At 33.5% G+C, this 72,089-nt stretch overlaps 1 protein-coding gene across 1 annotated transcript; it reads left to right on the plus strand.

The window, feature by feature from the left end:
- Positions 1-24,711: 24,711 nt before the first annotated feature.
- LOC149561849 (AT-hook motif nuclear-localized protein 24-like) lies at positions 24,712-25,572 on the plus strand. The gene has a single exon (XM_089823841.1). The coding sequence runs from the start codon at positions 24,804-24,806 to the stop codon at positions 25,545-25,547; it is 744 nt and encodes a 247-aa protein (XP_089679967.1). The 5' UTR covers positions 24,712-24,803; the 3' UTR covers positions 25,548-25,572.
- The last annotated feature ends 46,517 nt before the right edge of the window (positions 25,573-72,089 follow it).

Raw genomic sequence — 72,089 nt, forward strand, 5'->3', positions numbered from 1 at the left:
TCCTCCTAAAGGTTCAGAATGTTGCAACTTCTTGATTAAATGTCACAATTTGATTTGTAAATTGCTAGCATGGGATGTAGGGTCCGATGATGAGGCCTTATTTTGGGAAGATTCCTAGGATGGTGAACCTCCACTTTCTTCCTATGATGTTCCTTTGATTCTCAAAAATAGACTAACTAATCTTTGGGGTAACAAATTCAGGGATTATAAAGCTTTGATGAATTTAGAAGGTTCTCCAATATGGACATGGAAATCTCTTAAAGGTTTAGGTTTTGATGATGAGTTAGTTAATTATTTTGAAAAGAGTTTGGAAGATAGGAAACTCAAGCAAACTAATAAACATGACACTCTAATTCGGGTTACATTTAATGATGGGAAATATAATGTCAAAAGTGGTTATAGGGGTATTTTATAAGCTCATAGATCAGAGTCAATGGATATCCAATTAACGCTCTACTAGGATTCCTCTTGCCTTCGAAAGCTGGCTTCTTTCTATGGATAGCTATACAAAATAGGATTCTTACTATGGATAGATTAAACACTCTTGGCCTTTAGGGCCCCTCTAGGTGTTCTCTTTGTCTACAAAGCTTTGAAAACTTAGATTATCTTTTGTATCTCTGTCCTTACTCCCAAAGTTGTTGGGAGTGGCTCAGGTGGATGTTGGGTTAATGGTCTACCCCTTTCCTAAAATCCCTACCTGATTTGCTTATGAGATGGCCCTCGAATATTGTTAAGGGTGTTTATAGTAAACTTTGGAATATCTCCCCTTCTATCCTAATCTAGGAAATTTGGAAAGAAAGGAATCATCATATTTTTTGAAATTTGGAACTCAAACCTGAAGATCTCATTACCAAAATAGAAGCTAGTATTGTAGAAATGATCAACTCCTATTTAAGAAATGCACAGCTAGAGGAAGGCTCATTCTCAAATTGGGATGGCCTCATGAAGAAACTCTAGCCCAATTTGATTAATCCACCTTTATACTACTCAAAGGTTAATAGAGAGGCTAGACTAAACTGCAAATGGGAGCCACCACCTATTGGATGGGTCAAACTAAATTTTGATGGTACAACTCATGGTAATTTGGGTATAGCTAGAATCACAATGAGATTGGGCTTTGGATTGCCAAGAAAGAAATGTCAATTCATCCTACCTCTAACAATCTCATAGAACTTGAGGCTCTCTTTCAAGGTATCCAGTTATGTCATCAGCTTAACTTATCCAAAGCCATCATCGAAGGCAATTCTCCAATTATCATAAACACTTTAAAAAAAAGTTCCACTCCTAATTGGGTCCTTAATTCTCAATTAGAGCTGGTCCTCTCCCTTATAGATAAGCTAGATGATTATAGGATTTGTCATATCTATAGTGAAGGCAATCATCTCGCAGATCAATTAGCGAATTCGGGAGCAGATGGAGTCAACTCTTTATTATTAAATGATGGTCACTCTCTTTCTCATTGAAATTTTCACTTATCTTTTATTTCTATTTTTTTTCCTTTACAAAATTTCATTAGTTTTTATTCTATTTGATTTTCTCCCTTGCATCACCTCTCACACCTTATTGTTCAGTCTTTCATGTATTTTCTTCTAAGTCTTATGTTCTCCATTTTGGTTTACCCTCGGCTTATGATGTGTGCATTATTTATATATTCTGAATGGTATTGGTACCATTCTCATCATTCTTTCATCAACCATATATTTTAGGCTACCCATAGTGTCATGTAATCATTCCTTCCTTTATGGTGTATCATGAGCCTTGGTACTTCGCTTTTAAGTGCAATCTGTTATCTTGCTTTTGCGATTTGGATTCTATAGCTTGAATGATCAAGTCCAAAAGTTTTCTTGTGCTATTCCTAGGTGTATTCATTTGGGTCTTTCATTTTCATTTGCACCATTGAGTATGGAGTCCAACGTGTCACTTTAATATGCCTCTAAAAATCACACCATGGCTTTTTGTGGGTTGGTGAAACCAGAGAGGTGGAACTGAATTCTATATTTGGTGGATGACATGTCTTGACTTGCAATTAACAAAGCTCTCGGTGAGGGAGTATTTGACTACCAATATACTTGGAGAACCAATAGTGACATTATTGGGTCATTTATTGGCTACCTAGTAAGAGCCAAAGTGGAAGCGGATGACATTGTAACTTTTTGTCGTGACCTGTTTGTCCCTACTTGGAGAAAGCGATTGGAACAAGCAATATATAACATAGATAGTAAATTCAGGATTCCCTTTCCTAAAAAGTATATGAATCTTCCTTTGGGACACCTAGATTTAGTCATCGCTCCTCATCATCCATCCTTGGTCATTCGAGAGAATCTAGCATTCTATTGTGAATGGCTTAAAATGGAGACCAGTTTGCACTTTCTCCTTTGTTGGCGGGGGATCATTGTTGAAGAAAATATGGAATGGCTCCTCAACTATCTTCACCTCTTCAATGCATACATTCAGTCGGGGGTGATATTTGACAATCTAGATGATCTGGACTTCTATACCCCAAATGCAGAAAAGACTAGCAGAGAGAAAGTCAACTTTGAGTTCCCTCCCAATTACCATGTGGAGTAGCTCAGCGATATCACAGACGTAATCATGGTCTACTAGAAGGAGGGTAGAGCCTCGACTTGAAAATTGATAGCCTTTTTGAGTCAAAATTAGTATCTTAGGGTTCCATGGTTTAAATATTCTTAGTAGTTTTGTTATTACACTTAATGATCCTCTGTTTCTTGAGTCTCGATTTGAACCGTATGTGTAATTTTTTGTAAATTGCTATTATAATCTCCAAAACTCATCTTTTGTTTATAATATGGACATTTCAAAATATATAATATATAGTATTTGACTCTAATCTATTTAGTTCATGGTTTCTGGTGGATAATGCTTTAATTTTAGTATTCGGTTCTTATACTCATATTCCTAATTAGGGTTGCTTGTTGGGTTGGTTCCTTTTGGGCTGTAATTAGATCTTAGCAATCAAGCATTATTGTAGGTTTTGATTTGTTTCTTAATTTGGGCTATTATTTTTTATGAATTTGAGCCATTTTGATTTGGTCTATAATATTTGTTGAATTTGCGCTATTATGGCTTTTGTATATAATAAATATTTGCAATTTACATCAATCTATTGAAACCTTGAGACATTGATAACATGTGAATTTTAAATTCTTTAAATACTCTATTTATTTATGGATCAGTTGATTAATCCATGCTTGAGGACTTGAATTTAAGCCTAGTGTTGGTTAAGTGTTGATATCACTATTTAGGATGATTATCCAATCTACTAGAGGACACTTCAGTTTTTAGTTCTCAGTGCTATCTTAGTTGTATCAAACTCACTATTGGCTTTCCCTCTTTAGGAAAGTTTTTTGGTTTTAAAAAATATGGATACAACAGTTATCAATATGGTTGAAAATATTTAAGCTGCTTCGATAAATGGTGATGAATGGAATGGAACTGCTAATTCGGATTGGTTATATCATAAGCTTGAAGGCTACTAATTATGGTTTGTTTAGGATTAACTCAACTGCTCTGAGATCTTTGCCTTTTAATTCCAACCATATATTAAAAGTCTTCATGATTTTCTTTTTCTCTTAACATAATGGTTTCATTCTATTCAGATTTATGGTGCTTGGCATTATGTTATGTTGAATTAGCTATGTAGACATTCAGGATAATTTGCTTTGTATCTACGAGATCTTGATGTTTGATTTTCCCATCTATTTAGGTTTGCCTATGCTCTACATGGCTTTGCTAATTTTTGATTTATGACTTGTGATTCATGGGCTTGGTTTTGGCATTATGGTGTGGGCCTTTTATCTCGGTCTCAATGTGCTCTTGTTGGTCATTTTTGGCTTCTTCTTCTTTTTCTTTAGGTTCTGTTTGGTTTTATCCCCTAGCTTCTTCCCTTTATTTGGTTGTCCTTTCCTTTGTGTTTTTTTTTACTTGCTAAGTGTTAATTATATTGTTTTTCCACATTGATTCTTATTATTGTATTATGGTTTTAGGGGTATAGTTCATAAAGAACTATAGCTTACTTTTAGTTGCCAGTTATCATAGATCTTCTAAGGATAATTTAAATTTTCCTTATTCTATTCTAATACATCTGGCTTTGTTAATATAAATCTTATATTATCATAATTGGAATCATAATCACTTTAAACTATTGGGTTGAATGTTTTTTGCTCTCATTTTATTATGACTACTAACCTCTCTTGAGTGATTAGCTTGTTAGATGGTAATCTTCAGCAAGGGAAAATCGTTAACCAATAGTCGGTCTACCAAAGTTTGACTTAGAATCATCTGGTAGAGATCTTGTATGATACTAAAAAGATGTAATTATTAGGGGTATGTCCTTCTTTGTTGTATTTAATTAAATCATGTATATGAGTTCACTTCGGTATGCCCCTTTTAAAAATGTAATAATATAGGACGTTTGGCTTGGGCAAGACTAGAGGTTTTCTTCTTCGTTCTTTCTTACCAATGCTCATTTGAATAGAGACAAGCTTTGTACTTTATTTTATTAATAAAATTCATCAAGGCCTTGGCCATTTACTGATCAAAAAATAAATTAAAAAATAAAAAACTATATTTAAAATTTATAAATTATTAAATTTCAATAAATTTAAAATACTATATAAAAAAACTATTAAACAAAACATATTAAAAATGCGTATTTTTAAAGGCTACCGACCTGCTCATAGGGCTGCTGGAGCAGTATCGTTGTGAAAACAACAATAAAAGTTTCTGTTAGGGGTAAGAGAAAGGAGAGAAGGTGGGGTGGTAGCCCACCTTCCACTAACGTATTAAATTATTATTTTTTGTTTATTTAAAAAAGAAAAGAAAAAAAAAACCAAATTCAAGCCCCTTTCATAATTCAATTCAAAATTTTAAAAAATTATATTACATATAATTATATAATTATCACAGTAATATATAATAATAATAATAATAATAATAATAATAATAATAAGATTTCCCAAATTAAAATTGATAGAAGAAATATAGACAATCAATCGAATCTGTATAAAACAATCTTGATTTGTTTTCCAAAACCCACAGGTATCAAAACAAAATTCTCTAAAATTTTACAAAATAAGGGTTTCTAATTCTCAATTCACATAGATGATCTTAATACAAAGAACAATGAAATTGCAACAGGGGTTTCAACCCAATCAAAAATTTTGAAAATAGTTTCACAACAAACACAGAGAAGACAAACAAATCAAAGAACAAAAACTACTACATGAAACCTAGAAGATCCTAACTGAATTTGATCCTAAAATAATGAACGTAGGAAGCTCACAAGAAATTACTCTTCTTTTGAAAACCTCCTTCTTGAAAATTGGCTCCTTTAAATCTCGATATGGAGAAATGAACTCTAATCTCCTAATAAAGAGTTTTTCCCCAAATTAGGGCTTTGATTTTGCAATCACGCGAAACCTTTTTTCCTTTATTATTTTATTATATTTTAATTTTTATGTGCAACCTTTTTTTACAATTTAATTAAGACATTAATTAACAGGACATTTTTGATAAAATATTTATTAACTAAAATAATATTCATATTTAGAGTTTATTATAAGAATGGAACTCCTAAATATATTATTATTAAATAAAATAAATATGAATATGCCAAAATTATAACATTAAATTTAATTAATTTCTCAATTAATTAAACATAATGAAATATTGAATTTTCTTTATAAAATTTTAATTAAATTAAATCATTAAATTATCTTTTTATTTGATTTAATTATAACTAAAAATCACAATAAACTCACAAGACAAATTACGAAAACCCATAATAAAGTATAGAATACTAGATCAAGCTCAAGGATCAAAATCATGAAGTTACATCACTTGACAAATTTGGAAGGGTAAACAACTCGGATACTTGTCCTACTTTCTAGGACAATTGGCTTAAGGTTAGGGTTTGGACTCAAAAATTATCTCCCCTCTTTTACTATTGAGATATTGCGATAGGGTATGCTCATCTTGGCAATTTAGGAAAGCTGATACTTGGTACCTACAATTTGCATAAATTCTGAGCATGTACATAGACATATAATCTAAACTAAATAGGAAATGGTGGAGAGTGGTGCATCATGTAGATCTTGACTAGCAAGTGACTACGACTCCCTTGCTCAACCACATTAGAAACATCATACATAAAGAAAAACATACATGTAAACCATACACATGTGAGTATGGGGTAAGTATCCATAGAAACTACATATAAATCATCCATCTAACTATCATCATGAAATAACTAAAGTCACTGTATACAATCATCATCATTGAAGAATAATCATGCAAACATGAAATAATTAATACCGAAGTAACTCATCCTATAATCAATTGAGTATGAAATAATATCCAACAATCTGGAAAACAAATATCACTAATCATCAAACATAATCATGAAGATGGCCTAAAAGAGTTTGACAATATAATAGGAAAAGTAAACTAGGGGTAGACACTACACTTGCCACTCACCAGCTTTACTATTATGTGAATATGAAGGGGTAGAAAACATGTGGACACACTAGAAGATCAATCGTATCCTTAAGTGGTGGTGTCAGATCCTTTGATATAGGCTAATTCTTTGGGGGAGCATGATAAACAATATCCTCCCATTTCTATTGATTTACTCCCATGGAAGTACCAACTTTCATTATGCCCATATTTCTCATTCCACCATTTCCTTCTTCCATCCTATTAAGATCTAGGATTTCTCCATCTTCTAGAAGGGTAACCATCTCTACATATTTATTTTCCACTTCTTTATTTGGTGTCTTCAGTAGATCATCAATCCCTTATAAGAAGGGGTAATCATCAATTTTGTTTTCTTTAGTGTTCTCTTTAAGTTCAACAACAATCTCGTCCTAGCTAGTCTTCTTAGTCATAAGTTCTTGGTTCCCTTCCTTTTTTGCATTGGTAGGGGATGGGAAGAAGATTCCCCCTTCAATATATCTTCCATGACTATCCTTGGAGAGCCCACCTTCTCTTTCTTCTTATGCTAGAGAGCCTTGTAGTCAACAACAAAACATAACAAAACTTTGAATAATTGTGGCAATATAGGCCAACATTCACATCGACTATCAACTTTTTCTTCTTCTCCCATTTTGTGTTAAGGGTAACAAAGTTAGGAAGTTTTTTGTTAATCACCATATTAACACAAAATTGAGCATACACCAACCTTATTTTTTGAAGAGTTACAATATCAATCGAGATATTATGACTAAAGGAATTCCATATCCACCTAAAAAATTTCTCATCTCAAAATTCAAGAGGTAAACTATGTAATCTAACCCAAATTGGGGCTAACCTATCTAATTCTAAGGTGGGCTCAAAACCACATACCATTTAACAATTGCCAAGTTATGCTTCCCATTATACTAGGTTCTAGAAAGAATCATAGACATGTCAAATGCCAAAGTAATCTTAAAAAAGAATAAAATGCTAGTCATAGCTAAGACACTAATACTTCCCTTCAATTTACATTTCTTAGGAACCCACTTCCTGAACATCTTGATTGAGGGCCTAGAGGAAATGAATTGATCCACTACGTAGAGCTATAGAGAGGATGGAATATTATCAACTATACTATTAAGGAGGAATATTTATGGAACATTTTCACCATGAAAAATATCAAGATCCTTAGATGGATAGGGGTTGGTGTTATTCCCAACAAGAGCCCCCTTCTAATCAACATTACTGATAGGTTATCCCTTTACCTTCTTGCCAAGATGCCTTGAGGCCATTCCAAAGAATGCCAAGTCACCCTTCAAAGAATCTCTAGTAGGGTCAGCCCAATAAAAGTCAACTCCACTCACCAATATAGGGGGTTTGAGATATTTTCCACCTCACTCTAGGACCCCAATATAGAGGTCAACACCAGGAGAAATTTTGGACAAATAGGAGGGCCAAAATCAAAGTCCAACAATCCCTTATGGGCCATCTCACACAAAAAATTCAAAAGTGGCTATGGGTGCAAAGTTGTAGAGTGAAAACTCAATTCAAAATTGAGCTTGCCAATAAATTATTTAAGAGAACTCAATTTTGAACAACATACTTCCATCTCTAACAAAGGAGGTGGTGGGGGAAATTTGAATTCTAGTAAGACTAGAAACATTTATTTGTTTGATCGAGGATTGATTATGGGGACTCAAGATCTAGAGGAATTTGAGTCCCTTAAATCTATACTAGCAAGTGATCTCTATGGAAAGAGCATGTAAGTGGGTCAAAACTTGTGTCTAGTAGGTACAAGGACATTAGAAAGACATAGTGTGAGATAATAAAAAATGAAGAGAGCTTTTTAGAAACAAAATAAAAGGTAAGTCTATTTAATCAATTCATCACTTTGTTAACCTAATATCAACTAGTTTCTTTGTTACTACCCTAGAATCTTCTTTGAGAAATTAATTTTTGTCACAGACTGCTCTCTAATTGGGAAATGCATGGCTCCTCCTCCTAATATTGACTCTATGAGATCTTGGGTTGCACATAAGTGGAAAAATAATGGCCAAATAGTTGTTCTTGCCATGGCTAAAAGATTTTTCACCTTTTCCTTTGTGAGGAGATCTTTATGTTGTTCTAGTTGGGGGCTTTTGGATGCTTGAAATGATTTTTTCTCTAAAAATGTGGGATCCAAATTTTTCCCTTTTAAACTAGGTGTGACTCTTCTTTATTTTGGGTGTGACTACCTCAACTATTGGGACCAAAAAATATTTTAAAGTATTGCTTCTTATTTTGGTAATTTAATCTCAGAAACCCTATAATAATAGCTAGGAAAAAGGAGAGTTTATGCAAGATTGTGTTTTAACATCAAATAATTTGTAGATATTCGTTGTGAAGTTTATCTTAACTTTAAATTGGGAGTTTGGGCTCAAGCTCTTGATTTTGAGTAATCTTTCCCCCTTTTTTTTGTTTCAAAAAGTCTAGACATTGGGTAAAAATTGTCCTACCAAGAAGGCACTAAAGAAGTCTTCTAGAATAATGTGGAAGGAAAAAGAAGTCCCATAGGATGCTTTGGTAAAGGGTTCTCAAGATTTTCAAGAGTTGGCTTTGGTGGATCCTCAAGATAATGAGAGGAGTAAGAAGGTTGAGAAAGTCTTTCTTTGGGATCAATCTCTTGAGTATATTTGGATTTGGTATCAATAAAAAATGAAGCCTTAAACATTATAGCTAATCTTGATGTTGATTCAAGAGGAAATCAAGTTAGTTATCAAGAGGAGCCTGCATGTCTAGATAAAAAAAATCTAAAATGAAAAATAGAGGGGGGTAGATAGTCACTAATAAGGGGAAGAAAGATATTGATGATATCCATTTATCACAAAACTTAGATAAAGTGGATATCACCCCATCTACCATTTTCAAAACATGGTCCAAGAGAAAGAATAATTCCTAATCTATTGTGGTCAATTCTAGGATAAAATTAAGTGTGAATTATTGTAACACTCCCATGGGGTTGGGTAGACCAAAATTTATCACGACCAGAGACAAGATTAGAAAGGAATAAATAACAAATAATTTATAAAGAGAATTTCTTGTTTTGGAATTTTATGGCTCTCCTCGATCTTCAAAATAAATATTTCCCCTATAATATAAGGGGATTACAAAAACCCTATAAACATAATCTTCTATCTAATTTGATTCAAGACCATAATCCTAAAATCTTTCCTATTTAAGAAACTAAAATGAAGGAGAAAACACTCATAGATAATATTCTTTCTTTCTTAAAATGGTTGGAGTTCGATGTGTATATTTTGATGGTGCATTTGGAGGGATCACTATATTTGGAACATGAGGCTTATTAAAGATATTATTATTATTTCTACCCCCATTTACATTTCTACTTTTTTTTTCATGATTTGAAGGATGGGTAATCTTTAGTGATATCTAATATCTATGCTCGCAATTATACAGTAGAAAAGAGGTCTCTTTGGAGGTCTTTTGACTCCTTTAGAGTCTTAGTTGGTAATGATATCTTGATTGTTGTAGGAGACTCTAGTACCCCTAAGCTCATTAGTAATATAAAAGGTAGTATTCCTATTGACATTGATAGTACTCATGACTTGTTATAATTCATTGATTCTAAAGGAATCTTGGACATGGTTTTTGGCATGATGATGATTGACAATATTAGATAAGATTTTTGGTTGGATCATCATTTTTGTTTTTTAATTTCTCACAACCAAGTTATCAACAAGCTATAGATCAATTATAAAATGTTTGGATTGATCAAAGAGATGAAATTGTTTTTGATTAAGTAAAACTAGTTTTACAAGGATCCTAAAACCCAATAGTTCTTACATAGAAAAGGGCAACAAGTTAACAAAAAAATCCCAACAACAGAACAATGACCAACAAAAAGGCTAGAACAAAGGAAAGACAAAAAGCCAAAAAGAAAAAAGCCCACAGAGACAACAAAAGCCAAAGGCAAAACTTATATATTCTTTGCTTTCTCCTTGCCCTCCTCTAAAGGTCCTAGATGGCCTCTACTGCATTTTTGGCTCTCTAAAACTCCTCCACCAAGGGTTCCTAGTCCTTCTCATAGCTCCAATCCATGTGGCTTCTAGTTATGTCTATTACGATGCCCTCTTCCATCTCGTCTTCATCATTGTCCTTTCCATTCTTCTTTGCAACAAGTCCCTTGGCTTTTAGCTTTCCACTAAGGCTAACAATGTTATCATTGATAGTTTTAAGAATACTGAGCATCTGGTTGGCCATGCTGTAGTTGAAGATCTCCATATTTTTCATCGCATCTTCAACCATCTTAATTCGATCCCCCATTTCAATCTAGTTCCTTTGCTCATTTTTCTTCACCTTGCTTTCCATCTACCCTAGCCTTTCTTTTACTTCCTCCAACTCATGAAAGAGCCATTTTATAGATTGGAAGTTGTCAATCATGCTATTTTTTGCATTGTGTAGCAAGTTCATACCCACCTCCCTCACATTGTCAGTAGTGACCACTAGTGCTAGTTCAATGAGTTCTTCCAATTGAATTTTCCCCTCTTTTTCTTCAAGGATTTGGGGGTTCATAACTTCTCTGACAATCCCCATTTTAGAGGTTATGGAATTGAAGTTCTTCCAAGCCATATGCTTGTCTTTGATTTCAACCACACCACTTGTGTTTCCATCCTCCATTTTCTCATTTTCGTGCTCCTATGGGGGCTTGGGGGGGGGGAGGAAGGAAGAACATAGAGCTCTGGTCCCTTATCATTTCCCCCCTCTAGAGGCATGTCCTCCTCCCTAATCTTCCTCTTCTTGTTTTTGGGGTTACCAATCAAGTCCTCTCTAGTCTCAACATCCACACCCTTGGTCTCTTCATCCGTGTCCATGTCTTCTCCTTCCTCATTGTATTCATCTTCCACCTAACCAATCATTTTGGGCATATGGCCCCTAGGGCTTTTCCTGCAAGGTGCTTTACTAGGAGTGGGAGCTCCCTTGTCTCTCCCATTGCTCTTCTTCCTCGAGGACTAATAGTATTACTCCTCCTCTGAACTTAAACTTAGGTTTCCCTCCATGTCTGAGGAGAAATTGGAGCTCCCTGTCTCCTCAAAAGCAACCACAACATGATGCAGAGGCTTACTCCTAGACTGAGCTTCAAAATATTCAAAAATTAGAAGAAGTAAACCCTCGTGTAATGTAGGGTTAGCACTAGATTTTTTCTTATACCTTTAAATATTCTTGTTCATAGAAGAATAAAGGTAAAAAGGAAAAGAGACTTTGGCACCATAAGAGAAGTGGATAAGCAACACAAAGTGGTGAGTTCTAACCCTAGAAAACCTCATATCTAGAGAGATAAACTCAATGATAGCCCATAGCACATACCTCTAGAGCTTCTTGATCGAGTTCATCCCATAGTAAGTCTCTATGAAATTTTTATGTATTAAGTGAACTTGGTAAAGACAAAGAGTTAGAGTAAATTGGGTGCATAGTTATTATTCTAGTGAATTGTGATAATAGATTACAAGGCATATCTATAAGATGTATTTGAAGATGAATGAAAAATAATATCTACTTTAGATTTATAAGAAGGAAATATTTCATAATTTTTATAGGTACTAGAGAGAAGAATAGTAAACTAGTGGAGTTTACTTGTAAATAATTGGTGAACCAATACAATTCATGTTTGTGATCTATAAAGTAAGAGGATAGATCTGAGGAGACTAACATGGAGACATATAGTTCAAGAAATTTTATCTCACTCAGATTTGAATTAATTTTTAGACTGACTTATGGAAACATGTTTAGACCTTTTCCACTTCCTCAAGAACAATATAAAAGTGATGTTAGATCAATGTGTGATGAGAGTTGACATAATAAAATCTAAATTTTGTGAAGTATAACTATAATGTGATGTGTTTACATTAATGTAAAGTAGATTATTGATCAGGAGCATAAATGATCTATCATGTAATAAGTGACACTTTCATATTAATCCATATTTATTGCCTCTAACAAGTTGACAAGAAAAATCCTACTTATCAAGAAACATCTTCTAACAAGGTCACTCTTAATAGGGTGTGCAGGATCCTAACATGCCTGAAGAAGAAATATTTTAACCAAGTGACTCTTAAAATGAGCTTTAAATCCCTTAGTAGGGTAGATCCTAACAAATCTTATTTGTAAAGCTTCTAACAAGGCTTTCCACTCTTAACCAAGTGAGAACCTATTTGGGTGGATGTAAAAGTGTGAGGCCTCGCCCCGACCCATCCTAGCATCGATGATACATTGTTATTTTGATACTCATGCTTGTTATGTTAGAACATTATTGGATACATTGAACATTGTTAAGCTATTTTTTTTATAATGTGTGATGTTTACTTCAGTTATTTGATTTTTTCATTTAATTCTTATAAATATGCATAACGATGAAGAAAATGTATGCAACCCTAACATATTTGGTTATGCAAGTCAAAAGGTTAGAAATATGAGTATTATTAGATAAACAACTATTTATTGAGAAATGGATGCTTTAATTTATATAATTCCTCTAATATGTAATTCACATTATGCATGTGGTTTTGGACCTACTGATGTGTGCAATGAGTGTGCAGGAAAATTAGCCGAGACAACTCAATGAAAAAGCGGAGCTAAACTACTTGTTAATTTTGTGCTAACCTTATATTGTAATTCTTTAAAGGTTGTAATTTGATCTTACTATTCTCCTAACTTTGAATTGTTCCTAATAAGCCTTTAAAGGCTTAGAAACATTAAATTTAAGTACCCCTATGGTTAAGGGTATGGGTGGGGGTACTTTCCAACCCTTTAGCCTCCTAGGTTGACTCTTAGGGTCTCTTAAAAACCCTATTATAGGTTGATTTTTAAAATGGGTTGCTCTTTACTTGGGTTAGTGAAACCAAACCTCCATCTTGAGTACTTGAAGCTTAGTGGAGTTAAGGACCATACTTAGAGGCATTGTGGGGGAGTTTTAGTTTTGTCACCCAATCCTCTAGTTTTGGGAGGAAGTCTTGAAGATTGAAGGGAGAAAGGGAAGCTCTTCTCAAACCACCATTTCCATAACTCTTTTTATGAAGGTAGGAGTTCTTCTCTCCATGAATGGTTCTTTATGTGTGTTCATGTTTTAAATCTTGCCTGAATCATGTTTGAGACATTGTGTAGATATGCATTTCTTGTTTGTGTGTTGGGGATGGATTTGGGAGGGATTTTATCTTGTTTTCTTTGGATTTTATTCATATTCCTTCTTGATGTTTTGTTTGTTTTTGAGAATTTTTCATGGGGATGTTTTTGGCAACACTCACCCTTGGATAGGGAAGAAGTGGCCATGTTGGGGAAAGGGCATTAGTTGGACCTCAATAGTGTAGAGTCTCCTCTCATGGAGAGAGGAGGGAGAAAGGGTAGGGTGTATGGGCCCTTACTTGTCATCCCATACCTTATTGTTATTGAGAATTCTTGAATGTGGAATAGAATGAAAATCCTTGTGGATATAGCCTCGAAAGGGCCTTATGAAAGAATGGAAGTTCTTGAAGTTTTAGCCCCAAAAGGGCTAAGTGAAGGTATGGTGATTGACTTCTCCTATTGAGAAAATCCACCTTTCCCCTATATTGGTCCATTGTTGGACCTATTGTGCCTCTAGAAATGTTTAACTCATCTTGGTTACAAAAAAAAATTTAGCAAGAAAACATGTTAGCACTTAGCCAAAATTGGCTTCCAAAAATTTTTGCATCTCCAGGCTTAAAAGATCTCTCTGGAAAATGTATGGAGCAAAATTTAATTCTTTCCCCCAAGTTACAGAGAATATTCTCTGAGTTATTCTTTGAAATTTTCAACAAAAATAAATAAGTCATTATTAAACCCTTTAAAAAAAAGAGTATAAATGAAATGCATTTACAACTAGAACATTTCAATGCATATCTTATTTGACATATTTCACCTATAAAACTTTTGCATTAACTCCTAGAGCTAAGGAGCCAAAGTACTTACCTAGGTCATTATGCCTATTCACTAGATTAATTAAAAATAAATAAAAAATTAAGTTCTCACCTTACTTAATTCCCCTTCCCATGGCCAGGTGTGGACTTTCCACCCACCTGCCAGTAAGGGTATATGTCACATTTTGACGTGTCATGTCAGTAAGGAGGGAGGGGGGCAAAGGATGTTTAATTTAAAAAAATTAAAAATTTATTGCTTGCAAATGGACCCACCCACTCCCCTTCATCCTTAGCGCTCACCCTGATTTAAGTATTAGGCACGCAAGGGGGGGGGGGCTGTGGGGACAGGCCTGCCAGTGCTGACAACCTTGGTCAGCGCGCAGGGTGTCTTGGGACAGCGTGATGATTGCATGGGGGGCCGTGGGGAGGGTCTAGGTAGGTGTAGGTGGTTAGGGGTTTGGGGGTTAGGGGTTAGCATAGTGTTAGTTATGTTTTTTTGTTAAGTTAGTATGTTAGTATTTGCTTATTAGTTAGTTTTATTATTAAAAGTTTTAATTTTGAAGTAGTCTAGTTGTTGTTTTAGTTTAATTTATTATTTAGGATTAGCTTAAGTTGTTTTAAATTTAAGTATTAGTTGAGTAGTATTATTTTAATTTGAATTTAATTTAGTTTTGTCATATCTTTAGTTTAGTACTAGCTTATGCTAGTTTAAAATTTAATTTATGTTAATTTATTTTGGTAGTATTTAAATTAGTCAAGGTCGTTCTAATTAATATCTATGTTTAGTTAGTTTTAGATGTATGTCTAATTCAAATTAGGATTAGCTTTGATTGTTAGGTAGCGATTAGATGTTAGAATATTAAATTAGTTTCTATTTAAAAAGTATTTGCTTGAAATTGAATATTGTAATTTGATGTCTCATTCATTAGCTCTATTCTATTACCAGCTTTATAGATTAATTTTAATATGGACTTAAATTGTGAGAATTTGAAATAAGTTTAGATTACACTATGGATTCATTGAACATAGTCACCAACCTTAATAGTGAACATTAAATTAATTAATTAGATCGATATGAGAACGAAGGAGATAAATTTGAAAATTCAAAACGTAGAAAGAAAAATCGATAATGTTGTCATCTCTATGGTATGTACATTAAAGGTCAGTTGGATTCTAGTTTAAAATTTAAAAACGTAATTAGAATGAAGATGTAAGAAGTTAATTCATGACATTAAGCCGAGAGCAATTGATTAAAGATGTAACAACAATCAAGTTATTCATTTAGTAGTAAGGGCCTAGTTATTAGAACATCCTTAAGGTCGTAACAATTGATCACGATTAGTTCCATTATAGTTAAACCCTAAAACATTTTCGACCATGTTGTCATGCTTAATCTTAGTTAATCTTAAGAACATTTGTCGACCCCATCATCTTAATTGTTCAAAAAAAAAAAAAATTTGTGTGTGTTTTTGCCCCTTACTTTTGGGCATGACAAAAAGATCCCAATAACACAGCTTTATTATTGTAGTAGTGAAGATTTGTGGGTAACAATTTCCATGGTCTTGATTTTTCCCTCTAACCAAGGGTTTTCACATGAAAAATACTTGTGTCAAGTGGTTCATGTTTGAATGTTTGAATTACATTTTTATTACTTAGCTATTTCATTTTCATGTTTTTATTAAGAAAGTTGGTGGTAGAATTGTTCAAATCTATAATAACAATGAGTCACATCCCTTAGTATTTCCTATAATAAACAATTGAAATTAAAGAATGGTTCTCTTGAAAAGGCCTAATAGCTTGGGGAGAAATCTTAAAGGAAATATGGAGACTGCCACATATGTGAAGAGTCATGAAGATCAACTTGTAGAGGAAAATCAAGTAATTAAAGAAGGAATATGTGATGCAAACAAGGGAAAAGAGGAAAGTGTTTTTTGATCAATCATAAGCCTTTAGCAACAATGAATTTGATGATGTTGATGCTGGCATGTGATTGTTAAATTAGAGTTCAATTTTTTATCATTAATGACAATATACCTCTTTGGCATGATCACTTAGTTAGATAATTGATTTTGTTGAAGTTAGAACATGAAAAATGCCTAATTCTAGAACATGGATTCAAGATACCAACATACAAACTTAGTCATAGACAACAATAGAGCTATCAAATATGGCTACAATTTTGGGAATGTGGAATATACAATGTCTTCCTTTATTTTCTCTTGACATCTAGGATGATGGCTATGGTTTTTTCATAACTTTCCTTCTTTCCCCTTCCTCTTTTTGACATCATGATCTTTTCTCTCTCATCCCAATAATTTTCTGTTAGCTTTGCCTTCTCGCTTCCTTTCTTCCTCATATATCATGAGTTTGACATCTTCTCCTTCTTGGTTTTATGTTTTTTCCTTTCCTTGATTCATTCTCCTCTGCTCTATTTATCCTATAGTTTTCTTCTTCATTGAGTTATTTTTGGCTGTGTCCTACTTTTTTTTCCTTATTTCTTAGGCTAGTCTTTTAATCATTTCTTTTCATTTGACTATTATGGCCTAGCTAATATTTTCCTTAACCAAGAAGAGGTTATAAGGTCACAATATTTGAGTGGGAAGTTCTTTTAGTTGATCTTTTTCCACTCTTCTTGCTACTTATTTCTTCACCTTTCCTCATTCCTTATGATTTTTGGTTATTTTGTAGTTTTATCTTCTAATTTTTTTCTCTATTTGATGTTTAATCTTTAAATTTAATTAAGGAGTAAACATATTTTCATATGCTATAAATTTCCATCTATAAAACTTACTATCGCGGTCAACTATTATTTTGACTATTGTAGCCTGCATAATCTTTCGCCCCATATTGGGGAAGAGATTATATCTAGTTATAATATTTCAAAGGAAGAATTAGTTATAATCTATCCATATTGGATCTCTTGTTTATGACTGAACCTATAATCATTGTTTCGATTAACCAATATATGAAGCTTAAAAAAATAAATAAATATAAATATCAATATTTGGCATACATTTAACATATATGAATGAGTCTTACTTTTTCCATTATTAAAGATGACTAACATTGATCTTAGCCAAAGGATGAGAGTAGAAGGATAACAAAGAGTTTCATCAATTAAGGATTAGTGTAGAATTGCTCATACCAAAAAAGAAGACATTATCTAATTTATTAGGTAAGGGATTCCTTCTCAAGGTCTCTTTTTAATAAAGGGAAAATGTATCTAATGGTTCAATTCATTGTTAAAATTGATAAATTGCAACTAAAACATTTATGTAAGGGAATGTATACCTTTCCAAAGTTCTCTCTCTTTTCTTCCTTTTTTTCGGTAAAACATTATGAATATATTAATAATAACTAGTTCAAAAATGGCTTCCAAAGAAAAGAACCAGAAAAGAAGAAATCTAGTCATTACTTGATACAAAAAGGATGCAAAAGAAGAAAGATTGCATCTAGAGAGAGTATCTATCAACACTAATTAATCATGTCCTTGTAAATTTCCTAAATCTAGAAAATTGTGATTACAAATAGCCCAAAATTCATATGAATACAATTCATTATTTGGTGTTGGAGACAAAACCAAGAGCCAAGCCAAAAGACTGTCATAAAAGTTTCCATCATTGATCTTCATGCAAAATTCCAATTGAGACTATGATATTAGAATAAAAAGCCATTTGGTGCAAGTATAATCTAAGACCCTAAATTGCATTCAATACCTCAAAAGAACAAGTGAGATCAAAAAAATTAAAACATGAGAAATTGTAGAGAAGCTATGATTTACTATCAAATAATATTTGAGAAGGGCTCAACATTATTCTAAAGATATTCTTTTTTCACAATATTAACTATGTTGGGAAAATCAAGGAGATTAAGTGGGGAGAGTAAAGAGTTAATATAAACCCCATCAGTACTTAAAGTAGCCAGATAATCAACTAATAGATTGCCTTCTCTATAAGTATGCATGATGTGACAATTAGAGATTGAACCAAGAAAAAACCATACTTGATGCAATATATATTGTATGGACCAATTATATGCATGATGTTTAATACACACATTAATAATAATGGTTGAATCCCCTTTAACATGTAACTTAGATATAGATAGTGATTTTGCAAGTTCCAAACCAAAAAGTGAGGCCAAGGCCTCAGCTTTGTTATTAGTACTTAGAGGGAGAGGGGATGATTTTGTTGTAGTCACATGATCATTAAAGTCTCTAATGACTATGCCATAGCCAAAGTTACTAGGATTTCCCCTAGAGGCCCCATCAAAATTGAGTTTGTAATAACCCTCACTTGGGGGAATCCACTTGGTTTGTGCTCGAATAAGAGGAATCTTAGATGGACACAATGGAGCAAGAAGGTAAGAAAAAAGTAAACCCTTCCATTGATGAATAACATAGTCATCCCAAGGAGAAAAAAAATGTTTTCCCTTATATTTACTCACTATAACATTAACAAGCTCAACAATAGTCCTTTCTAATCCTTGCAGAAATTGGGGGATTGGAGATGATGTTTGTCTAAAAATTCTCTTGTTTCTCTCCCACAAAATTTCCCATACTACAGATGCAGGGATGCACTTCCAAAGAAAAGAAAACATTGATTCATAATATAAGATTGGCCATGACTAGAATAAATCCCACAGAGAACTAGGTAATGGCATATGGAAATTAATCTTATTAAGAACAAAATGCCAATAATCTTGGGCAAAAGGGTAGTTTAAGAGGAGGTGATCTATTGTTTCTATAGTTTGTAGACAAAGCACACAATTAAAGGGAGTATAATTTTCAATCTATAAAGACAACCACTAGTTAAAATTCAGTTCTTTAATACAAGCCATGCAAAGCATCCTGCTTTTGGTAGAACTAAACTATGCCAAGATAATTTAAAAGCATGATATGTGGTATGATTAAACTGATTGTGGTTGAGAGCTAAGTATCCTTGTTTAACAGAGTATTTACCATCTTTAGTTAGAATCCAGAAGAGGCAATATGGTTTATTAAACACAAAAACATTCCTTTTAGCTAATACTTATTTGAAAGAAGTAGCCTAATTGTGGGTTATAGAAGAATTGAGGGGTCTTTCCAAATGACTAGCCCTATGAATCTATGTATAGTTGAGACATAATTAGAAAAAGATGTCCCCCAATCTTGAATCACTATGTTTGAGAAATTCTTTAAGGAATTAAAAGATTTAAGAGGACTCTTGCATCCTCGGTTATACTGAGAGTTTTCTTCCTCATTTTTCTCCCCTGATGCCTCCACTTTGAATCAACTAAAAAAAAAATTTAATATTATAATAAAATAATATGACAATAGGCTTTTACCAACCCAAAAAAACCTAACAACAAAGCTATTTAATTTTTTTAATAATACTTAAGACGTGATTTATTGAAGAGAAAAAACTTGATTAGGATTTGTATTTAAAAGTTGTTCACTACAAATTTATCTACTTAGATTTCATCTTGAATTCGTATAGGACAATCTCTCCTTATATTCAATCTTTTTTTATTTTCAATGTCCTATTGACATTATGATAGGATTATCTTAGAAGTGAGAATTGATTTTTTTTTCTTTATGTTTATTAAATGGTGATGGTTTACGTCTAAATTAGTTTATTACACTTAGATGTTTTACGAACAAAGATTCCTTGGAGAATACAATTATTCCAACATAGTCAATAATAACTCTAATAAAGAACTCCAATAGATCAATCATCTCCATACACAAAAATCTTGAAACCACATTTGTGTCTCTCAACTATCTCAACTTATCATTTGAAAGTTGAACATATGAGAATTACTTAAATATTATTTTTAATATTCCATAGTCATCATGAAATGTATCTTATTCTTTCTTATCAAAATTAAAAGTTATAAAAAGATGTTAAACAAATAAGGTGTTGAATTCAACATACCAATTAGTTATGATAGAAAAGAATCTCATATACAAATATCTAATATGTTGACTTCAACACATAAACTTTTCACAAAAAGCTAAAACTTTACTAATCTCATCTCATAAATAAACTTATATCATTATTAAAAATATACATCTATTTCTACTTCCTTCCCAACATGTTTCATCATGTTTATTCCCAAACAATCATATCACCTTAAAACCATCTTACTTTTATAGATCCTTATATTTTTGCCTTATTCCCAATTAAACAACTCATAATCTTAAGTCAGAGTTAGAGAGTGTTGAAACGAGTGACTGAATTTAGTAATATAACAATGGTCATTTGAGTCGCCAATGATTGAATGGAGAACATATCTATTATTGATTCCATCGATTCCACTTCTAATTATAGAAATGTCATTCCAATCTCCAATGAATTAGAAAACCTTTTTAATTATTTTCCAAAAGAGAGAGTTCACTGTTTCCTATCAGGACTGTAATTGCTACGGTGGCTTCCAAACTTTTCAAATGAAAATTATTGATTTACTATAGAAAAGAAACCACTGATATGTACTATCTAAGTGAGAATATTTGTTGTTGATAAATTGAATCTTACAAACAATGAATACATTAAGTGCAAGAATTATCTTTAAAAGAGAAAAGTATATTAACTTGGTACTTCTCATTAAAATACACAATTGAATTTTTTTTACAAAATTGGTCTCTTCTAAATTTAAATAGTGTTTTCCTTCTTTCAAGTCAAAAAGTACACAATTCAAAAACGTGAATTTCGTCAATGGATCTTTGATGTGAAGTTGAATGGCTCACAAAGAATCCACCAGAGATCAAGTCTTGCTGAGTGTAAGGTCCCAAGACATCATAAGAGATGAGGCTGGGATCATGCCTCGGGCAAATTTGGCAGCATAGATGCTCCTTAGTCTTTGGCTCTTAGCCGAAGAAGTTTCAGGCACGCATGGACCTGTATCGGGTACCTAAAACTTGTTTGTAGATGACCTCCATATATTAATATGCAAATATTTATTCATATAAATATGCAATTTCGAATGCATGCGGTACAGTCTGGATTATAATCGTGTAGTTTACAATTAAAAAAAATTGAAGTTGAAAGAATGGATTTCATAGTTTAGTAGTGGCTTGTGGTCCAGGGAGCCAAATGAGTATTCTAAAGACGAACAAAAGGACAATTTTAAGCTAGAAAACAAACGGTTTTAATAGTATGCTAAAAAAATCTAGCTGACTTGCGAAAGAGGATGGTGTTTTTAGTATTAGAAAGAATCTAAAGTAGTTTGGTTTTAAGCCCTAGCAAACGAGGAGACAAAGTTTGGAAGTGCCCATGTTTGTAGACAGATAAGCTGTTTTTTATTGAATAAAAAAACATATTTCAAACTCATAGAATTGAGCTGTAGACTGATAAGTGGACGAAAATTGTAGACACTGATTCCTTTTGCGGTTTGTGATTAGTCTCATTATTCTAATATTTAGTGATATGATTTTAAATGTTCATGGTTTCGTCCACATGGTAGGTGTAAATGATCTCATCATTTGAATAATGAGCGAATGAAAAAAAGAGAATTCAAATATCACTTTTAATTTTTTGTTTTTAATAGAATGTTAAAATTTTCAAATTTTATGCGGAATATGAAAATTTGACTGAATTCATGAGTTCTAAATTTTGAAATTTCAAATTGAATTTTTTTGGTCTGATTTTTCAAGAATTAAATAAAAAACTCATCTAATTTTTCATATGACAGAATTCTAAATTTTAGACAGGATAAAATTTTTTGCAACTATACAACTTTTATAAAAAAGATTACAAAGGCTTGAATATAAAGAATTCATAGTCAGAAGAAGAAACAAGCAAAAAATTAGATACACATGTATCTAGACATATTTTATTTTCCTAAAGAATAAAACTAAAAACAAATAAACTAAATCCTCAATATTCTTATGCATATTTCAGTACATTTCTTATTTGCATAAAAACTGAAAAACTAAATAAATTCTTCTTAAGAAAAAGCTTTGCATTTCACCAGCATGGATTATCAACAAGAATTTCAGTTCACAGATGGAGTGATAGAGCTTGTTCAATTCTTCAAACATTAGACATTCAATTCTCATATCTAATAAAAAAACTTGTATGATTGTGTAGGTGAAAGGAATTAGATAACTCATTTGATTTTTCAAACTATAACTTTCCATTTGCAAATGAAATGAGAGAACCATGTGTTCTTCAAACACAAGAATTACAATCCTTGAATGGAATCGTCTAGTTCACTCAATTCTTCAAGCACTACACTTCCGATTCTTGAATACAATGAGAGAAGGATTTCAAATTCTTGAATGGAATAATAATATTCTCTTGATTCATCAAACACTAGAGTTTCAAAATTCATTTTAAATAAGAGAATTAAATCCATTCTTAAAAAATCAGACTTCTACTTCTTTAATGAAATTAAAACACTCATTTTAATGCAAAAATAATGAAGTTTCAATTTTCAAATGAAATAAGAGATATAGCCTGAATTTCAATACATCATACTTCCACTTCTTGAATGACATATTGAAGTTTTCTTATTTTCAGATGAAAGACGCAAACTTACTGGATTCTTTAAACATTAGACTTGTTGGCTCTCAAATGAAAGGAGACAACTCACATGATCCTTCACACATGAGGCCTCAATTCTTGAATGAAATAGAAGAACTAGCCCGATTCTTCAAACACCATGCTTTGATTCTCAAATGAACTTAATAAACTTATCAAATTATTCAAATGCTAGATTTTCACTCTTAAATGAACTTAAAAAACTTATCTAATTCTACAAACACTACACTTCTATTCTCAAATGAACTTAATAGACATACCAAAATTTTTAAATGTCAGACTTCCATTCTTATATGGACTTAAATAATTTACCCAATTCTTCAAAAATGAAACTTGTACTCTCAAAGGAACTTGATAATCTTAAATCCAATTCTTGAATGAAGCTCCAAACATAAGACTTCCAATTCTCAAATGAAAGAAAGTAACTCACTCATGAGACATCCAATTTGAGAATGAAAGTAGACAACTCATATGATCCTTCAAACGCCATACTTCAATTCTTGAATGAACTAAAAGAACTTGTTTGATTCTTCAAATGCTAGACTCCCATTCTTAAATAAACTTACAAAATTCTTCAAACACCAGGATTCCATTATCACATGAACTTAACAAATTCTTCAAACACCCAACTTCCTTTTTTCAAATGAATGGAGACAACTTATATGACCCTTCAAACACCATACTTCAATTCTTGAATGAAATAATAGAACTTGTGTGATTCTTTCTACCATTCTCAAATCAACTTACCAAATTCTTCAAAGACCAGACTTCCATTATCAAATGAACTCAAAAAATTCTTCAAACAGCTGAGTTCCTTTTCTCAAATGAAAGGAGACAGCTTATATGATTCTTCAAACAACACAATTCAATTCTTGAATGAAATAATAGAGCTTGCCCGATTCTTTCTACCATTCTCAAATCAATTTACTAAATTCTTCAAAGCCCAGACTTCCATTATCAAATGAACTCAATTTTTTTTTCAAACACCCCAATTCCTTTTCTCAAATGAAAGGAGACAACTTATATGATTCTTCAGACAACATAATTCAATTCTTGAATGAAATAATGCAACTTACCTGAATTTTTACATGTCAGACTTCCATTCTGAAATGAGCTTAAATTAACTTACAAAATTCTTCAAATGCCTCACTACCCATTCTCAAATGAAGGAGAGCAACTCATATAATCTTTCAAACACCAGACTTCCATTCTCAAATGAACTTAACAAATTCTTCAAAACCTAAACTTCTATTCCAGACAGGAGACAGGTTAAAGAGAGTACAATAAGGCTTGATTCATGTGCTAAAATAATCAAAATTGACTTATTTTTTTCAAGCTTAATTTTTTCTAATGTACCATATATAAATCTGACCCTTCCATTCACAAATGAACTCATTAAACTTACCAATCCATTTTCATAAGTTTCAAACTCATCCACCTCATCCCCGAGAGATTCATTGTAACAAAGCCCACTGCACCGAGCGGTTCGCAGATTCCATCGGAGTCCGCGAAGCAGAAACATTAAAAAACCGTCCTCAAAGCTCAATTCGTTGGCCTCTTATGAAGACCCGCACTAAAATCCTAGCATCCCCACGTTAACGTAGCTTTCAAAACAGCTGCAATGCCTCCTGAGAGCAGACACAGCGAACTCTCCTTTCCAATAACTCTGGCCTTCACGTGACGCACAATAAAAGCTCTAAACCAGGCCTCATCGGCGTGAAACCCTCTCCTCATAATATAATAATATCCCCCCTCTCTCACATGCCCCACTTACCCATGCGCGATCCACCCCAACTTTTAATCTACCCTTAAACAAGTACACACATTCCTTAATCTAATTAAACCGCACCTCCCACTCCCACTCCCACCAGGAAATGCTTTCATGGCGGCCTCACAACAGCAACAACAACAACATCATCAAGAGAACGAAAACAATGGCGCTCTGGTGAAGCTGAGCAATGAAGAAGACGAGCGCGGGGCTTTGATCCGCCGACCTCGCGGTCGCCCGGCGGGATCGAAGAACAAACCGAAGCCGCCGATAATCATAACGCGGGACAGCGCAAATGCACTGCGTGCCCATGCGATGGAGATCGCCAACGGCTGCGACGTCGGCGACAGCATTGCCACGTTTGCGAGGCGGCGGCAGCGCGGGGTCTGCGTGTTGAGCGGCACCGGGACGGTCACCAATGTGACCCTGCGCCAACCGGCGGCGCCAGGCGCCATTGTTACGCTGCACGGAAGGTTCGAGATCTTGTCTCTCACCGGAGCCTTTCTGCCGCCGCCGGCGCCTCCCGGGGCCACCGGATTGACGATTTATCTCGCCGGCGGGCAGGGGCAGGTCGTCGGCGGGACGGTCGTCGGCGCGCTTATTGCTTCTGGCCCGGTGGTTATTATGGCCGCTTCGTTTCTCAACGCGAGCTTCGATCGGCTGCCTCTGGAGGAGGAAGAGGCGCCGCCGCCGCCTGTCTCGCAGCCGCAGCCTTTGCAGATGCACAGTGGGGCCCATGGGATTTCTGAGCATGCTAACATGGCGGCGCTTTTTAATGTTCCGCCTAATTTGTTGGGGAATGGATTGCCCTCCGCGGATGCTTATGCTGGTTGGGCTCCTGGCCGTCCTCTTTATTGATTTCATGGTTTTATAGGTAAATGCTGCTTTGGGGATCCAATTCTAACTATAGATGTAACAGGCCTTTGTGTTTTTTTTAAGTAGTTCTTGTTGTTGTCATGTAATATGTTCGAAGCTTTGGTGCAATTATATAGAAATGCCAATATTCAAAAACAATGGATTTCTCTTGTTCAGATCAGTTTCTAGCGTCGTAGATTTTGTTCTTCGAATCAATTTGATTAAATGTGATGCTTTTTTGCTTTATACAGAAATGCCAATAAGTTTATGTTCAGATTTTATTCAAACAAGGAATTTCTGGCATCGTAGATTTTGTTCTTCAAATCTGTTTTATTAAATGTGATATCTTTTCTTTATACAGAAATGCCAATAAGTTTATGTTCAGATGGAATTTCTCTGGTTCAGATTATTTTCTGTTGTCGTAGATTTTGTTCTTTAAATCTGTTTGACTAAATGTGATGTTTTTTCTTTTATACAGAAATGGCAATAAGTTTTATGCTCAGATTTCTTTCTTGCATTTTTGGTTTTGCGTGTCGGAATTAATATAAGAAAATAATATAGAATTATGTAATCTGTAAGCTGATAAATCAACGTGTTTTGCAATATGTGTTTTATTTTCTTTATATAGAAATGCCAATAAATTTATATTCAGATTACTTCATTGTATTTTCGGCGTTAATAGTTTTTTTTTTTTTCCTTTTATATGTTGGAAATAATGTACGAAAATTATATAGAAATCTATTTGATTCAACGCGATATTTTTTTTCTCCTAGGTTTATGTTCAGATTATTTTCTTGCATTTTTGGTCTTGTAGATTTTTACCTTTTATGGGTTGGAAATACTGTAGGAAAATTATATAGAATTATGTAACCTGTAAGCTGTTAAATCAATATGTTGTCTTGGAATTATCTTAGTCCTTGTAATATCTGATTTGGTGCAGCTATATATAGAAATGCCAATATTCAAACTAGATTTTCTTTTTCCAAATCTACTTAATTAAATGTAACATTTTTTTAATACAGAAATGTAGATTTATTTCTGGCTTTTTTGTGTTGTAGATTTTTTAAAATTGATGTGATTAAATAAGATAGTTTTCATATGTTGAAATAATGCCAGATTATTTTCTCGCATTCGTTCTGGTCTTTGCCACGGATTTTTTAAATAAAATTGATAAAATTTGATATTATTTTCTTATATATTGAAATCAGTGAGAAAAATTATATCAAAATAGTTAATCGATAAGGTGAAATAATATGTCTATACATGTTTGCTTTACTGCAATTGTAGAAATGCCTATACTTAACCAAAGAATTTGTGTTCAGATTGTCCTGTCAATATTGTCCTAGTCGTAGATTTTTCTATTTATTCAAATGAGAGTTTTCTTTAATTGAAATAATGTAAATTGAAATAATGCAGAATTAGGTGATCAACAAGCTGTTAAAAATATTGAAACGATGTAACAAAATCATGTGGAATTAGGTTATCAGTAACACTAATCCAAAACAACCCCTAAAAACAAGGATTTTCTCTTGTTCTGATTATTTTCTGCCATTGTTTTTTGGGGGGTCTTGTCGTATATTTTATCTTTTGAAATACATATTATGTTCTTTGTTTACAACTTATTTCATTAAGTAAGATATATTTTTAATGTTGCAATAATGTAAGGAAATGTATATAAAAATATGTAGTCTGGCAAAAAAATATGTTATGCAATATGTTTTATATTGCTATTATAGAAATGCTAATATTCAAACAAGAAATTTGTGTTTATTTAAATTGTTTTTCTTATATTTTTTTATAAATAGATATGTTTGATTGTAAAATAATGTAAGATAAATTTTGAATAAATGAATGATTTCACTAATACAGTTTATAAGATCAAGAATCATAGAACACCCTTAATTCATCTTCACTTCTTTCCCATATCATACCTCCTATTGTAGTTTTAATAAGGAAGTTGATCATTTAGTCAAAATTTTCTTCTTCAAACAACCCTTGCATGTTATCAATTTAGAGTATCCAATAAGGTGCATTCAACTCTAAGAAATAATGCAGTTTAGAGAATCTAAATTTTCACATATATTATAATTGATTTGATTACTTCCTTTTTTTCTTTCCCTTTTTCATAAATAAAGTGACACTTAAGAGATGCATAGTTTCTATTTTACTAGTTTTAAAATAGGGAAAATGATTTTATAACTAATTTGTTAAAAGTAGGAGACAATTGGTTTTCTACTATTTTTTGACAATACAACATTTAATGAACACAATTTTCCATGGTCTACCATCATAATATAGAACACTTATTAGAATTAGAAAATATATATTACAAAAATGTTGTGTTAAATTTTGAATATTAATATACATTATAATTGTTTGAAGATGAGATATTTTTTGCATGGAATTATGGCATTTGAAATTTTATTTAATAAATGGAAGAACCTAATTTAGGCTTTTTGAGCTTTGAAACAATCTTTGCTAGACTCTATGAAAGTATATGTTCATTAAAATATCAATGAGATGTTGATTTCATTTATATATTCTAATAAATACAAATTACATTTTAAACAATGCAAGAAAAATATAGAAAAATATGTCTTCAATAACATCTCAAACAAATAAATCAAGTAATTGATAATATAAATATTTTAATACAATTTATTAGTACTTTTAGTAATCGTTTTGAGTCTTATACGTGTAGAATTGAAGTTAAATTTTTTTATTTGTGAGTAAGTTAGTTTAGATATTTATACTTTCAATATTCTATTTTTAAGAATTATTATTTTTCCATTCAACTAAAATATTTTTAAAAATTTATCCATACTTATATTATATAATATTTAAGAAACACTATTATATATTATTATTATTAAAATATTTTTTATTTTCATATTATAATTTATTTATAATATTATATATGATATATATGAATAGAATGTAACTATATAAGTTTTGTGTTGATGAAAATGTTTTATATATTATGATAAATTTATTATTTTAACATTAGATTTAATATGGCACTTGTTATACATATATGGTAAGATGGTGAACTTTAAAATGGCCAAATAATATTTTACTTTTACTTTATAAAAGTAGACATTCACGAGGATTTATTTTTCTTTTATAAATAAAAATCACATTTAAGAAATGCACATTTTCAAGTACAAGACTATTTTTTTTGTATTATTGTAGTTGCAATTTCTTGTGCTCAATTGATATCTATTAATGATAACACTTAAAAAAAACTCTACTTTAGAAGTTGAACATTATAATATATATATATTAAAAAATGTCTCTCCTAATTAAATGAAATTTATGTTTTAAACAAGTGCCACATAGTGGCTAGTATTTGTCATTTAATTTTAGTAATTATTAATAATAATTACTAAAAATAACATACTAATAACTGTTTGAAATAATATAATTAAAAAAAAAATTAACATGTTTAAAATATAATAGGTAGGTAAATGTTTGAAGTGTACACAGGAAAATAACAAAACTCATTTATTTATTTAATTTAATTTTAGTTAGTTTTTATATTAAAAAGAAGCTAGACTGGGGGCTGACCCATAAACATAGAAACTAGGCTAAGGATCATCCAAAAGTCACTACCCTACCATTAACCAACCCCCTTTTTAAATATAAAAATCCCCAAACTAACATATTACTAAAACTAAACTTACTACTACTAACAACTAACATATTATCACAATTATATGAAAAATGAGTCCACTTAATTTTGTGGGCATAATTTAGGTTCAGTAATTTGTTAAAAAAAAGCCCCATGGGCCAAGTAGTAACCAGTAAACATTAAAAAAAGAAGAAGAAAAGACAAAGGACTAGGAGCTAACTCTCCTTCTAGTTGTTTGGGTTCTCCAGTAGAAGCCGCAACCAATCATCTACTAGGAAGCCATACAACGAGCGGGTAGTCTCCATATCCTTGGTATCATTGCTCATTTCCTTCCCAGCCTACATAAGATGGAGCGTGGGTGCAACCAAATGCATCACCCTCATAGAGAAATTTGCCACCTTGCCAAACTTATCCTCCAAGGCTCATTCTTTTTGATAAGATTGGTAATGGACTCCTCTAGTATAGATAAAACCTAACTACCAAAGGGTATTTATCAATAGTATCCTGGGGCATCATATTCTCCTCCTTCTACTTATCACCTCCCAGAAGATTATCAACCTGAACCTCCATTTTATTCTTAGTCCCTTAGTTTTGAGTATCCAAGTTTAGAGTCCTAATAGAGGAGGTTATTATCCCTTGATCACCCTTGTCACCTTCCTTCATAATTTTAGGGATATTGGTCTCCATTCTAAAAGTGTCCAACACATAGGAAGGCATTGGACTATCTTGACCCTCGAAAGTGGTCACCTAATCCTTATCTTCACTATCTATCTCAACCTCAACCTGTTTTCTTTAGTTTCACCCAGTGGCTTTCCTCTTAGGTTTAGGGCCACCTATCTTCCCCAAGTTCTCTATAGAATCAAAACTAACTAGTTTCTCCTTAATAGAAGGGGTCAAGGGCTTTTTATCTTGTAGTCTCTTACTAGACTAGGATGGGTTCCTTTCTTAGTCATAGCTTCAGTGCTTTCCACATCCAAAACCTCATCTTTCTCCATTTTAACATTTCTAACAATGGTAGGGGGCTCCTTATCTTCTCGAGTTTATCCAAAAGGGGACAAAATCAAGTCCATATTAGTGATTTTAGGTAGGGAACGGGCCAAGCTAAGAATATGAGGGTTAATACCTTTATTACAGTCAAGAAGGTAGAATATAAGGGCTTGATGGTATATGGTGAAGCTCTTGCCATCTTCCCTCTTCTTTCACGCATCCTAAACATAATTCTCTATAGAATGTAATAAAAAGTATGTAAACAAAATAGTTTCCTTATTCCTAAAGTTGTTGAGAATAGGAAAGTAGTAATATTAAATCACCTTATACTTGTCTTCCATGATGATGTATCTCATAATCATATAGTAGACAACATCTCAAGGTTCTGGCAAATTCTCCTAAGAAAATTTGCCACAAAAATGACCTAGGGCCTCGTTAGAGTGAAATAATTTCCTCTAGCTTATCTCATTCACACCCCTTAGCCATTTTCTCCAATTTTTTCCTTCTAGGGCAAGACTAGTGGAATTCACAATAAACTCCTTAGTGACTTCAAACATGACTCCATTCATAGCCACCCACTAGTTCTTCCAAGAGTTAATAAACTGCCACGAGACCCTCTCATTGTGGCCTTTGATGCATTCCATAAATAGAATTAAACCCCCTTCCCTCAACTAAGTCCAAACTTCTTTATCCTTCTTGATGACATCATCGATTATGGGTCGCTCAATTCAAGTGTTGTCACTCTTCATGGCTTTGCCATCTTCTAGCTCCACCACAAAATCTTCCACAACTTTAGAAATTTCTTGAGCAAAGCTACCAAAAAACACAAATGAAATACGTAGAGAACCAAGAGAAAAGCCTCTTTGTTCCTAACAAAAACACTTATTAGCAATAAGGGTAATGGCGTTTTGATTACACTTGGGTTTATCACATGTGAAAATGGAATACAAAATATTCCCTTCATGCCACCTCATCTCTTTTCCCTAACCTTTCCATAATAATGACTATCATGAATTGGAAATTCCTATCCTTTGTGATTGCAAAAAGTTTCTCCATATCTTGCCTTGGGTTATAGACCTGCTATTGGCATAAATAATCATAATTATGATATTCCTTGGAAAGGTGATCCAATATGAAATTATCATCATAAACCCCCATGCCTTGTAAGGTGCCATAAAAGACCAACCCCTATACACCACAAGTTATAAATGGTCATCATTATATTAAAATATTTTCCTTGAAATATTGATAAAATCATCGTCAAAAGATCATACTCTATTTCCCCCATTTGCTAATTGATGATTGTATGTCTGTATGCAGCCAGACTTCCCACCACTTGGTTTTCCTCATGATATACATGCTAAATGGTGGTCTCATTAGTACTATTTAAATACATTTGAGCATCCCTAATTGTTGTTGTGGCATGCCATCTTATTTTACAAACCCCTTTAATTTCTTAAATAACAATCAAGGAGTTGCCCTCAACCACTAATTTTTGAATGCCCAATTTAATAGTTATCTCCAATCCCCATAGATGGTTAAAGTTTACCAGCATTACTAAGCAACTTTCCCTTCCAACTCACCAACTTACTCTAAATTTTTCACCAACTGTAATCCAAAATTGAGGGCTGACTTCTTTTATTGTGAGGGGGAGGCCAAGACAAGTGTCTAGGAGGGATGCAACTTGGCGATTTAGTTCCCTTGTTATCTTCTTCCAAAGGTCCATCTTCATGTTGAGGAAATAAGATTTCTCTTCTAATAGTTGATGTGTTGGCCATAAACCTTCTCATATTGGTTCAAAAATTTCTTCCAAAATTTGACTTATCTTATAGAGGAAAAACTATATAGAAAAGTATCATCAAAAAATTGTTGTAGAACCTCTAGAGGCAGAGAAGTTGTTAGTTTAATTTCCACAATATTTCACTAGAATCCATAGAAAGGAGGTTCCTCCCAAGAATTTCTACTACCATACTAAATAAATAAGGTGACAAGGGGCCTCCTTTCTGTAGCACCCTCTTAGCTTTGAAAAATTATCCTGGGGACCCATTGGTCAAGACTAAGAACTGGAACAAATTAATATTCTCCCCAATTAAAGAAATAAATCTCTCCCCAAGCTAAAATATCCCATAATTTGTAATTAAAAAAATCTCCTTATTTTATCCTATCTTTTGAGATATCAAATTTCAAAACCATACTTGGGTTACCACTCTTCTCCATTGAGTGCAAGGCCTGATGGAAGGTTATTACTGCACCCAAAATTTGATACCAAGGGACAAAACCATTCTAGGTAGGACTAATGACTTTACCTTGAATAGGCTTTATGTGACTCACTACCACCTTAGATAGGATCTTATAAATGGTATTACATAGACTAATAGGTCTAAATTCCTCCAAACAAGTAGGTTCTCCAACATTGGGAACCAAAATAATATAATTCTAGTTAAGTTCTTTAAGGATTATATCCATCCTAATGAAATTACGTGCTGCATGTACTAGGTCATACTTGATAATATCCTAAAAATCATGGAAGAAGGTCAGGGGAAACCCATCCGATCTTGGGCTTTGAATGATTCGATGGAAAAAACCACCTCTCTTAGCTCCTACTTATAATATTTTACCAAATTCTTGATTTTTCCTATCATCAAATACTAGGTTGATGATTTCCAATAGTGCCTCCTTAATATCATGATTCACTTGCAATGGTAGGGGGTTATAAATTTCCTAGAAGTATATGGTTGTCCAAATATCAATCTCTTCCTCCTTTTTAAGTTTCACATTTTTTCTATCAAAGAGCTTATGAATAGTGTTTCTCTTCTTGTTTTTGGAGGCCAAACGATGAAACAAAGATATATTTATGTCCCCTTTAGTAGGCCACTAAACTCTAGATCTCTATTTCCAAAAAACTTCTTCTCTTCCTATGATTGACTTCCATTTCCTTTGCCAATCTTGTTCTTCCTCACGAGTAGCTAGAGATGGGCCCCCCTTTCCCATACTCTCCTGGATCTCCTTTAATTTTCTCTCTATTTCCTTTTCAACTTGAAAATATCTCTAAAGGATGATTTATTGAAAATATCTCCAAAGGATGAGCTAACTTTCCTTCTTCTAATTTGTTAGTTAGTTATAATTGAAAAAAAATGTATTAAAATACTTTTTCATAAAAATATTACAGCATAGACTTATGATTTTTATTAAAGAAAGTGTATAAATAAAATAAAAAACTATTATTAGTAGTTAGGAATAAGTTATATGGACTATGTTCATAGTTATAGTTTTGTACTGAGAATCATAACATTATAGGTGAAAAATTTGTAATATACTAGTTTTAATAGTAGTTAGGAATAAATTATATGTAATATGTTCATATTTATAGTTTTGTAATGATAATTAAAACATACATGAAGTTTTAGGCTAAAACATGAAATATGGAGAGAAAGCCTCCGTAAAAAAATCCCTATAACACAAATTTCTTTCAACCAATGAAATCACAAATAAATAAAATTTTCTATTTTGAAAAATTCAAAAATAGGAATTTAAACTTTATTAAACTTAGAGTTATTTTGAAATATAGAGAAATAAAATGTTCCAATTGGTGCTAATAAATAAATAAATTGTGTACAAGTCAATGTAATAGTATATTGCTTGCGACAATAACAATAATATACTATTGCATTGATTTGTGCACAATTAGTGAATAATTTGGCAATTTTTTTTTTTGTAATTGAAATATTTCTAAAATTTACATATTTATTTATTGATTCTATAGATTGTACAAATTACTTATTTCAAATATGATTGGTTGAATTGGTTTGGTGTTATAGACCCCTCTTTTGGAGGCTCCTCCATATTGCATTTTTTTGGCCAAGATTCATGTCATATATGAATTGTTAATGATATAAGATCTATTTTTACTATATAATCACAAATATATAATTATATTCAATAAATGAATATCTATTCATAGTTCATAAATGACCAAAAATTATATATATTTATATAAGGAACTATTATTTTTGATAAGTAATAAGTCATAGCCTAAAATAATATTACATTCTAAAATCAAAATACAATTAGAAATCTGATGGGTGCAAGCAAGGATAGACAACAATGAAGTAAAGAAAACCTCTAGTCTTGCATGAGACTTATTCAATACATGACTTACAAATACAAATATGGATACAAATCTTGCATGAAAAAGTATGGAGAATATTTTGAAGAGGGTAATTGTCCTTCTTCTTACATAGCTTGAGATAGTAAAATCTTATGAGATCTATTAATCAATATAAATGATTTGAACATGTCTTCCTACTATACATGAAGCACCTTAGTATGGAATAACAAGGCATACCCAATTTTATGATAGAGTGCACCAATAAAATGACAAATATCAATAAAATTTGGTGGTATCTTTGCATCTCAAATTATTTTTTATGCATATCTTCTATCTTCTATTAATACCTGCAAACATATTACCTACTTTCTTTTTGCTACAAATTATCATTAATACTTATAATCATCCAAATTTGGACAAACCATGGCTAGGACCATATATGAAAAGCTATTAACTAGAGAATATAGAAAAATAAAATTGATAAATTTAATCCATCTCCATCATAAAATGATCAGTATATAGTTTTATATATTGTATATATTCAATGATGAAGAGAACCAAACTAGTTTACTAGAGAAGGTTTTAAATATCTGGCTAAATCAATAACATAATAAGACATAAATGATAAAACATATCCTCTTTGGAGAATCTAGAAATAGGATAGAAACAAGGGATATCCATAACAAGAAACACATAAATAGAAAGAGAAAAGAAAATAGACAACAAACACATTAGATAGATAAATATCCATCACTCTAAACATTCATTCACTAGATGCATATGCATATGTTTACATATATATCTATACATATACACATACATATACATATACATATGCATATACATATACATATACACATACATATACATATACATATTGATGCAAGGATGACCAAGTCCAATCTCATAACACCTTTCCAAGAGTACATATAGAAGAAAACACATATCAAGAAACAAGAACCAAGAGATTTTCTGATTGATTAGACAACTTTCATGATAAAATATACTTTCAAACATCCATCATGCTCGACTGTGAGGCCTTCTAGGTTGCGACCAGTACAAAGGAAATTATAATCAGAGAGCTAGAAGCTCATCTTCTTCATCTTCCATCTTTTATCTACTATATTCCTATCCCAAAATCTTACCCCCTTGATATTTCTATGATGATTCTCTAAATCTAATCCAAGTTCTTATATAGCTAGCAAGACCACAAGTTGGCCTATTGGGTATTTAATCACAAATAGGTTCTTCCTTGGAGGAGAAAACAAAAGAACTATCAAATGATCAACTAGAACCCACTCTTTAAGGAATAGGTCTACATATATAAGTGATGTCCTTTAACTACACAATATGCCACATCATCATAGGAAATTACATTGAAAAAAATTCCACAATGTGTTGCATCAAACACATAATGGAAAGTGAGTAGAAAAAGAGGCATGTAACTCTAAGAATAATGAACATTAGATTTTGTGCACTTAGTATAAGGACCACCACTGGATCCATAATAAGATGTCAATTGTGCACAACTTAAAACCATGAGAAACAATGACTACTCCATGAACAATAAACTAGTACAAAAAATAGAGCAATATTTCTGGTTGATGGTAGATTACCCATTGACCTAAGATGCTCCTATATTAGACACATAGGGCAAGCAAAGAGCTGATGCCCACATGAGGAAACCATGTTTCTCTATCTTGAATCATTAAGATCAGGCTCAACTTGTTTTATCCATGATCTATCTTCAATTGGTTTATCTCTCCATTGAACACGATACTCTAGGTAGTCTTTTCCTCTAGTGCTCTTACATACTCTGCTATCCAAAATATTACTGATATTATCAGTCTTCCTCTTGGGATAATCTAGGTTATATTTAAATTCCTCTTCTGATTCAAGATACTAAAAGATTTATGCAATATTGAATATTGGTGAAATATTCATATCTTCTAGTACTTCAACTTTAAAAAAAATTCCCACTGTTAAAGTTTCTAAAAATCTTACAAGGACCTAACTTCTTCATTTCTAAAATAGTATAGGTACCAACAATTGATCTCTTTAGTTTTTCTTTCTATTAGTGTCAAATACTTAGTTATATAGTAGGCAAATTTGGTTGGTCATCACTATGACCTAGTCACTCTATATAGGTCGAGTTATGTATTTGTGCCACTTGTAAATAATCATGTATATTCTAAGATCTATAGGAGCCAAGCAAGTCTATGGTCACCGAGTATCCCTACAGAAGCTGAGTTATCTAGTGTATAATGAATGTCAAGACAAATAGAGTGAGTATGTGTCAAGTCATATAGAAGAAACCAAGCTAGTAGAGGTCAAGCGTTAGTAGGCGTAATAATTATGATTGAGCATCATAAACCATATATGCTGAGTAACACTATTTGAACAATAATGTTTGGAATGACACAAAATATTAGGTAAACCATTTTTGTCCGACATGAAGATGATATTTAATGATTGTAGAGCTTGTTATAGAGTTTGTTAAATATTTTAACATGGATCATTAGTCCCTATGAAGAAAGTTAGCCAATTAGATTAAGAGGCAAAAAGAGAAGAATCCAAATCATTGATTGTGTTCTAGAAAACTCTAAAGATGACTATTTAAGGGCATATTAAAACCCTATTCCATATGATGCAAAGTGTGGTGGATGTATATGTGAGGGAATTGCATTTTGGATGTTGCAAGATAAGTTTTGATAAAATAGAGTATAGTGACTGAGAGGAGCGGTGAAGAGAAAAGAAGATATATATTAGATAGGAGATTTGATTAGAGATTGGAAAGAGAAGATTTGTAATACGAGTTGTTAGTGTAAATTGAAGAATTAGGTATTGATACATTCTAGCAAGTGGATTAGGGTAAATATCCTAATAGATTGGTCCTAACAAGCCTAGGTAAACCTCCTAACATAGTGCTTACTTAATGTTGGAATGAGCATATGAGAAACAAGATATTGAAAGGGGGAGCATGAATCAAGGTCTCATACTTTTGACTTCAATAGAAATTTAATTAATTCACTTCTAATTCACAACATATAATAGATCTATGATTAAAACTATAATACTAAAACTTAAATTAAATACATCACATCCATAAATATTTCAACACATAACACGATGATTTGGTTACCCAGAAACACTTCATGGTGAAGGTAAAACTGGGGTAGGGATGAAACCCATAAATCTTCACTATTGCAATAGTAAAGTTAACTTGTTAGGGTTACAATGTTTGGTCATAAGATATGATCTACCCTATGAGGGGTCTACCTTGTTAAAATCTTGAGAGACTATTGGGTCTCACCTTGTTAAAGGATTTTACACTCATAATGAAGTAAGGACTCTATTAGGAGGTTTACATAGGTCTGTTAAATTGACTCTGTTAAGGGGATTTACCTTTTCTCAATTAATAATAACTGATGTAGTACCTGACCCTCATTTTTCTTTGTAAGCTAATCTTGGGTCTCCTCTTTGCTATATCTTCAATCTGATCTCCTAATCTGATAACTTTGTTCAATCCTTCACTTCTCTGATTACTCTTTGTTTGATCTACTTTGAAACTATAATATCCCCATCATAAAATAGATTATTAATCCAACTATTATTAATGCGCCAATTGATTTAATTTATCTTAGACCCATTTTTTTTTTGTTTCCATAGTTTGTGTTGCCATCAGCTATCTTTGTACACCCTCAGAAAGTTTTCCCTGATGGGTATTTAAGCACAACTTGTAGGAAGTCATTAGGCAGGTAATTTGGATTATTTTCTCTATACTACAAATTATTGTTGGAATTCTCTATTTTTTGCCATTTTGTAAGTGAAAGACCTTCCCTATTTGATTTATTTGGTTCTAGTGGGATTTAACCCTCACTTTATTCCATTTCTTGTAATACTTCACTTGTATCTGGCAAATTGGAGCATCATCTTTCAACATTTATTAACTGAAGGATTATTCATGTTCAAGTCTCTAATATTGTGTTTGGATTTAACCTAAATCTAGTGTGTTTATATATGAATAAGATTGCATGCACAGTTGTGGTTTATCATTCCTGGCTCAAACACCTAACTGTGTGGCTTTTGAAACATTCTTGTCTTGCTTCCTCATTTTTCCATATGGCCTTCATTTTGTCTTCCATAGACCATCCATTCACACCTTCATATGACCCTCTTACCATACTACATTGGTAAACTATCTACATCCAAATACCATACTGTATGACCTTCACCTCTAGTCTATTGTACGATTAACAAGCCTCTCCATATGACTATCAGATTCCCTCTTTGTACAACCATCAGGCCCCCTCTTGTATGGCCATCCAACTCTACTAGTCATACATCCCTTCCATGTCTACCATATGGTCCACTTGCCACCCATATGGTCAGTTTATTTTCCATCCTACACACCATACTACCTCCACATCAAATAGGTACATTATGACCTATCTAGGCCTTCCTGTTGCATGTGGTATTTAGGTAGTCTCTAGACACCCATAGGAAAAAACTTTTTACTGAGGGCTAGGGGGACATTGGAACATTATAGTGGTATCAGATCTTTGATCCTGCCAGCTTGTGAATAGTGAATAAGAGTTTACAATTAGAAGAGAAGAAGAACCCATCCCGTTGATAGAATGGCTACATAATTGGAACCCATAACTACCAAACACGTGGCACTACTAAGAGAATTTGCAAGGAATTAGGCAGAGATTAATGATACTCAATGACTCATGGAAGAAACTCTCAAGAAGTTGGTAGATAATAAAATATCTAGTGAAGAAAATTGTCATAGTGTGGACTCAGTGTCAAGAAAAAAAAACCCTCATCTAGCACGATCTCGACCTTCCATTCTATATTTTCCACCATGGATGGAGGCACCACATGGAGGGAAAAAACCAACCTTTGAGAAAATGCAAGAACAACTAAGGGAAGATTAGAAAAGTGCAAATTTGGAGAAGATATATCCTACAAAAATTACACAGTTATGAGAATGAGATACTGGGGAGGCAGAAATAGAGGATATTTTAATGATGATCTTAGGAGGAAATTGAGTAAAGTAAATTTATCTCCATTTGACAAATCTAGATCCATATCTATGCAAGCATGAGTAATGAAGGTTGATACTTGCTTCCAGCTTAATCCCATGTGAGAAGAAGAGGCAATTAAATTTGCAGCATTACACTTGGAGGGAGTAGTGCATGAATGGTGGCATCACAACACCACCACAATAGGGCATGATCAAATAAATACTTATGTAGAATTTACTGAGAGATTGATAGATCAATTTGATGGTAAAGATCTAGAACTCAATTTCAAAGATTTGGAATATATGAGGAAAACTAGATTGGTTGACTAGTACATCATGGAATTTCAAAAACTTTCTATTCTGGTCATAAACATTTTTGAAAGAAGATAGATAGTACTCTTCATGGATGAACTGATAGAACCATTGAAAGTTTGGGTAAAGGGGTTCAATCTTTCCACATTATCAGAGGCTATTAAAAAGGCATGGAGTATGGCATTGTCATTGGTGTCATCCTCTTGAAGTTACTCACACTCCAAACTACTAGTGTTTTCAAAGGACAAAGATAATAAACCTCCATTCAAGAAGATATCATTGGATGAGGCTACCAAATAGGAGCTTCAAAGGAAGCAACAATGTTTCAACTGCAAGGGGTCTTGGGAACCTAGCCACAGATTCCTTGGAAAATGAAAGATCCACTAGATTGAGGTCATGTCCAATGATAAGGATGAACAAGAAGAAATACCCTCTAAAGAAAACCAATATCATGATGACACCAAAATTGTTAGTTTGAACTGTATGGAAGAAATTGTAGCATTGGTATGGTGTAGAGGAACTATCACCTTAGCCAGTAGCCTGAGGTGCATGATATTTTGTGTAAGGGGAACCCTTCAAGGAAAAAGGGTTATGGTGATGCTTGATTGCAGAGCCACTCTAAACTTCATAAACTCATCTTAGGTGAAGTAAAGAGGTCTACCTATAGAGACACACAGAGGATTCTAGGTCAAATTTGCTAGAGGGACTCTTCTTCCTTGCACACATCTTATTCCTTAGATAAGTATCCCAATGGCAAATCGCAGTGACTGAGGATTTCTTCATAGTGGACCTTGATGACATGGAGGTTACTTTATGTATATAGTGGATGGAGACACTTGATGAATGCAGTTAGAGCTTGAAATAGATGGACTTCACTTTTGTTGTTAATGGAAAGAAGGTTCTTCTCCACAGAATGGAAAATGAGGGTCCAAAGGAATTTTCTGCACATTAGATGGAGGTAATTTTTTTGTGTGATGACATTTCTTGGGTTGCACACTATTTTTTCTTGACAGAACCTATAAAAAGGCAATAACACCTCCCTAGGATGATGATCTCCAAAATATCTTGAGAAATCACGATAAATTTTTAATAGAAATTCCTCTTGGCATACCACCTCATCGAGGGTTTGGACATACTATCGAGTTGGAACTAGGAGCCAAGTCGGTCATAACCACATTCTACCACCATCCCAAGAAATTCAAAGATGAGATCAAAAATAAAATTTAGGAAATCCTAGAGAAAGGATGGATCCTTACCATGTGTTGAACAAAAAAATAAAGAATAGATATCCCATTTCAAGGATAGACAAGTTGCTGGATGAATTACATGGCACAATCTATTCTTCGAAAATAGATCTCCATTCTCGATACCATCAGATCCACATGAGGGAGGAAGACATGCAAAAGATGACCTTTAATTACCACTATGGGTATTATGAGTTCTTGGTCATGCCATTCAGATTAATGAATGCACTTGCTACATTACAATCATGTATGAATTGTATCTTTAAAAAATAATTACATAAGTACTTATTGATATTTTTTGATGACATTCTTATTTATAGTAGGACATGGGAAGAGCACTTGAAGCATCTGGATGAAATCCTAAGGATTAGTCTCTATTTGCCAAGAAATCCAAGAGTGAATTCAGTATGATAGAAATATTTTTAGTAAATATGAAGTTCAAGTTCATCATGAGAAGATTCAGGCTATCCTTGATTGGCCTCCCCCAAAATCACTCACAGATTTGCGGGGATTTTTTTGACTGTGTAGTTATTATTGGAGGTTTTTAAAAGGGTTCTCTCAACTCAGTGCACTATTAATAGATTTGACAAGATAGGGATGATTCTAGTGGAATGAAAAGGTGCAACTCACTTTTGATAAGCTGAAGGAAGCAATGAGAACTTGTTGCGTGCTTTCTTTACCTGATTTCACTTGACCATTCATTATAGAGTGTGACACATCTAGAGAAGGTATTGTTGCATTACTAATTTAGGATAGACACCCCATAGTCTATGAGAGTAGGAAGATTATGTAAATATAACACTTATATTCCATCCATGATAATGAGATGTTGGCCATTGTATAGGCACTAACCAAGTTTCGACAGTATCTGGTGGGTGCCAAGTTTGTCATTCATACAAATCACAATAGTTTGAGATATTTTTTGGAGCAATAGGAATTGAATGAGAGGCAAAAAAAATGGGTAAGTAAGGTTCGGGATTAAAATTTTGACATTGAATATGTGAAAGGAAAGAACAATGTGGTTGTAGATGCCTTGTCCAGGAAACCCACCGTCTTCTTACTAACCTAGATTTCAGCTGACTGGAAAGCACATTTTTTGGTAGAGTACTCCAAAAACATATTTTCTTGTGAGCTAATGGATGGAAACATCTAGGATGATTCATATGAAGTGGTGGATGACATCATTTACTATAAGAATCAAATATTTTTAGTGTTGAAATTCAAATTGAAGAAGAAAATCTTGAAGGAGGCACATGACTCACCCTTGGTAAGACACTCGGGCTTCCTCAAAACTTAAAAACATATCAAGGAGAGGTTTTCATGGAAATTTCTTAAAGGAGACATATTTTAGTATATAAGAGAATGTGTGGTTGGCTAGCAGAACAAATCTAAACACACTCTACCTACCTAGTTATTGCAACCTCTGCCAATTCCGCAACATAAGTGAGAAAGTATCTCAATGGATTTCATAATTGGAATTCTCAAGGTGAATAGAAAAGATTGTATCTTCATGGTGGTTGATAGACTAAAAAATTACACATATTTCTTCACCATCCGCTCAGATTTTTAGGTGACACAAGTTGTCGATCTATTTTTTAGAGAAGTCTTTAGTCTGCATAAATTACCCTAAAACATTGTTAGTGATTAGGATGGGCAATTCATTAGTATCTTCTAGATAGAACTATTTTAGTTGGCAGGGACAAAATTGTCACCAAGTACTAGTTACCACCCTCAGATAGATAGACAAATAATGATTGTGAATAAATGGCTCAAAGGCTACCTTTAGAACTACATTTTGGCACAACAACAAGCATGGGTCAAATGGTTACACCTAGGGGAATATTGTTACAATACCATGTACCGCATGTCCATTGGGATGGCACCGTTCAAAGATCTATATGAGTACAAACCCCTTTCCTTCATCAACATAGTTCTAGGGGATAATCATGCACCAAGGGTGAGGGACTGGCTTTAGGAGGGACATGACATCCTAAGATACTTGAAGGAAAACTTACAATGGGCACAAAATCAAAAATATATGTATGCCAATAGATACTAAATAGAGATGAGTTTGAAACTAGGAGACTTGGTTTACCTTATGCTCTAGCCATATTGAAAATCCTTACTAAAAGAAAAGGGAAAAGAAAAACTGAAGTCATGATTTTATGGTCCTTATTGTGTAGTGCGTCACATTAGTGAAGTCTCATATGAGCTATAACTTCTTGAGGGGAGCCATATTCATAACATTTTTCATGTTTCCTGCCTAAAAAAAGTTATGGGATAGAACATCAAGGTAGCTATAGACTTTCCACCACTCAATGAAGAAGGAAAGCTCATATTGGAACTGATAGAGATTATTGAAGTACATGAGAAGACCTTGCAAAACAAAATGATGAAGGAATATTTGGTATGCTGGAAACACATGGGACTGGATGATGCAACTTGGGAAGATGAGCACATTGTACAACATCCAACATTGCATTTTCTTGAGGACAAGTAAACTTTGGGACTAGAGGACTATAATATCCCCATCATAAAATATATTATTAATCAAACTATTGTTAATGGGCCTATTGATTTAATTTATCCCAAACCCATTTTTGTTCTGTTTCTATAGTTTGCGTTTCCATTGGCTATCTTTGTACACCCTTAGGAAGTTTTCCCCAATGGGTATTTAATCATGGCTTGTAGGAAGTTATTAGATAGACAATTTGGATTATTTTCTATGTACTGCAAATTCTTGTTGGAGTTCTTTGTTGTTTTCCATTTCAAAAGTGAAAGACTTTCCCTTTTTTTTTAATCTAGTTTCAGTGGGATTTAACCCTCACCCTATTTCATCACCTTTAACACTTCACTCAATTTTGGAAAATTGGAGCATCATCTTTTGACATATATTAATTAAAGGATTATTTGTGTTCAAGTCTCTGATATTGTGTCTCGATTTCACCTAAATCTATTGTGTTTATGTATGAACAAGATTGCATTCACAACTATGGTTTATCATTCCTAGCTGAGATACCTAATCGTGTAGCTTTTGAAACATTCCCATACTATTTCCTGATTTTTCTATATGGCCTTTATTTTTTCTTCCATACACCATCCATTCGCACCTCTATACAACCCTCTTACCATACTACATTGGTACACTTTCTACATACAAACACTATACCATGTGACCTTCACCTCTAGTCTACTATACGACCAACAAGCCTCTCCATACAGCCATCAAATTCCCTTGCCATATGGCCATTAGGTCCCCCTCTCCATATAGCCATCCAATTCTACCAGTCGTACATCCCTTCCCTGTCTATTGTACGGTCCACTTGCCACCCATAAAATTAGTCTATTTTGCATCATGCATAGCATACAACCTCCACATCAAATATGTACCATATGACCTATATAGGCCTTCCTATCGCATGTGGTATTTGGGTAGTCTCTAGAAACCTACATGCATGAACCTATTACTAAGGGTCATGGGGACATTGGAGCATTACACAGACTTAGTATTCTCTTCTTCATGTGTGCATAGACTTAGTTATCCCTTCCTTCATACTTCACATAATGTATATTCTTCTCTCCTTATCTCTAATTTGACATTACAATGCTAGGGTTAGAATCCTCTTTAAATAAATGTTCTATGGAGGTTCTAGATCTTAATCAATCAATTGCACTTCATGATATTTTATTGTTTCTATTTCATTTTTTGATCAATTGAATTGCATTCCTTGGGATCATTATCTTCAAAAATGACACATGATCACCTTCTTAGATGGCTCTAAAAATATTGAATATCATATACAAGTCAGCCAAAATGGTTTACATATGTGTTTGTGCTATTACAAACTTATATGTCAAAACTAAACTGGTCAACACTTAAATGCTTTGATGCTCGGTCATAGAGGCTTCTTCATGATGTCACTTGACTTCTATATACTTTCTTTCTCAATAATCAATGACTTGTCAATGTGCTTAGTCTTCACTATATTTCTCAACACATACATGTGCTAGGTTGCAACTGAATACTCCAAAATCACTATCCTACTCAGTATAAGCTTTGTATGCTTGGTCTTTACTAGATAACTCAATTGTAGTGATGACTGTGTAATCTTTCCTAGTAAATGACTAAGTTTTTAGACATTAATCGAAAAAATAGGCTTAGAGATCAACAATCTCCCTCTTTGACATTAGTGGCAAATTTTTTTTGTCATGAATAATCATTTCTTTCAAAAATGAGTACTCCCCTTGAGACCATTGTTTGATCTTGTAAAATCTAATATCTAATGTTTGATTTTGATCTTTACATTTCCTCTCCTTATCTTATTCCCTTATATCCACTTTTTCTTATTATTTTCATATTCTATCCCCCTTGTTTTGTCATTGATGGAACTAGCGACTGCTAAGGCTAATTGATACTTATTAAAGAATTACTAATGACTTTCCATAATATTGGCATAGCCTTTATTCCATCTTTCCTTAATGCTTGTTTCCATATCAAAATTCTATCTTTCTCAACTTCATGAGCTTTATTTTTTATAATTGTGTATGCCCCATCTCTCAGCATACAATTCTTTACAAAATCTTTAAGTGCTATAGACATATGAGTCTTCCCCAAATCTGGCATAGCTTGGGCCAGTGGTGTCTCTATTATTTGTTTCTTAGTGGACAATGCCCACTTTCACATTGCATCTAATAATTTATACAATCCTACTAGAAATATAGTTCCCAATTCTAGAGGTGTGTGCTTGAGCTAGATCATCATGTCAATCATGGATCCTTCAAGCTTAACTTGATCATCTTTATTCAAAGAATCATAATGAATATCTTTGAGTCCCATAACACTTTTCGATTCACTAAATTTTTCACATACCTAATCTTCAGTCATTGGAGTGAGTCTCTTTACTACTCGAAGTTTTTTGGGTTCAATCTTCTCATCATCTTCCTCCTCCTCTTGTGCAGCAATAAGTTTTCTCCTTGGCTTTTCTTGTATTTCAGCCAATTTACTCTTGTTTGGTGTGCTTTCTATGACTTTCTCAGTAGGAGGTTGAGATGTTATTTTCCTAATGATGACCACCTTGCCCTTTTCCCTCTAAGGTGTCACCATTTCTTGCATATCCTTCTGCAAGTCAGCCTTTACCTCAGGCTCAATAAAAACAACCTTTTTTCTACTTGGTAGCCTTAGGTTTTGCAATAGCAAGCTCTTTTCCTTTTCCTTCCTTGACCTCTGTAGGCTATTCAAACCCTTCTTCTTGTTCCTTATTTCCACCCTCATCAATATTTCTCTTTCTTTACTTCCCTACTTTGGGTGTGTTAGATTCATCAGTTAGCTCGACAATTATAGTGTTTTATATGCCAAATTTCTTGGCACTCACATTAATGTATTTAGCTAAAAATGCAGTAATTGCTACAGTGACCTCCTCTACATTCACTTCATAGGGCATTGGCCTTAGCCATGCTCTCCTTGAGAAAAGTGCTTGAGAATACACAAAATTTGTATCTACAATAAAATATATTTCATCATAGTACTTGTCTACAACTGACTTAGGAATCTTCATTCTATTCCTCATCTTTACCTTGAATTTTTCAAAGTAGTTGTCCATTATTGCTTCAAAGTTTTCTCCCAAGTTGCTAATTAAATCACTAATCTATTCCATAGCTATTTGATTTCTATCCCAAGAAATTGTTCCAATGCCAGGAAAAGAGTTTTGTACATAGAAAAATATAAAAACTAATAAAGATCTGAACTTACAAGAGGTATTCTTTGCCTTCCTCACTACCTCTAAATTCTCTATAAGTTGGTGAAGTTATAGCTCAACAAGATCATAGGAATAATACTTCTTCACACTTGACTTATGAATCCTCATTCTATTCCTCATCTTTACCTTGAGTTCTTCAAAGTAGTTGTCTGTTACTGCTTCAAAGTTTTCTCCCAAGTTACTAATTAAATCACGAATATGCTCTATTGCTATTTGATTTCTATCCCAAGCAATTGTTCCAATTGTAGGAAAAGAGTTTTGTACATAGAAAAACATACAAACTAATAAAGATCTGACCTTGCAAGAGGTATTATTTTTTTTCCTCACTACCTCTAAATTTTCTATAAGTTGATGAAGTTGTAGCTCGGCAAGATCCTTCTTCACAATTTTGTAGCTCAAATCTGCTACTACACAAGGTACATTTTTCAACCTACTAGATTGATTAAATTTGTGTGCAATCACAAGAAAAAAAAAATTCAAATAATAGATTCTCAATTCCATCAATTTACATACCACAACCATTTCACTTTTTCTTGGTTAGATATACAATTTCATTATTTGTTACGCTTCTTATGCTCTTCGGTTGATCCAAAGTAGGATACTTGATTATCATATGAATGATAGCCTTATTTATCTTGATTGGTCCACCTTCTAACCACAGTTTCATGTCATGAATATGGATAAGTACAATCTTTATCTATTCAAGTTAAAAAACCTTTGGAAATTGTAGGGCATAGGTATGCTCTTTCTTGAAAAAGATCTTGTGTTCATCCTTCATGATTTCATCAACACATAGCTTATCACAAGCTGCTCTACTCTCAAAATCTCCAATTTCTCCTACTTTTCAAAGATAATAGGATATGACATCTTGAATATTCAAGAATTTCAATGAAATAGATGATAAATTTCCAATATCATCAACAATGTTTTTGAGGTTTATTGAATTTCTGAAGTTAGGTGGATGAATTTGATCATTTCTTATGATTTGTGCACTTTTATCCTTCATAATTTCACTTGAAGATTACATTTTAAACTAGGGTTTGAAATAGAAACTTTTTCCATATATCTTCATTGAATATTTAAATCGACATCGAGAGTAATGCTTACTTTTTTCATAAATTCATTGGTAGACTACTATGATTCTTTTACATTGGTTGGTGAAATCACTGCAATTGCCTTGAAATCTTCTTGTAAACTCTTTTGATCCCTTGGTGAATGAAAATGAATGTCAAAAATTCTATAAATGCCTTCAAATTTTCATTTTAGGTCTGCAATTAATGTCTTCATACTTGGTTGGTGTATGATATCTATCTCGGTCTCTATTTAAGCTCAATCAAGGTTACTCATTAGACCACAAATAATTCATTTGGTCAATATATTACCTTCCTTGATCACTTTTTCTATATTGAAAATCTTAGTCAATATAGAATGTACCACTGATGCTTGATACTCTATGATTATCTTTCTCTTATAGTTCTTAATGCATCTTGACTTATGTGGATATGAACCTTTATCACTTTTATGCCAGGAACTAATGTAAAATATAACATTGAATATACAATTCCTACATACCTTCTTTATTTTGTGAGATGTGGTGTGATCACTTGATCCTGGGTGATCATAGTTTCAACTACTCTACTGCTTCCAACTCTTACTATCTCTATCCATGTTTTCTTTCTTTTGGTTTTTCACTCTCATTACTAGGTGCTAGTTCTGGTGTTCCAGTTTTGCAGTTCCATTTAACCATTTCTTTAATTTCCTCTTAAATGTGTTTTGATGAATTCTCTAGAGTGTGTCCATATTCTCCACAATAGTGACAATTATACCATGTATTGTAAACCCAATTGTAGGAATTTCATTTCCTTGATGTATGAGTTTGTTTCTTAGGTATCTAGTTTGACTTTTTCTTGAATCTGCACTCATGAGATCTATGTCTATACCTTTCATTCTTGTAAAAATGGCCTTGAAATTTAGGTACATTTCAAGTTGAGTCATTGTTCTTTGATCTGCATTCATGTGTTTGATGTCCTTCTTTCTTACAATTAAAACAATTACCACTTAGTTAAGGTTAAGGAGTTTTCTTACCATTGTTTCTTCTACAAATGTTGGCTGTGTGATCAATTTTCCCACAATAATGACATGCATATTTTCCTTTGGTTTTTGCATTTATTTTTCTCCACTTTTGGATGATTCTCATTATTCAGTAGATGAAGAGTGCTGATTATATCCAAGTCTAGAGGTGTCTTTTGTTCTAGGTGACTTCAAGAGTTCTTTAAAGTGTTTGATTACTTCATTTTGTTTGTTCAATCTTTCCATAAGTTCCTTTTCATGCCTTAACTCACTTTTCAATTGATTATCTTGTAGCCTTAGATTTGTGATCTCCAAATCCTTTCTATTTGCTTCTTGATTTTCAATTACTAGTTGATTTATCATATCCACTTGATTATTTTAAGATTTTGTACTTCAAATGATCTCTCTTCAAGTCTGCTAGCCATCAGTCTTTTTTCTTCTTTAGCCATGATCTTTTCTTCCATTTCTTTCTTATTTTGTTTGATTTCTTCACCTAGTGTAATTGATTGGGTTTCTTGTTTTGTCTTAAAATATTTTGCTTCTTTATCTAGGGCACTATTCTTCCGTAGAAATTCTATCAATGCTTCATCATTGTTACCAATATTTCCACTATAAAGAAGACCTTTTGTGTCAACTTCTTTTTATTGAGTTTCATTTTATAGAATAGATATATCTTTCCTTCTTTTTAGGGCATTCCTTATCTCTTCTTTTGTTGCTTCTAATTGTTGCAATACAATCTGGATTTCAATCATCTAGTTCTTAATGATTTTTCCCATCTTGTACACTTCCATCTCCATGATCTGATCCTCTCAAGCTATTAGGCTTCCTAATAAGAGAATTGTACTCTAATACCAATTGTTGGAATGAGTATATGGGAAACATGATACTGAGAGGGGAGGGTGAATCAGGATCTCATACTTTTGACTTCAAAAGAAATTTAATGAACTCAATCCTAATTCATCACATATAATAGATCTACCATTAAAAATGTGATGTTGAAACATAAATGAAATACATCACATCCATAAATATTTTAACACAACACAATGATTTGGTTAAGTACTAAGAAGTACTTCAAGGTTAAGGTAAAACTAGGATGGGGATGAAACCCACAAATCTTCACTATTGCAACAAAAGAGTTACCTATTAGGTTTAAAATGTTTTATCATAAGATATGATCTACCCTGTGAGGGGTATTCCCTATTAAAATCTTAAGAGATTATTAGGTCTTATATTATTAAAGAATTTTATACTCATAATGAAGTAAGGGCTATAATAGGAGGTTTACATAAGTCTATTAAAACCACTTTGATAAAACATTTACACTATCTCAATCACAATAATTGATTCAGTACTTGAACCTTAGTTTTGTCTGTGAGATGATCTTGGGTCTCCTCTTTGCTATATCTCCAATTTGATATCCTAATATGATAACATTTTTTTAGTCCACTACTATGATTTCTCTCTATGAAATCTACTTTCAAACTTAGTCTTCTCTTCTTCACATGCACATACACTCAATCATTCCTTCCTTCATACTTCACTTAAGGTATATGATTCTCTCCTTATCTCTCATTCAACATTATGATTCTAGGGTTATAGTCCTACTCAAATAGACATTCTATGAAGGTTCTAGATCTTAATTAATAGTTTGTACACTTCATCATCTTTTTCCATTTCTATCTCATTTTTCAATTAGTTGAATTGAACACCTTGGGATCATTACCTTTAGAAATGATGCATGATCACCTTCTTAGCTAGTTCTACAAATATTAAATATCATATACAAGTTGGAAAAAATGGTTTACATATGTGTTTGTGCCATTAAAAACTTATGTGTTAAAAAATAAATTACTCAACCCTTGAATTCTTTGGCAATTAGTCACGTAGGCCTCTTCATGTTGTCACTCAACTTCTATATGCCTACTTACTTGAAAATTAATGACTTGTCAATGTTCTCAATCTTAACTATATTTCTTGGCACATACATGTGCTAGGTCACAACTAAATACTTGTCAATCACTATCCTACTTGGTATAAGCTTTGTATGCTTGACCTTTACTAGATAACTCAATCGTAGTAATGACCCTGTAATCTTGCCTAGCAAATGACTAATTGTTTGGTAGTAATTGATAATACAAGGTTAGAGATAAAGACTTAATTATAAGTTACAAATCCTTTAATCAAGGTATACCTAACACTCTTTCAAGCTCCTAACAAAGTAGACCCCTCATAGGGTAGACCATCAAAAGTCATCACAATTATATCCCTAATAGGAAAAATTTATTACTACAGTAGTGAAGATTTATGGGTGTCATCCCCACCCAAGTTTTACCTTCACCTTGGAGGGTTTCTAGGTAACCAAATATTTTGTGTTATGTGTTTACATTTATGTTTATAGATGTGATGCATAGTTAGATCTATTTCAACATTTCAAGTTTAAGGTTACATTGTTCATGATATGGGGATGAGATGGATTAGTGCTAAATGTAGTTAATTTTTTATTTTATTTAAAGGGAAAGAGTTTTAAGTAATCCTAATCACCCCTCCCCCCCTCTTAATATCTCACTTTCCCAATAAACTTCTAATACCAACTGGAAATTTTTTTCTCTTCAAGTGAAACATAACCTCATCAACAACCTTATAAGATTTATGTACTCTTCCTTTATCCAACCTTTATTTATATTCTTGATTACTAGCCACCAGATTCTTCTTTACCTCCTCATCTAGAGTCTTCATGAAATCCAAAAAAATTTCTACTTCAATAGTTCTCTTCATCTCTTGGGATATTTGGGATAGTTTGGAATAGGGGAATTTCACAAGCTTTATGGAGAAGTTAAATGGGAGCAATCCTTCCATAACTCACCAATTTATTAAGAACTAGAAGGATGGTATTATTTTAGTGGGATATTAGAGAATGGATGTCAAAAAGGAAATTATAGCAAAAGCTACTAGTCTTGATACAAAGGGTATCAACTTCTACAAGGATAGCAATCTTACAAATCATGCTATTGAAGAGTTCACAGAGATGACTAAGGACCATAACAGGTTGGTTGAAATTGCCAATGCCTATTTTAGCCTTGGCTCCATTTCTCATCCTTGGAGGTACTATATAGAACATGTTGAAAATTGATTGGTATTGATATGAAATTATTTTCATTAATGGAAACACATGATGTACATGTTGATAGGAAACCTCACAAATAAAGATACTTAGTGTTTGGTAATCATAAATTTGTCCAAGCATAGAATTTGGTTTACAAAAATATGTTTTTTTTTTTTTATAACATGTTGCAGATGTCATATTATGACAAGAAAAGTTACATGGATATAGTATACATGTTGGTGATGATGTGTATAACCTCAAAAGTTTGTACAAACTATATGAAACAAAGTTAATCGTCTTTTGATGAAGTAGGACAACGAAATTGACGGAAAGAATTATTTTGGTTACAAAATAATTACTTGTCCAACTAGAGCCTACATCCTAGATGTTTACTCTAACTTGGAAAATTAAAATGTGGTCTAAGCTGACCCAACAATATTTTGTGTAAAGGCATGGTATTTATGCAAAGGACTTCTTGCGATAAGAAGTGTGCTATTGTGTGCAATCTTTGTGTACTGTGAAGTGAGCAAACTTTTGTGAAAGCGATAAATGTGAAGTTATGTATGAAAAATCTAGTGATTTGAGATCAAGCTGAAGATTAGAGATTAGACAAGGAAGGAAAATAATAGTAAATTACTTGTTTGAGTAGTGAGCTCTTCTTGTAGTTGAAATTGCATGTTTGGGTAGTGGGATCATCTTGCACACAATATACTACAACTCCTAATAGGGTTGGAATCTTCTAACATGGATTCAAAGTCTCCTAAAAGGGACTACTTATACTAAATTTTCTCATTAACTCCTAATAGGGTCCATCCTCTAATAAGGAAAATATATATCAGTATATTATCTAGTAGATATCATCCCTACTAGGGTTTTCCCTTGGTCAGGGTTTCCCTAGTTAACACAATATGGTGTTATCAGTTATATGTGTGCATTGTTATTGTTACTATTTAGCATTACTTTATTTCTTTTTTATGCATGGTTTCAAGTAAGTAATAATATGCAGTTGGTGACTAAAGTTTGTAGATTACTAATTCACCCCCCCTCTTAGTAATCCCTATTTCTAACAATTGGTATTAGAGCACAGTTACTTTGAAGAGGCTTAACAGCTTAAGTAAGATCCCTATGGATATAGAATAGTTGATTAAGAACCTTGAAGAATCTCTTGAATAAATTGATATCCTTACTAAAGAAAGAGATAAGCTGAATGGTAGATATGAAGACTCCAAAGTATACATTGGTCAGTTGAAGGAAAAGATTGAACATCTAAAATCAGAGCCTAAATCTACTAAATCTAGAACTACTGATGATGACTATTCAAAGTTGAAGATAGAGTACAAGATCTTAAAGCATGAATTGAAGATTAAAAATCTAAAGTTGACTTTGAGAAATTATCCTAGCAAAGTTGAATCTAATTTGAGGACTAAAAATGTAGATCTGAGAGAAAGTTTGGCAAAGAAAACATCTGAGTTTGAATCCTTGAAAGAAGATCATGTAGAACTCCATAAGTATAATACTATTGTGAAAGGTGAATTGACATAGTTCAAACAATAGCTTGAGAAAATTTATTCTAGCAGAGAAAATCTTGATGATTCTATGTCTATATAGAGACCTTCTTATGACAAGATTGGTCTTGGTTATTTGATTAACATGTCTATGAAGAAACTTGAGATTAGATCAGATCTCAAAGAAACAGACAAATTTGATGATAAGGTTGAATTTAGTCAAACTTCTAAGAAACCTAAAGAAATTGAGCAAATCAATGAAGTTGAAATCTTGAAAGAACCAAAGCAAGTGGAGACTCCCAAGACAACTAGGTATGAATTTAGAGGTAAGTGTTTTTTATGTAATGAAATAGGTCATATGAAAAGAGATTGTACTAATAAGTCATTTAATCATGTTAAGGACTTTTATTGTCATAATTGTCATGGTATGGGTCATCATGAAATTGATTATAGGAAATCTAAGTATGATAATGATAGAAAAAATAGTAGAATGTCTAGAAATACTAACCCTATAGATAGAAGAAGATCTAATGAAAGGACATCAAGAGAAAGAAGATCTTATGATAACAAGAGATAGATTGTGTGTTATAAATGTAACAACTTAGGACACATTGCTCAGAATTGTCATGCACCTGATGATCAGCAGAATCCTAGAAGTAGAGCACTTGTATATCAGTTATGCAATAAATTTGGACACACAACAAGGTACTATAGAATGGACGAAAACTTGAAAGATAGAAGAAACAATTGAATAAACTTTAGGAATAGAAGGAACCATGAAAGGAACTCTGAATCTAATAGTGAAGAACAAATAAAAATTGTAAGTGAACTTCAAGAAGAACTTAATGAAGCTTTCATGAAAGGAACAAACATCTCAAAAGAAAACTTAAATGATGATGAGACAAAAGTCAATTGTTGAGTTTGATTCAATTAAGTTGAATAAACTTTTTTACAACATCAAAATTTGAGAACTTTAGTTAGAGACTAAATTAGAGGCAGAAAAGTTGGGAAAATGTGTACTCAATTGTGTTTAGATGGAACCTAAGCTCACTTGTGATTTGGAGCTCATCTAAACAAATTATGATGAAATTTAGAGTTACTAGTATTGTAGTAAAGGTTGACTCTATAACAGAAGATGAAAATTAAGTTTTTGTAGAGAATTTTGTGATGCGAAGTGTTGAGGATGTTTATCATGATGGAAGGAGGCTATAGTAAATATTGGATGACATTTGAAGACTAGATAGATGAGTTTGAGAAGTTATGTGATTGCAAAACATAATTGATAGCTTTTTCATAGTTGTGAAGTACACAATTAATACAGTTTCAAGTTGATGAATAAATGGAGTACATAATTGAATCTTACTTCATTGCAAACGCATTTGAAGTGAAGAGCATTCATAAGAAACTTGTCAGAGTGATTTCATAGAAAACCCTATTTTTGGAAAGAGTTATTTTATCATTTTTCCTTAGATTTACTCAATAAAAGTTCACATTGATAAGAATAATGGATATGTTAGTTGTTCATAGTGTTGAGAATGAGGATAGAACTAAGTTTAAGGTAGTTTCCATAAAACCTAGTGATGGGAACCCTAACTCAACATTGTTTATCACTCTGAACAATATAGTTTACCTTGAAGATCTAGAAAATTATTTGAATTGCAAGTTTGAGTCAATTGGTAGTGAATATATGAATAAAGATATGGAACTAGTCTTTAACCCTGACATGACTATGAAGTGTGGATTTGAAAACTTAAAGGAATTTTATTTATTTAAGTATCATTTCTACGACGAGATAGATACAAATGAATAGACTCAAATTATACTAAGTAGGATACGTGATGGAAAACTATGGATGCAAGATAATGTAGTAGACATCTCAGCTGACCTTATTCATGAGGTAACTGATATTAGCAAATAGGGCAGTGTACCCATAGGTGAAAAACTAGTATAAAAGAAAGTGGAAAGTTATACTAAGGTAGTATACAATGGGAAGGCCATGGTAATCAACTCCATCAAGCAAGATGATGTGAGATTTCTTAGTAGAATTATTACTTATTTAGTTTGTGCAAGTTCTAAGATAGATGAAGTTTCGACAAGATTTATATATGCAGCTTACAAGATATGTGTCGAGAAAGAACAACTAAATCTAAGTGAAATACAAAGGATGCAACTCTTGGAAAACCTTGAAAAGATTAAGAGGACAAAGAATGGTGTATTTAGATTTGAATCATTGATAAATCACATATTCTTTCATGTGTTGAAGAGATTTCCCTACTTGTCAGTAATAGATATAATGAGTAGTGATAGATGCACTATGGAAAATATTATAGAGGTATGTAGAAGGCACCCTTCAGACAAAATGTTGGATAGTGGAAACCCAATTATGAAGACTTCTTAGAATGATATGAAATAGGGATTTAGGATTTTACTAGCAATTGTAGATAGATTCAAGGAGGATATATGTGTTCTAGTTGATATAGATCATACTCACATTCAAGCAGTGGAACCTCGAGAAATATTTTTGGATCCTTTGAGCTATGAGTTGAGTGATTATGTTGTGGTTGGCGACATTTATTTGTTTTTGAATTCAAAGAAAGATAAAGAAAAATATAGATTTGGCATATTTGATGAGATTACATAGTATGTTCATCAAGCAACCTTGGAGAAGGAATCTCACAAGAAGGTTGAGTCAATCATGAAGAAGGCATTACTTAAGGCACTAGTACATTTGAGACCATTTTTTGACCATTATTGGTCGAAATTTTGACCCAATTTTCGACCAAACTTCGACCAAATTCGACCAACCCATTGGTCGGAATTTTTTCGGTCAAAATTTCGACCAACCTTCTGGTTGGTCAAAATTTTGACCAATACATTGGTCAAAAAGCCTCCATAGCCATGGTGCAAGTTCTGCCAGGAATTGGTCAAAATTTTGACCAATAAAGGTAGAAATTTTGACCAATGAAGAAAAAATATTGACCAATAAAGGTGGAAATTTCAACCAATAAAGGTAGAAATTTCAACCAATGAAGGTCAAAAATTTTGACCAATGAAGGTAGAAATTTTGACCAATGAAGGTCAAAAATTCTGACCAATGAAGGTAGAAATTTCGACCAATGAAGGTCAAAATTTTTGACCAATGAAGGTAGAAATTTCTACCAACAGGTAGCTGTAAATTTTTTTTCAAGCATTCTATAAAACAGTCACATGCCTTGCGTATGATATGACATTTTGCATGCATCCTGCACTCTCTCATCCGGCTGATGATGGATTATGGAGAGTGCTCTGAAACCATGATGCTAAAAAACACACACAATCAAATCCAAAATGAACTTGCATTACAAATGGATTGTGGAAATCTGATATTGTTAATTTTGCATGCATGTCTACCAGGACAAATATATGTTTAAGTTGTGATTTTCTTGGTAGACACACATGCAATTTTACCAATATCAGATTTCCACAATCCATTTGTAGTGCAAGTTCATTTTGGATTTGATTGTGTTTTTTAGCATCATGGTTTCTGATCACTCTATGTAATCCATCATTAGCCAGATGAGAGAGAGAGTGCAGGATGCATGCAAAATGTCATATCATATGCAAGGCATGTGAACTATTTTATAGAATGCCTGAAAAACACTGACACTAACTAATATGAAAAAATATATAATTAGTTATATGATTGAGACAAATCATGTACCAGTGAGTTGGTCAAAATTTTGACCAGAAAATTTTTGACCAATGGGTTGGTCAAATTTGGTCAAAAATTGGGTCAAAAATTTGATCAATGAAGGTCAAAAAATGAACCCAAATGCACTAGTGCAAGTATGCTCACCAAGTTGACTCTTTGAGTTCGGTCATCAAGTCACCCCACCAAAGTGCCTCATCAAGGTCAGTCTTTAGGTCTGCTCATCGAGCTTGCTCACCAAGTCAGCTCACCATGTCACATCTCTAAGAGGCCTCGCTAAGTCGGCTTGCCAACTTGCCCCACCAAGTTGCCACTTTAAGCCCACTCACCATGTTAGATCGCCAGGCTGACTCCCCAAGTCAGCTCGCCAAGCTGACAATTAAAGTATGCTCACCAAGTTGACTCTCTAAGTTCGCTCACCAAGTCTGCCCCTTAGGCCAACTCTCCAGGTCAGCTCACCAAGTCACCCCCACCCAGTCACCTCAATGAGTTGACTCATTAAGTTAGCTCACGAAGTTGACTCACCCAGTGGTTTTACCACCTTGCCCCAGCAAGTGGGCTCACTTAGTGTGCTTACAAAGTTTCCCAATAGAGTTGCTTCGCTAAGCTTGCTCACCATGTAAACTCACTTGGTCGGCATGCCAAGTTGACACTTTAAGTTTTCTCATCAAGTCACCCAACCAAAGTGCCTCATCAAGGTCAGTCTTTAAGTACACTTAGTAGGTCGACTCACCAAGTCGCTTCATGAAGTCACCTCACCAAGTGGCCTCGATAAGTCAGCTCACCAACTCGCATCACCAAGTTGCCACTTTAAGTCGACTCGCCATATCAGCTTGCCAGGCTGACTCCCATAGTCAGCTCACCAAGCTGACAATTCAAGTAAGCTCACCAAGTCAACTCTTTAAGTTTGTTCACCAAGTCTGCCCCCTAGGTCAACTCTTTAGGTCAGCCCACCAAGTCACCCCCACCGAGTCACCTCAACGAGTTGACTCTTTAAGTCAGCTCACCAAGTCTACTGTTCAAGTACGCATGCCAGGTCGGCTTGCCAAGCCCACCAAGTCATGTCACCAAGTCGATTGTTCGAGTACACTCACAAAGTTGACTCTTTAAGGTTGGCTCGCCAAGCTTGCCTACCAATTCATGTCACCAAGTAGCCTCACCAAGTTGGCTCGCCCACATGTCCCACCAAGTCCCCAAGTCTGCTCGCCAATCCGACAATTCAAGTGTGCTCACCAAGTTGACTCTTTAAGTTTTCTCACCAAGCCCATCCCCTAGGTCAACTCTCCAAGTCAGCTTGCCAAGTCACTCCCACCCAGTCACCTCAATGAGTTGACTCTTTCAGTTAGCTCACCAAGTCTATTGTTCAATAAATCACTCAACCTCATTAGGAAACTAGTTTGAATTTCTTTCCCCATCATTTGCCACAGCATAACTAATCAACAACATGCATGCTTAGATAATGGAAAATACTCAAGTTGTAGTCTCCCTATGTGTGCTCCCACGAAGCACTCAGTCATTTCTCATCCACAGGTTTTAATACCCTCATTAGATCATCCACGTTTGAGATAATAATTGTGAAAGACTATAATGCACAATAATTAATAAATATTGTACAGATTATGTCAAAACTTAATGAATTTCTTGTGCTACTCTTTGTTTGAAGGAATTACATCGAGGGAGTGCTCACAAAGATGAAGCACCATGACTTGCTCAAAGGCTCAACCATTCTAGTACTACTCCAGCTCAAGAAGGCTTAACTATGGAGTTTCCTCCATGGTTTAAACCACTCTACTTGGAATCCCATTTGCAAAACCTACAACAAGTGTTGTTCCTTATGAACCATTCATTAGAAAGCCCCTTGAGCTCATCAAATAGATAAGCCTAAGATATTTTCCATAGCAAGTCAAATTGTGATATTGCTATCATGATTCAACTGTACATTTTTTGAGTCAAACCCATTGACCCATGAATATAATATATGACCCAAGAAAGAGGGTGAAATTGTAAATGTAATGGATTATACATCCTTTCCTCCTACTACTAGATGACTAAAGGTGCTTGTGTGCTAATTGTACCCCCTTTTCTTGTAGTTATTTGCAATTCGTACCATCCGATCAGTATAGAAATTTGTCTACAATTAGCTGATGTAACAGATACAGTATAGTATGATAAAAGTAACAGGAGGGACAAAAGCTTCAATTCTTGTATGAAAATTACCAGTTCAGTTTTTGAGTAGAGAGAGAAGTAACAATAGAAAAATGATATATGCATTCAAGGTAAGTGGAAATGCAACTTAATATAAATGAAGAAAATGTTTCTAATCAGTAATGACACTTACAAACTGAGCATAAGTATACAAGAAAAAAGGATGCATTATGATAGAGTATAAAAGACTAGGCATGCCTATCCAATTTAGAGCTGTAGAATGTTCTACATTTTGAAAAGAAATGCTGAAATCAGCAGAGATGTAGATTCATTACAGAAAATAGAAAAAGATGTAACAAATTGGAATCTTTCTATAGATGTTTTCATGTCAAGATTATCTACAGCTGAGAGTAACAACAAAAGATATCCAGAAGCCATCACTTGTATGCATATAGATAATGGAAATATTTTACATTTTGTTATAGGGGGCAATTTAAGACAAGAAATAACACCTTAGCTGTGATTCTAGGCATTCTAAGCTACAACATGAAGAAATCAAGAAAAAATTGAAATATACTTAAGCTTTCATACTAAGTTCCAGTAGCTTAACATACAAACAGAGCTCCAAGATAACAAGAAGGAAGAAAGAAGATTCCATTTTAAAAGCCACATCTAAAATATGTGAATGAAGGAGTATGAACCAGTAATAAGCAGCTACAGCATAATGAAAATCAGGCGGATGAGAAACATGCAAAACACTATGTGTTCTAGCTTTCTCAACATTTCCAAAAAATGTGAATGGAGGAGGCAAAAAATGAATAAATGTACCATGGGAGCCATCTATAAATGCCAAAAATAATAGTGTACATCCAAATTCAACTAAGAAATGCAGAAAATAGGAATTAATTAGTGATACCGGCCTCAATATCCTGAAAAATGCTTAGAAATTGTAACAATATTTCACCTTATAGCAGGAAGCAAGTGATAGTCACAACTGGAATGAAAGGTTGAAAAGGGAGGAAAAAGATACCCATCAGATGTGTAGCCATGGTAGTAAGACTCCAAGAAAAATCACACACATCTCCAATGGTGGCAATAAAACCCAATCTCCACAAAAAGATAGTCAAGATTAGTCACGACAAGTAAAAATCTTTACATTTTATGTTATCCCACTCATCCTTGGTGGCTTAGATAAAAAATAAACAATAAAAGAACAAGTGATGACTGCTCCTAGTAAGACTCCAAGTGCAGAATCATGTCAAACTTCAATTTGCAGACCCAGAAGTAACTCTCCTAGTAAGAAGTAGAAAGTAAAATAAAATTAACTTAACTCTGTGGCTATAGAGAGATGCCCCTTACACCTGTTTCAAGTCCCTAAAGCCTCATCTATGCAAATAGATTAGGAATATCAGATAGATATAGATGCATAATGATTTATGTAAACTGATAAATATTTAAACAATTATGATATTGCTATTAACTGTATAGTTTTTGAGTTAAACTCATTGACCATGTTGTAGGAGTTGTGGTTCACAAGAATCCATCTTACACAAGAATGAATGGAACACTTAACAATCATTGCATCTAAGTGATGCTCACAAAAGCATTGGGCCTTCCTAAGTGAATCCTGATAGCAATATCCCAATTTGACTTGGAAAATATCTCCTACTAATCAATTTATTATTTATTGAAAATAATTTTAGAAAAGAGTAATTTCGGAAAGTTCATATGTAATAATCCATCGCTCCTCCACGAGAGGGTGACTGTAGATAGCTCAAGGCAAGGACCTATAGGCAATTGCACCTTATGTGATAGAAATTTGGAGATAAAACATATTAGTATCTGCTTAATGTCTGTTATATGTAATGTAGTTCTGTATTGATTACAGGTAGGTTACTCTTCCACATTATTTACAAGAGGCGTTATTGGACATCTATTCTACTATTTTGTTTTGAAGTCTCGAGAAAAGAAAAAATTGTGGAGACTTCTTTTCAAGGCCTCTTTCATGGGGCATCATGTTTGCTAGAGTCGGCTCAGGAATAATTCTCAACCAAGATTTGATTTTTTCTCTGGTTAAATGCACAGTTAGGGTCTTAGAAGAAGTACTTATACAGCTATGAGGTTTTCCTAGAATGGTAGCATTATGTTTAAAAAATCATGCAAAAAAACATTTCGTTAAATTTAAGGGACATATTGTATTGCCCAAATATCTTTACTGGTGGTATGCAGTTGCAGCATGACTATGAATCATGGAATCACTGATAAATTCATATGTTCTTATGTGTACTATAGATTCTAATTTCTTAGACTACAGCCTCTAATCTCTTTCAACCATTGCTATAGGTTAGAGACTTTCTGATGAACATCAATATTCAAAGTTTATAGGCCCCACAGTCTCTTAGTAACTCATGTAGCCATGGAATTGCCTTTCCCTGTATAGTTTGTTAACAGATAAGGATCTACAAGACTAGATAGATTCAGTTCAATCTCAGCTTTTTTCTTAAAAGCAAGAATATCATTTCAAAAAAATACTACTCGAGCTCAATGCATTAAATTTCTAGGGAGCTATGACCTGAGCCTGTGCTTGGATCCTTAAAGAGTTCAAAACAGTCGAAGAAACCATTTCCAGTGAATATAAATATTCAAGTTTGTAAGCACAAGGATCTTTTGATAACCCATGCATACACTTTATCCTTCAATGCATGCTGCTGATAGAGTCAAAAACCAACAAATGCAACCGTTCTCATACTGTTCCCACCAATTTTTTGTTGGAAGACTATCATTTCAACCAAAGTTTCTTGTCAAGCTCACCACATCACAAACTCATCCTTCACAAGGAAATGTGAGCATGACATTGGTACTACAAAATGTTTGTTAAAAAATCTAATTCCAGAAGTCTTAATATGGACTCTATGGTAGGGCATCTATCCCTCAACCCTATCCTGCATCATGAACCTCCCCCCCGCACAGAACCCACTAGGGAACTGCCCCTCAACCCCATTAAGGTCTCCAGTACTAGACTCCCATTACTTTTAGGATCTCCTATCATGTATGAAACTTGATTATAATGAAGAGGTGACAAGGAATTGGGATATGACCTTTGAGTGTATTGACATAGATGTTATTGTTGCACAATTTGCTAGAAATCTCTTTACATGAGATAGTTGTACAACACATGGATAGTGGAAGTGGAATTGTCACTTATTGCGGTTCAAGTGAAGTTCTATTTTCAAATTTCTAGGTGTCCATTTCATTGGTAAACCCAACTTGCTGTCCTACTAGGCCTAATTTGCAATTAAGTCTCCAGTGAGCTTTTTTTTTTCCTCCTAGATGTCTCAAAAGACTCTCATAATCACATATTCTGATACCCAATCGGCTATATTTCAACATATCTCAAAATTAGATATTGATGTTTTGGATCAGTTGTCCCCAATAGATGACTGTCACTAGTTTTTGGCCTATTTGACCCCACTTTTACAGAACAAGTGTGTGACATATGTGGCTTCCAGCCCTCAAGCTTTCAACAATTTTGTTTAACCCCAATCAAAAGAAATTACAATCAATTCGGTCTCATATACCCTATAACTATGAAAGCCCCAAATTGCTCTTACAAACCCTCATCTAACTAGGGCTTGCTCATTATAAACTAGTAAGGGTAGAGAATTCATATTTATTGACTCAAATTTCTAAGACACCTTACAAGGGGATATTACAGTTACAATATTCCTCTAGTTTGATTCTTCCTACTTTCAAATGCATTGCATGGGATGAATTTCAGAGACTTGCATTTATATGTTTCAGTTTCTTTGCTATCTAACAACATGCCTGTGTAGATGACTAGTATCAACAGGTCAGGAAATTTGGCAGGCTGTAATGATTAAATATAGAACATATGGCAGGCTATAACAATAAAATATGTCCTTCCCACGACAATTCATGTCAAATGGGATCAATTAAATTGCATGTTAAGCTTTGAGTTGACTATAAAATAATGGGATTAATTTATATTAGTTGTTTTGAAATATTTTTTGGCTTAGATTGTGTGTGATGGATGAATGGACACACAATCAAACTCATAAATTATCTCTAATGAAATATATCTTATACATATGAAGAAAGGGATTCTAATTTATGGTTTTTAAAAAGACACTATAATCAATATACACATTTATATAAAGCTAAATCCTTTTCATGAATAATATCTACATTCAACACAATTATGATTTTCTCCTAAAATGTAACAAATAATAATTTCTGTAAAAAAATATTCAAAGCTACAAATATAATTACATTATGTGAATAACTATATATGTCCCTTTAGTGGTATTTTCTTTGTACTATATATAGTATTTACAATTTAATTCTATTTCCTTATCCTCTATAAGAAAAATGTTTATAGACAAGCATCTATGTGAATCCTAGCTTGCAACTATGAAATTCAGAAATCTATTATCTTTTGTTATCATTTGCGACATCTCTACCAATCGTGACTGAACTATGTAATTCATATATCAATTCTCTTTTTTCATCATTGGCAACAAAAATGGTTGGAAACACACATTCTTACGAGTCCTAAAGATAAGTTATGAAAGATGAAGCTGAACCCACAATCACATAGACACAACCTTGCAACTACAATGACTCTAAAAGCTAAAAGCATGTTTGTAGTGGGCATGTAGCACTCTCTATGATTGTTCCAGTTATGATTATTAGATGTGTAGTGCACCCATTTGCACTCTCCTCCATTGATTGGGAGGACTTTCGCATAGTTTCTTTTGAGTCCTTTCCTATAATGCTTATGGAACTAACCTGATCTAATTGTCTACCAATTGTCTTTGGACAATGTGTATGAAAAATGTTGAGATTTTAGAATGTTTTATCATCATATGTGAAGGGCTTATTTAGTTTTGGAGAATCTACTTAGCTTTCACATGTTCCTCTTCTCGCCACACATTATTTATATAATGAAGCAAGTGCGGCCTTGAGTAGAAGATTATTTTGTGCACTGCCTTAGAACATGTAGGTTTCTTCTTGCTTAGTCTTATTATTCCAGGCTTCCATCTATGGCTTGTTCTAGCTAATAAAGGTATGGAGCTTAACTAGAAGGGCAAAGAACCCTCTTGAAACCATTAGTGGTGGGACATCTAGTTGGTGCTGCCCCTCCCCTTACGAATGACTTGGGATACTCATTCTCCTACCTGACTTTGATAACTCAAGCTCCCACAATTACACCTAATTTGGAGGCAACTTGTGATGCCACCATTACACCTATAGTCATGTCCTATAGCCTAGAATCATGCTCGTGATTGTAATCATAATAGAAAAGTTCTTACTTTCAACATTAGAAAACTTGGACATATGTCCCCTTAACAATTTTATGCATTTTGACTTTGAAAAAATGATCAGTATTGTTGAGAATTAAACTAATATTCACACACCGGTTATGAAATTCCCAATGCACAAAAACAATTTAAACACCATTACATCTCCACAAAAACTATATCTTCATGCACTCAATCTAACGATTTTATCTCACATTTCTACATAAGATACATACAATAAAGAAGAGCATTTCTTTTCTAAAAATAGGACAATGTTTAAAAAGATCTATCACATTTCAAATGAGTTTTTACAAACAATTGATGAAACCATTGTCATCAGAAATTAATTGGCAGATGTAAATTGATAATCAAGCAAAATAAATCCTTCTTATATTGAAAACACCAAACAATGACCTGAAGCTTAGTGGTGATAGGGTGCTCATCCATATCAGCATAGTTCTTATTGATGGCTTCCATTATCAGCTTATTACACTCAAGTTCCATCCATTTTGTCACAAAGGAGGCAAATTTAAGCTTTGGATTGCTATCAAGCATAAGCTCACACTGTAGCTTGTGAATACCACAAAGATGCATCTTATAAGGAGAAATGAAATTCTGAGTCATGCTTGGTATAATTTATGGAAGAAACCATGAGCATGATCACAGTGTAGTTGTGGATGTTATTCTCAAGCTTAAGAGCAAAGAAAATTGATTCATTGAATGCTAGGAAAGTTGTTGCATTGTTTCCTTAGATACAAATGAGGACTGTGGCAATGGTTGTACGCATAATTTGCTTTAACAATTCAGTTAATTGCTTCACTAAGTATGTCCCTTTGAAAATGGTGTATACCCACTCTTGTAAAGAGTTCACACAGTAGAACTATTTTTAAGGGATGAAGAATTTCTTTGAAACCATGAAAAAGGATATTTAGAAGTGACCAAATACTGAAACCTATGAAGAGAGGGCTCAAATGCTAAAAAAGGCAGAATATAGTTGGTGATCTATTATAGTGTATGTGCAAAAGGATTGATTTGAAAAAGGCTAATGTAACAAATTACAATGAAGAATGCTTTTCAATACAAGATTCCATGGAAATCGATAAGTGATTATTATTGGTGATAATAACAAGCTTGAAGTATGCAAGTACAAACAAACCTTATTTCTTCTTGCACATAGGTAAAAATCTACTGCAGTGAACACTGGATGACCAAAATTAGCACTTGATCTCCGGGACTCTGGTAGAGCAGCTATACTATAAACCTTTGAGCCATAAATTTCAAAAGATTGGAAATCCAAGAAAACAAACCATTTGGGTCCTGAAATCTGAACTAAGGAAACCTAGTTTCTCAAGTTCCATAGAGCACTATATAAATATTTGACCAGTAAGTTGCAAAAGGTCCAAAGTTTAAGTAAACAGACCATTTGAGAGCTAAAACTGAGTCAAGAAAAATGGAACTTACAAAGACAAGACTCTTTGGGCAGACCCAATCAATCTAAGACATCCAAACTGGATTCCAAGTTCTCGGATGTCCAGCTTTGGCCTTGCATTCAATTTAAGACATCCAAACTGGAGTCAAGTAGGTTAATTATCTAAATCGAATCTAAAGACAAGACTCTTTGGGCAGACCCAATCAATCTAAGATGTTTGAATGAATCAAATGATTTTCATATGACTTGAAAGTGTAGACGTGATATTTGATTACAATGAATACTTTTCTGATCTTTAACAAATTGACTCTATTTTTGCAAGTGATCATTCAGGGATCAAACTTGTTGAAGATGAAAGAAACCTTACCAAAAACAATAGTAATGAGTGTAACAGTGCCTGTAGTGGATATAATGTTGAAATGGGCCAGCATTCTCATTGCCAAATTGCCCACAACTATTTTTGTCACTGTTGTCACATTTGCTCTTGTGCTATTCTACTCCATTTTCAAAAAATGACATTAATTAGCATTTCATAAATCTTTCAACTACCCAAATAGATTTTGGAAAGCTAGTATGTTTTATATGCTATAATTATAAAGGGAGCACAACTATAGCAGAAGAAAAAATGCATAAAATTGGAAATAACTAGAAGACAGACAAGGAAGGGGGCTCTTCCTCTTCCACTTTATTTGGGGATTCAACTAGAAGAAAGAAAACTAATTTGGGATCTCCTATTTTGAAAGAGAATGTTGGTTCTCCATGTGAAGTTGGAAGGAAAAGCCAAAAAATTAAAAGAGAACAAGAGAGTTTGTAGAATATAGCTGATGAAAGTAGGCGACTATTCTAGAATTCAAAGTTTAAACCAAAAAAAAATGAAAACCATAAATTTGATGTGGTTAGAAATCATGTTCGTGACCATAAGCCAATATTATAGTACTTTAGGAAATCTAAGATAGACAAGGAAAATATGGAGAAGATTATACCTTTTAAAAATTGTTTAGTGGTAGCTAGTAGCTTTGAAGGGGATTCAGGAGATACATTGGTTCTCTGGAATCAATCCTTGTTAAATGGACAAATTATTGATTCCAGTAAGCATTTGATGGTGATCAAGCTTCACCACTCCAAATTAGACTTAAGTAGGATTTTGGTCAATATTTATGTGCCAAACAATAGGAATGCTGAGTTGTGGGAGAAATATCTTATTTAAAGAATATGGTGGATGTTAGTAGTTGCCTAATGTTGTGAGACTTTAATGTGCCTCTTTATGATAATAAAAAAAGGGGGGTAATCTAAGTCATTTGGAATAGAACAATAACATCTGGAAAAAAATCCAATCCACTCTTTGGCAGGAACCTACTGTGCAAGCATATGTTATAGTTTAATTCACTTAAGTCAACAATAATCTGCGTAGGAACATTTTCCATGCCTAAAATGTGGAAATGGTCTGTGCACATACCAATAATTTCTTTCTCAACAACTTTTGAAATATACCTGGTTGCAGTGTGGCAATCACCACATACTCGAAGGTTTTTGATAATCCTAAGCATTGTTCCATCATCCATGTAACAACCCATTGCCAACTCTTCTATATGACAGGAAAGAAGAAATTTCTTCTCCCACTTCACATCCATTCATTACAAATTCTCGCCAAGGAGTGTCGCCATAAATTCTCCCAGCTGTATGTTCACATTTGATTTATAAGAGCCAAGCAAACTCATCCACACAATTGAATAGGGCTTCACTTGCATTTCATGAAGTTTAATATACCTGATATACCTGTAGTTCAGTGTAGGTAGGGCAGGCAACTCGTAAGTAGCTATAGGGAGAAAGAATGCCTCTGGCGACCATGGCGGAGGAATGATTTGCTGCAGCTGCTCTCTGCACTCCATTTCTTGTTTCGTGTTTGGTCCCGCTATCAAAAATTAAAACTTAAACTCATAACCATTCTCTCGCTCCTTTGCATGCTCGGGTAAATGATTTTTCATTTTAAGTGAAAGCCCGTGTTGGTCAAAATTTTGACCAACACAGGTTAGATTTTTAAAAAAGAGAAAAATTTCCTTCTACAATCCGACCAAACTAAACATGGTCAAAAATTAGAGATAGGTCTTTGTAGTCTAATTTAATGATAGCAGAGTTGAATAACTAAAATGCAATAAGAAGAAAGGATTCCAAAACATACAGGACCGTACGGTTGTTGATGTTGGATAGTGGGGAGTGAATGGAAGTTTGAATCCAGAATTGCAATTACCCTGTTTATTGTCACTAAAAAATAATTCAAGTCAAATGACTATCTAGCTCTTATGATATCTGAACAAATAGAAATAATGTACATAGCTGACTATATGCAAAAACTTAGAGAAAACATTAATAGTCAGACTCTTAAAAAAGGAAACACATCCTTCAGGTAGCATATCAACAAGTGAGAACCAATAATAAAAGCATACCGATAAGTTGAGTAAGAATTATAAGCCCTAAAAATGAATGTTACAACCAACATTTTGCATAAGCTTTAGTATAAAACACATTGTGTAGCTAAAATGACATTTACAGTAGATAGGAGTTAGAAATAAGCTTTTGCATGTTAAAATGTTAGACCATGCAAGTCAAGAAACACACATTGCCAGTTAAAACTATGCCATATTTTGCATGGCTTGGAAACATGAGTCATTGCTGTAGTTTAGTTTCGTATTGTGAAATCTGAGATAGAACCATAGCAGGAAAGGATTTAACTATCCATAACAATCTAGTTTTTTTTATTGTTTGTCATTCAAGTCTATTTGGTTTTTGATCCAAATACTATATATAGAAATACTATATAGAAAATATGGATTTCACTAGGTCTTATCACATAGACCACAATGATTCAGCACCAGTGTAAAGAATATAGCCAATATGCTTATGATTTCATTGCAAAAATTTCATCTAACTTAGAGAATTTCATACGTTAATCAATGATTTCATTGCCAATATTGTGTCAATGCAAATATAAGACAATTCTATTTTAAGAATTTGTTTATATGTCAAGTTAAAATTATAGAAAACATGCATCCAATAAATGATACAAACCTGCATGGCCAATACAAGGAAATAAAGAACATAATGATATTTTCCCAAGATAATCGACTTCATGTCCAAACACACATGAAGCAAAGTTATAATACTAGCTACTGTAGAGCTGTAAATCAATTTAGGTTTTTGATTAGGAAGACATGAAACAAATAAATAGAAAAAGAGTGCAAAGAACCTAGTAGGCCAATTATATAGATAACAAGCTGCTAAAGTCCCAACATATCCAAATCAATATAAAACAAGTGCAAAGAGTGAAGCAAATTGAATACAAGCAGATGGGTTCAGAAGTTTGCAATTTTAAAATCTTGCTTCAGGAATGCAATATAGACACTAGTCACATGGTGCAAAGGATGAAGGATCTACCCACAAACTTGAAAACTCAAACACAATATGAACCCAAACCCCTATGTTTCAATGGTGTTCCCAAAAGCACACAATGTCACCAAAGACTCCAAACTTGTATTTACCTTCACCAAGTGTTTCCTCCACCTCTACACACCTTAAACAACTTCAACCAACATGTTTTTAAGGTTTCCAAACCCACAAATCTTTGGTAGATACAAAAAAGACCAATTTTCCCCTTTACTAGGCTATTCTCTTCTTTGGATCAGCAGACCCTATTTTCTTGATTTTTCTCTGAAATAGTCAATCTCATTTTTCCATTACTTGATTTAGAAGTTTAAAGGTTCCAATTAGAAAACCATTTTTGTATCCTTCGGGGAACTTTTGAAAAAGACCAAAAGCCTTTACAATCACAAGAGAACAACTTATAGTATACTTAAATGTTAGTAAAGATCTGCATTGTAAAGTTTCCTGGAAGTGACTGGCACACATTACAATTACTATGCTACTTAGGCACCATGATATTGCCACATAGGCACTACGATAAACTTAACCATTTCTATTGGTTGGAGAGGCTATGGTGAATTAAAGTATATTGTTGTGAAGGAAGAAGGTATGCTCATCAAAACCTTATTAGAGTAGCTAGAAATATATTAGTAAAGTTCGCAATAAATCTTCATGTGAGAATCTTTTCCATGAACAGTTGGGCTTCTAATAACTTCATAGTCCACATGTTTAGTTGATGGTATAAATAGCTATGTAGTTTGTACTTCTAGCCATCTTAAGCTAGGCATTACTTTCTTATGTCAATCATATTGCCTGAATTGGGCATAGCAAGTCAGCAAGAACAAGGCACATCAAAATCCTTTAAGGGCACTCAAAAGTCTTGGCACTAATTGGTGGGCTGTAACAACTTGATCATCCATTACTATTTTAAGAAAGATATTGGCAAATATTGTAGTTTGATGTGCACCAATATGAGGAATTAGAAGATAAGGAATCAAATTAAGAAGTCAAATGATATGAAGGTATCATGTTGATACTAATGATAAATTAATTCAATCAAATAAAACATATTCATATGGAATTATTGACTAAGACCACTCTTAAAGAGGAGAGATCAACTTTTAGAGTAGGCCTTCGGTGTTCATCATTTACCTTGACATCCTAGTAGGTGCTTCCAGGTCTACCAAGACACAAACAAATATGTTGCCATGCATCCTCTTTTGAATAGGGCAGCCAAAACCATATGTCTATAAAGGGCTTTCACAAGCCCACATCTTTGATATATGGGATATTTAGGACTTCCATTTGGCCTGTAAGTTGGGCATGCTTAATACATAAAGAAGAATATCTAATCACTTGAAGAAGAAAAGATACATATATACTTGAAGGTGCTTTCCCATGATTAGCTCCTCTGAGAATGCTCCCACCTGCATGGCTAGCAAATCTCCCCAAAGTGTTGGAAGCATTTAGTTGAACAGAAGCATGTTGTGTATTAACTGATTCAAAAGTCTTTCTTTTCTTCTGATTTTATCCATAAGTTGATATTCCTTGCAAGGATGGAATTGACTGCACAATATTTGAAAGGAAATGCCTTCGACTACTTATTTTTGAAGTTATGTCAGATGTGTTACCATGACAAGTTAAAGAATATAATGTTTGACCTATAAGATGTATACCTCATGCATTAGTTAGATGATATTTAGTTAAAAATAGAAGGCATACAATAGACACAATTGACATGCCCAACCCAACATGCTACCATTTTCCATCTCAAAAGTATAGTGAATTAGAAATAGACACTTGCATGTTGGGGGATCATGTGAAAGCTAGTTGCAAAGCTTTTGAATACATTTGATGTTTGACCACCAGTTGAAGTCTTAACAAGAGAAGACCTTAACTGTTGAATGGAATTCCTATGCACTGATGATATTCTAGATGTATATGAGGAACTAGTTTTCCAATGAGTAGAATCTGATGGGAGCCCCTCCTTTGGAGAATCCATTACTTTTCTTAGATGATTATCCTCCATTGATGGATAACCTAAAGTGTCTCCCAGATGCAATGGAGACTTTGAAGAAGTGAGATCATGGTTAAAATAATACTTTGTAGCTGATGACAGTTTATTAAAAGATTGGATCCTTGCAGGGTTGAGTGTGGATGTATTGACTCCATAATTGTGTCCACCAGCTGAGGGGCTTGAGCCAGTCTGCCATACATTCTTATGATTTGGTTCAGACATCAACCTAGTGTTAAAAGGTGAGCTTCCAATAGAAGTTTTCCCAATATTATTAATCAAGGACAACTGAGAGTTCCTATCCCATGTAGTTGATGGACCATACTTTCCTCCTTGCTGAATACCCTACACAACACTTAGATGATTTGATGGCGAAGATTCAACAAGAAAATTATGTTTTGGTAAATATCAAGATAATGGCATTCCCTTGTCAAACTCAAATACATCATCTACTAGAGATGAAAATCTTGACTGCAAGCACCCTTGGACCTGAAGATCAGAATCTGTAAATGCATCAAGATTAGACACAAATTATGACATTAAATTTTAAATTTTTGTTATCTCTTTCTCTAGAGATGATTGCCCATTGTCTAAAAGGCTCATTTAGATATAAATAGGGGGGAAAGACTTCTTTTGAAGGCATGGAAGACTGGATAATCATAAGATAACCATAGTAAATTCTGGCCTAAGATATAAGACAGTTCTGATGAGCATAAATGGAGCATAGGAATTAAGGAAGGATTTATGGAAGAAGGGAGGGGAAGATAGTAAGGAAGTACCTTG

The sequence above is a fragment of the Cupressus sempervirens genome, chromosome 4 (genome assembly GCF_028749045.1).
Source record: "Cupressus sempervirens isolate cs-2001-9-10 chromosome 4, ASM2874904v1, whole genome shotgun sequence".
Lineage (NCBI taxonomy): Eukaryota > Viridiplantae > Streptophyta > Pinopsida > Cupressales > Cupressaceae > Cupressus > Cupressus sempervirens.

Bases quoted from the DNA above. Each gene is read 5' to 3' on its own strand.
- LOC149561849 (XM_089823841.1), top strand. From the start codon at position 24,804: ATGGCGGCCTCACAACAGCAACAACAACAACATCATCAAGAGAACGAA.